This window comes from Pseudorasbora parva, chromosome 11 (assembly GCF_024679245.1).
Source record: "Pseudorasbora parva isolate DD20220531a chromosome 11, ASM2467924v1, whole genome shotgun sequence".
In the NCBI taxonomy this organism is placed as follows: domain Eukaryota; kingdom Metazoa; phylum Chordata; class Actinopteri; order Cypriniformes; family Gobionidae; genus Pseudorasbora; species Pseudorasbora parva.
This window is the reverse complement of record NC_090182.1, coordinates 3,613,101-3,685,189: the sequence shown is the minus strand read 5'-3', so window position 1 is coordinate 3,685,189 and position 72,089 is coordinate 3,613,101. Positions and strand designations below refer to the sequence as shown.

Genomic DNA, 72,089 nt, shown 5'->3' with positions numbered 1-72,089 from the left:
TTAGCTTAGCATTCTAAATGGTTATTTGCAAAAATGTTCTTCCGTTCCAGACATTAATTACTTCTAAGAATGATTTCAACCAATTTTTCACAAAAAAATATATAATGTTGTTCATTAAATCCAAAAATCTTAATTTTGAGTTGATTTCTAATTTTAACTATGGACCTATGGCATGTCAATGAACACATGTCTTCCCTGTGGCGTAATGAGATGAGTGTCAGACACCGGATTGTGAGGTTATGGGTTCGAGTCCCATGGGGGACAGCTTTATAAAATTGTGTGTAATGTCATTTAGTGGCAAAAGCTGCAGTTCTGCCTTCGAAATCTCAAGCCTTTATAAAATTAAACAAACCAAAGTATGAGTGGTCTGCTGTTTAAAGCAACAGGCTAAAGCTTTGAAGATTGATTGGTCAAATTCAATGTGTAGTAAGTTAAGTTAAGTTATGTTGTTTAAGCATGTGAATTGGGCAATGTTCAAAAGTTTCCTAATAATATCAAAAGTCCTAAAAAGCCAAAAAGAGCCATAATGGGCTTGGCCCCGCAATTGCTGCTAGTTATTATTATTATTCTTCCTCCCTATGGGAGTCAATGGCAGCCCTATGAACCGTAAGTAGGAAAATGATGAAATTTGGCACACTTGTAGAGATAGTCATCAATAGTAAATGGACCAAATTTGGAGTCTCTAAGACCAACTCCATAGCGCCACCACCAGTCCAAAAATTCAACATTGAAACTGTTATAACTTTTGAACCCTTTGAGGTAGAAAAATGCCACTTAGTACACCTGATTCCTCTCATCATGCTGATCAAATTTAATATCTTACATTAAGACTCCGCCCATTACAGTAATGGCCATTTTAAAAAGTACAGTATTCAGTTTTTTCGCTACTCCTCCTTCAAAATTTGTCTAATTTTGTCCAAACTTGGCAGAGAGAATATTTGGACTGAGCCGCACAGAAATGACTGAACAGAATTTTTTGGACCCTTGGAAAAAAAAAAAGTTATGATGTCTCGAAGTTAATGAGGTTGACCCAAAATTGGTTCTGAGGCTGTATCTCGGCCAAACTTTGACCAATCAAAACGAAAATTGGTATGCTTCATCAGACCCATGATCTGAGGATCCATGCCAAAGTTGGGAACAGCGCCACCTAGGGGTCATGAGATATGAAAAAAGGCTATTTTTGCCCATAACATCCGAACGGTTTGTCAGAAAATCATAATATTGGTGTCTATGGATTCCTCGTTTCATGCTGAATCTGGTGATATAAGATATGTTAGGATCGGATGAACCACGTGACCGCCATTTTGAATTTTGTCATAAAATGTGATATCTTTTATAATATTTGACATATCTGCACACAATTTGGTATGCATGACCGTCATCATGTCCCGAATGTACATGAGAAGTTTCAGAATAGCGCCACCTAGTGTTCCAGAGATATACGATTTTTTGCTAAAACGTTTATAACTTTTGAAAACATTATCTATATTCTATATAATGTATGTCATTTTGTTCTCTGGGTTTTGCAGATTTCGACGATGTCTCATTTGTCATTTTCCAAACATGTGACTGTGCGCCATATTGAATCAAGTGAAAAACAGTTTTTTCGCTACTCCTCCTTCAAATTTTGTCCAATTTTGTTCAAAATTGGCTCACATTAAATATGGAGTGAGCCGCACAGAAATGACTGAACAGATTTTTGATATTCGCTACCGTTCCGGAGAAATCCACCTCTGAAGTTGAACTTGCCTGTGTTTGTGTCTTTATGCTAATTAGCTTAGCATTCTAAATGGTTATTTGCAAAAATGTTCTTCCGTTCCAGACATTAATTACTTCTAAGAATGATTTCATCCAATTTTTCACAAAAAATATATAATGTTGTTCATTAAATCCAAAAATCTTCATTTTGAGTTAATTTCTAATTTTAACTATGGACCTATGGCATGTCAATGAACACATGTCTTCCCTGTGGCGCAATGAGATGAGTGTCAGACACCGGATTGTGAGGTTATGGGTTCGAGTCCCATGGGGGACAGCTTTATAAAATTGTGTGTAATGTTGTCATTTAGTGGCAAAAGCTGCAGTTCTGCCTTCGAAATCTCAAGCCTTTATAAATTTAAACAAACCAAAGTATGAGTGGTCTGCTGTTTAAAGCAACAGGCTAAAGCTTTGAAGATTGATTGGTCAAATTCAATGTGTAGTAAGTTAAGTTAAGTTATGTTGTTTAAGCATGTGAATTGGGCAATGTACAAAAGTTTCCTAATAATATCAAAAGTCCAAAAAAGCCAAAAAGAGCCATAATGGGCTTGGCCCCGCAATTGCTGCTAGCAGCTATATTTATTATTATTATTCTTCCTCCCCTATGGGAGTCAATGGCAGCCCTATGAACCATAAGTAGGAAAATGATAAAAATTGGCACACTTGTAGAGATAGTCATCAATAGTAAATGGACCAAATTTGGAGTCTCTAAGACCAACTCCATAGCGCCACCACCAGTCCAAAAATTCAACATTGAAACTGTTATAACTTTTGAACCCTTTGAGGTAGAAAAATGCCACTTAGTACACCTGATTCCTCTCATCATGCTGATCAAATTTAATATCTAACATTAAAACTCCGCCCATTACAGTAATGGCCATTTTAAAAAGTACAGTTTTCAGTTTTTTTGCTACTCCTCCTTCAAAATTTGTCTAATTTTGTCCAAACTTGGCAGAGAGAATCTTTGGACTGAGCCGCACAGAAATGACTGAACAGAATTTTGATATTCATCTCTGTTCAAAAGTTATAATGTCATGAACTTAACAAGCTCGACCCAAAATTAGTTCTGAGGCTGTATCTTGGCCAAACTTTGATCAATCGAAACGACAATTGGTACACTTCATCAGACCCATGCTCTGAGGGTCCATGCCAAAGTTGGGAACAGCGCCACCTAGGGGTCATGAGATATGAAAAATGGCTATTTTTGCTCATAACTTCTGAACGCTTTGTCAGAAAATCATAATTTTGGTGTCTATGGATTCCCCGCGTCATGCCGAATCTGTGGATACCGGATGTGTTAGGATCGAAGGAACCACGTGACCGCCATTTTGAATTTTGTCATAAAATGTGATATCTTTTATAATATTTGACATATCTGCACACAATTTGGTATGCATGACCGTCATCATGTCCCGAATGTACATGAGAAGTTTCAGAATAGCGCCACCTAGTGTTCCAGAGATATACGATTTTTTGCTAAAACGTTTATAACTTTTGAAAACATTATCTATATTCTATATAATTTATGTCATTTTGTTCTCTGGGTTTTGCAGATTTCGACGATGTCTCATTTGTCATTTTCCAAACATGTGACTGTGCGCCATATTGAATCAAGTGAAAAACAGTTTTTTCGCTACTCCTCCTTCAAATGTTGTCCAATTTTGTTCAAAATTGGCTCACATTAAATATGGAGTGAGCCGCACAGAAATGACTGAACAGATTTTTGATATTCGCTACCGTTCCGGAGAAATCCACCTCTGAAGATGAACTTGCCTGTGTTTGTGCCTTTATGCTAATTAGCTTAGCATTCTAAATGGTTATTTGCAAAAATGTTCTTCCGTTCCAGACATTAATTACTTCTAAGAATGATTTCAACCAATTTTTCACAAAAAAAATATAATGTTGTTCATTAAATCCAAAAATCTTCATTTTGAGTTAATTTCTAATTTTAACTATGGACCTATGGCATGTCAATGAACACATGTCTTCCCTGTGGCGCAATGAGATGAGTGTCAGACACCGGATTGTGAGGTTATGGGTTCGAGTCCCATGGGGGACAGCTTTATAAAAATGTGTGTAATGTTGTCATTTAGTGGCAAAAGCTGCAGTTCTGCCTTCGAAATCTCAAGCCTTTATAAAATTAAACAAACCAAAGTATGAGTGGTCTGCTGTTTAAAGCAACAGGCTAAAGCTTTGAAGATTGATTGGTCAAATTCAATGTGTAGTAAGTAAAGTTAAGTTATGTTGTTTAAGCATGTGAATTAGGCAATGTAAAAAAGTTTCCTAATAATATCCAAAGTCCAAAAAAAGCCAAGAAGAGCCATAATGGGCTTGGCCCCGCAATTGCTGCTAGCAGCTATATTTAGTTTTCTTATTATTATTAGGGGCCAAGCCCTGAAAGGGCTGTAGCCCCTATTGTATCTGTTAGTTTCCTATATTATTAGGGGCCAAGCCCTGAAAGGGCTGTAGCCCCTATTGTATCTGTTAGTTTCCTATATTATTATTATTATTATTCTTCCTCCCCATGGGAGTCAATGGCAGCCCTATGAACCGTAAGTAGGAAAATGATGAAATTTGGCACACTTGTAGAGATAGTCATCAATAGTAATTGGACCAAATTTGGAGTCTCTAAGACCAACTCCATAGCGCCACCACCAGTCCAAAAATTAAACATTGAAACTGTTATAACTTTTGAACACTTTGAGGTAGAAAAATGCCACTTAGTACACCTGATTCCTCTCATCATGCTGATCAAATTTAATATCTTACATTAAGACTCCGCCCATTACAGTAATGGCCATTTTAAAAAGTACAGTATTCAGTTTTTTCGCTACTCCTCCTTCAAAATTTGTCTAATTTTGTCCAAACTTGGCAGAGAGAATATTTGGACTGAGCCGCACAGAAATGACTGAACAGAATTTTTTGGACCCTTGGAAAAAAAAAAAGTTATGATGTCTCGAAGTTAACGAGGTTGACCCAAAATTGGTTCTGAGGCTGTATCTCGGCCAAACTTTGACCAATCGAAACGAAAATTGGTATGCTTCATCAGACCCATAATCTGAGGATCCATGCCAAAGTTGGGAACAGCGCCACCTAGGGGTCATGAGATATGAAAAAAGGCTATTTTTGCCCATAACATCCGAACGGTTTGTCAGAAAATCATAATATTGGTGTCTATGGATTCCTCGTGTCATGCTGAATCTGGTGATATAAGATATGTTAGGATCGGATGAACCACGTGACCGCCATTTTGAATTTTGTCATAAAATGTGATATCTTTTATAATATTTGACATATCTGCACACAATTTGGTATGCATGACCGTCATCATGTCCCGAATGTACATGAGAAGTTTCAGAATAGCGCCACCTAGTGTTCCAGAGATATACGATTTTTTGCTAAAACGTTTATAACTTTTGAAAACATTATCTATATTCTATATAATGTATGTCATTTTGTTCTCTGGGTTTTGCAGATTTCGACGATGTCTCATTTGTCATTTTCCAAACATGTGACTGTGCGCCATATTGAATCAAGTGAAAAACAGTTTTTTCGCTACTCCTCCTTCAAATTTTGTCCAATTTTGTTCAAAATTGGCTCACATTAAATATGGAGTGAGCCGCACAGAAATGACTGAACAGATTTTTGATATTCGCTACCGTTCCGGAGAAATCCACCTCTGAAGTTGAACTTGCCTGTGTTTGTGTCTTTATGCTAATTAGCTTAGCATTCTAAATGGTTATTTGCAAAAATGTTCTTCCGTTCCAGACATTAATTACTTCTAAGAATGATTTCATCCAATTTTTCACAAAAAAATATATAATGTTGTTCATTAAATCCAAAAATCTTAATTTTGAGTTAATTTCTAATTTTAACTATGGACCTATGGCATGTCAATGAACACATGTCTTCCCTGTGGCGCAATGAGATGAGTGTCAGACACCGGATTGTGAGGTTATGGGTTCGAGTCCCATGGGGGACAGCTTTATAAAAATGTGTGTAATGTTGTCATTTAGTGGCAAAAGCTGCAGTTCTGCCTTCGAAATCTCAAGCCTTTATAAAATTAAACAAACCAAAGTATGAGTGGTCTGCTGTTTAAAGCAACAGGCTAAAGCTTTGAAGATTGATTGGTCAAATTCAATGTGTAGTAAGTAAAGTTAAGTTATGTTGTTTAAGCATGTGAATTAGGCAATGTAAAAAAGTTTCCTAATAATATCCAAAGTCCAAAAAAAGCCAAGAAGAGCCATAATGGGCTTGGCCCCGCAATTGCTGCTAGCAGCTATATTTAGGGGCCAAGCCCTGAAAGGGCTGTAGCCCCTATTGTATCTGTTAGTTTCCTATATTATTATTATTATTCTTCCTCCCCTATGGGAGTCAATGGCAGCCCTATGAACCGTAAGTAGGAAAATGATGAAATTTTGCACACTTGTAGAGATAGTCATCAATAGTAAATGGACCAAATTTGGAGTCTCTAAGACCAACTCCATAGCGCCACCACCAGTCCAAAAATTCAACATTGAAACTGTTATAACTTTTGAACCCTTTGAGGTAGAAAAATGCCACTTAGTACACCTGATTCCTCTCATCATGCTGATCAAATTTAATATCTTACATTAAGACTCCGCCCATTGCAGTAATGGCCATTTTAAAAAGTACAGTATTCAGTTTTTTCGCTACTCCTACTTCAAAATTTGTCTAATTTTGTCCAAACTTGGCAGAGAGAATATTTGGACTGAGCCCCACAGAAATGACTGAACAGAATTTTTTGGACCCTTGGAAAAAAAAAAAGTTATGATGTCTCGAAGTTAACGAGGTCGACCCAAAATTGGTTCTGAGGCTGTATCTCGGCCAAACTTTGACCAATCGAAACGAAAATTGGTATGCTTCATCAGACCCATGATTTGAGAATCCGTGCCAAAGTTGGAAACAGCGCCACCTAGGGGTCATGAGATATGAAAAAAGGCTATTTTTGCCCATAACATCCAAACGGTTTGTCAGAAAATCATAATATTGGTGTCTATGGATTCCTCGTGTCATGCTGAATCTGGTGATATAAGATATGTTAGGATCGGATGAACCATGTGACCGCCATTTTGAATTTTGTCATAAAATGTGATATCTTTTATAATATTTGACATATCTGCACACAATTTGGTATGCATGACCGTCATCATGTCCCGAATGTACATGAGAAGTTTCAGAATAGCGCCACCTAGTGTTCCAGAGATATACGATTTTTTGCTAAAACGTTTATAACTTTTGAAAACATTATCTATATTCTATATAATTTATGTCATTTTGTTCTCTGGGTTTTGCAGATTTCGACGATGTCTCATTTGTCATTTTCCAAACATGTGACTGTGCGCCATATTGAATCAAGTGAAAAACAGTTTTTTCGCTACTCCTCCTTCAAATTTTGTCCAATTTTGTTCAAAATTGGCTCACATTAAATATGGAGTGAGCCGCACAGAAATGACTGAACAGATTTTTGATATTCGCTACCGTTCCAGAGAAATCCACCTCTGAAGTTGAACTTGCCTGTGTTTGTGTCTTTATGCTAATTAGCTTAGCATTCTAAATGGTTATTTGCAAAAATGTTCTTCCGTTCAAGACATTAATTACTTCTAAGAATGATTTCAAGAAATTTTTCACAGAAAAATATATAATGTTGTTCATTAAATCCAAAAATCTTAATTTTGAGTTAATTTCTAATTTTAACTATGGACCTATGGCATGTCAACGAGCGCATGTCTTCCCTGTGGCACAATGAGATGAGTGTCAGACACCGGATTGTGAGGTTATGGGTTCGAGTCCCATGGGGGACAGCTTTATAAAATTGTGTGTAATGCTGTCGTTTAGTGGCAAAAGCTGCAGTTCTGCCTTCGAAATCTCAAGCCTTTATAAAATTAAACAAACCAATGTATGAGTGGTCTGCTGTTTAAAGCAATAGGCTAAAGCTTTGAAGATTGATTGGTCAAATTCAATGTGTAGCAAGTTAAGTTAAGTTATGTTGTTTAAGCATGTGAATTGGGCAATGTTCAAAAGTTTCCTAATAATATCAAAAGTCCTAAAAAGCCAAAAAGAGCCATAATGGGCTTGGCCCCGCAATTGCTGCTAGTTATTATTATTATTCTTCCTCCCTATGGGAGTCAATGGCAGCCCTATGAACCGTAAGTAGGAAAATGATGAAATTTGGCACACTTGTAGAGATAGTCATCAATAGTAATTGGACCAAATTTGGAGTCTCTAAGACCAACTCCATAGCGCCACCACCAGTCCAAAAATTAAACATTGAAACTGTTATAACTTTTGAACACTTTGAGGTAGAAAAATGCCACTTAGTACACCTGATTCCTCTCATCATGCTGATCAAATTTAATATCTTACATTAAGACTCCGCCCATTACAGTAATGGCCATTTTAAAAAGTACAGTATTCAGTTTTTTCGCTACTCCTCCTTCAAAATTTGTCTAATTTTGTCCAAACTTGGCAGAGAGAATATTTGGACTGAGCCGCACAGAAATGACTGAACAGAATTTTTTGGACCCTTGGAAAAAAAAAAAGTTATGATGTCTCGAAGTTAACGAGGTTGACCCAAAATTGGTTCTGAGGCTGTATCTCGGCCAAACTTTGACCAATCGAAACGAAAATTGGTATGCTTCATCAGACCCATAATCTGAGGATCCATGCCAAAGTTGGGAACAGCGCCACCTAGGGGTCATGAGATATGAAAAAAGGCTATTTTTGCCCATAACATCCGAACGGTTTGTCAGAAAATCATAATATTGGTGTCTATGGATTCCTCGTGTCATGCTGAATCTGGTGATATAAGATATGTTAGGATCGGATGAACCACGTGACCGCCATTTTGAATTTTGTCATAAAATGTGATATCTTTTATAATATTTGACATATCTGCACACAATTTGGTATGCATGACCGTCATCATGTCCCGAATGTACATGAGAAGTTTCAGAATAGCGCCACCTAGTGTTCCAGAGATATACGATTTTTTGCTAAAACGTTTATAACTTTTGAAAACATTATCTATATTCTATATAATGTATGTCATTTTGTTCTCTGGGTTTTGCAGATTTCGACGATGTCTCATTTGTCATTTTCCAAACATGTGACTGTGCGCCATATTGAATCAAGTGAAAAACAGTTTTTTCGCTACTCCTCCTTCAAATTTTGTCCAATTTTGTTCAAAATTGGCTCACATTAAATATGGAGTGAGCCGCACAGAAATGACTGAACAGATTTTTGATATTCGCTACCGTTCCGGAGAAATCCACCTCTGAAGTTGAACTTGCCTGTGTTTGTGTCTTTATGCTAATTAGCTTAGCATTCTAAATGGTTATTTGCAAAAATGTTCTTCCGTTCCAGACATTAATTACTTCTAAGAATGATTTCATCCAATTTTTCACAAAAAAATATATAATGTTGTTCATTAAATCCAAAAATCTTAATTTTGAGTTAATTTCTAATTTTAACTATGGACCTATGGCATGTCAATGAACACATGTCTTCCCTGTGGCGCAATGAGATGAGTGTCAGACACCGGATTGTGAGGTTATGGGTTCGAGTCCCATGGGGGACAGCTTTATAAAAATGTGTGTAATGTTGTCATTTAGTGGCAAAAGCTGCAGTTCTGCCTTCGAAATCTCAAGCCTTTATAAAATTAAACAAACCAAAGTATGAGTGGTCTGCTGTTTAAAGCAACAGGCTAAAGCTTTGAAGATTGATTGGTCAAATTCAATGTGTAGTAAGTAAAGTTAAGTTATGTTGTTTAAGCATGTGAATTAGGCAATGTAAAAAAGTTTCCTAATAATATCCAAAGTCCAAAAAAAGCCAAGAAGAGCCATAATGGGCTTGGCCCCGCAATTGCTGCTAGCAGCTATTTATTATTATTATTAGGGGTTCAAGCACGAAGTGCTGAACACCTATTGTATTTGTGCTGATTTTTATTATTATTATTATTATTATTATTATTATTCTGCCGTAAAACTCATCGTGCAGACCAAACCGTAAATGCTAGAGACTTCAAACTTTGTCAATAGGTAGTCCAAAAATCGAGGAGAGGTTATCAAATTATGAGCCAGATTGGCCAATAGGTGGCGCTACAGCAACCAAAAACGCGAAATGGCTCATAACTCTTAAACCGTTCGTCCTAAGGGTCAAGTGTCTTATATCATTGGAAAGCTGAAACCTTGGCGAACAAAACGTATATCTCCGATTTCATTTCCGGTATGCAAATTTTTCCGCCATTTTGAATTTTGTCAAAAACCTACTTTTGCGAACTAGTCCCTGGTTTTTTGACATATCAGAACCAAACCAGTGCCAAAATGTTCTCTCTAGTCTGAATATCAATAATTATCAAAAAAAAGTTGAAATTTTGACACATGAACGAAAAGGGGCGTGGAAATGTACATTTAAGGCGGAGTCTATTTTACTAAAGAGGCTATAACTCCAGCAAGAAATGAGATAACATCACCAAACTTGGTACACATGTTTATGGGCTGAGTCTTTGGTCACGATAAAAAAATCGCGACGATTGGCCACTTGGTGGCGCTATAACATGGAAAAAACACAAAAAGGGCTATAACCACGCGACCGCTAGTCCGATTGATTTGAAAATTGGTATGTGGTGTCTTGGCCCAAGGTACCATGTCTGTCTATGAGAACATTGGCGTATCTCAAAAAACATGGCCGCCATCGGCCAATGAAATTTGAGCACCTATTAGACAGGGTTAACGGAGGTCGATCGGAACGAAACTCAGTAGGCATGTTTGACTCATGGTCCTAGAGGTCTGTAAGAATTTTGAAAGAAATCGGCCACTAGTTGGCGCTAACGAGTTTTATGGCTCTGCAATCACGTGGTGTTGCACACATCAGCAAAATATGCATATCATATGATAGATCTCCTCATGTTGAACAACTTTGCCTCTAGAACCATTTCTGTCAATCAAATCGTTAAATAAATATTTGCAATAATGTTAAAAACCTACTTTTGCGAACTAGTCCCTGGTTTTTTGCCCAATCAGAACCAAACTAGTCTAGGACAATTCTCTGGACTCACTAGATCAATAATTATCAAAAAAAAGTTGATTTTTTGCATTTGGATGGCTATAACAGGGCCATTTAGAAAAGAGGTGTGGCAAAATACACTCAAAAGCCTATAAATCCTAAGGGGAAACTCAAAACTTCACGAAAATTGTTGGGTATATGTGGCATAACATGTTGAAGACACATGCAAAGTTTCATGGAGATCGGAGTATAGGGGGCGCTATAAGTGTTAAAAAGCTTGGAAAACCATGTATTCCCTATGGTGAATTGCCTGTATTGGCTGTAAATGGTATTTTCCATCTTGTTAATCAGGTGGGGTTAAAACAGCCACATAATATGCATATATTATGATAGATCTTCTCATACTGAACAACTTTGCCTCTATAACCAATACTGTCAATCAAATCTTTATTTAAATATTCACAATTATGTTAAAAACCTCGTTTTGCAAACTAGTCCTTGGTTTTTCTTGCCTGATCGGAACCAAACCACAGCAGTATGATTCTCTGGACTGTCCTGATCAATAGTTATCAAAAACATGTTGAACTTTACACTTTGGGTAGCTATAAAAGGATCATTTAGAGAATAGCTGTGGTAAAACATGCTCAAAAGCCTAATAATCCTGAACGAAAACTCAAAACTTCACAAAAATAGGTGGTGTGTGTGTGTGTGTGTGTGTGTGTGTGTGTGTGTGTGTGTGTGTGTGTGTGTGTGTGTGTGTGTGTGTGTGTGTGTCTCTGTCTGTCTGTTTGTCATGCTAGCAAACAGCACTTCCAACATGCTACACATGCTAGCAGTGATTAGCTAAGTGTTAAATCGGGCAAATAACATAGTAAGAACTCTATAAACATTATAGTAACCATCTGTGACAGTTAACAACTGCCTAGCAACACCATAACAACCATCAAGAACAACCTAGCAACCACCTAGCAACATGTTTATCATGTTAGCAAAGTAAAATAGTAATTTTGTCATACAATTGATTAATTGTTCTATAATTCAAATTTAGACTTTATAAAGTCACTACTATAATATTAATAATCATATTTTGTCAGTTAATCATCTCATTTCACCTGATATCTCTCAAATTCATTCAGTGCTTAAAAACCTTTCATGCAAAAGGCGTCAAATGCTTAAAGACCTTAAATGGCTTGAACCCCGCTAAATGCTGCTCGCAGCTTTAATTATTATTATTATTCTTTTTCTTCCCACTGGGTTCCTATGGCAGCCCTATGAACCGTAAGTAGGAAAATGATGAAATTTGGCACACTTGTAGTGATGCTTATGAAAAGTAATTGCTCCAAATTTGGAGTCTCTACAACCAACTCTATAGCGCCACCACCAGTCCAAATATTCAACATTTAAACTGTTATAACTTTTGAACCCTTTGATACAGAGAAATGAAACTTAGTACACCTGATTTCTCTCCTCATGTTGATCACATTCATTATCTTACATTAAGGCTCCTCCCATTACAGTAACGGCCATTTTGAAAAGTACAGTATTCTGTTTTTTTACTACTCCTTCTTCAAAGTTTGTCCGATTTTGTTCAAATTTGAGAAAAATAATCTTTGGACTGAGCTGCACAGACATGACTTAACATATTTTTTTTATTCTTCTTTGTTCAAAAGTTATGATGTCATGAACTCAATGAGGTTGCCCCAAATGTGGTTCTGAGGCTGTATCTCGGCCAAACTTTGATCAATCAAAACGAAAATTGGTACACTTCATCACACCCATGATCTGAGGGTATATGCCAAAGTTGGGAACAGCGCCACCTAGGGGTCATAAGATATGAAAAAAGGCTATTTTTGCCTATAACTTCTGAACGCTTTGTCAGAAAATCATAATTTTTGTGTCTATGGATTCCCCGCGTCATGCCGAATCTGTGGATACCGGATATGTTAGGATCGAATAAACCACGTGACCGCCATTTTGAATTTTGTCATAAATTGCTATATCTTTTGAAATATTTGACATATCTGCACAAAATTTGGTATGCGTGACCGTCAGCATGTCCCAAACGTACCTGAGAAGTTTCAGAATAGCGGCACCTAGTGTTCCCGAGATATAGGAATTTTTGCTAAAACATTTATAACTTTTGAAAACTTTGTCCAAATTTGGTGTCATTTATGTCATCTTGTTCCCTGGCTTATGCAGATTACGACGATATATCATTTATCATTTTCCAAAAATGTTATTGTCCGCAATATTGAAACAAGTGAAAAACAGTTTTTTTGCTACTCCTCTTTCAAATTTTGTCAAATTTTGTCCAAACTTGGCTGAGATGATCATTGGACTGAGCCGCACAGAAATGACCGAACAGATTTTTGATATTTGCTATCGTTCCTGAGATATTTGTCACTGAAGTTGACCCTTCCTGGGTTTGTGTTTTTATGCTAGTTAGCTTAGCATGCCAATTGGTTATTTGCAAAATGTGCTTCTGTTCAATACGTTGAGTCATTCTGAGATTGATCTAAACAGAACTTTTTAAAAATTAAATGCTGTGCATGTATTTGAAAAAAATCTTCATTTTGAGTCGACTCTCATTAGAACTATGGAACTTCAGCAGGTGTTTGAACACAAGCCTGGCCGGTGGCTCAACGAGATGAGCGATGGACGCCGCACCCAGAGGTTATGGGTTCGAGTCCCGTGGGGGACAGCCTTATAAAGGTGGCTCTGCATTCGGCGAAAGCCCCTTCTGGGGCTTGGCCCCGTACAACTGCTTGCAGTTCTTGTTAGGGGTTCAAGCACGAAGTGCTGAACACCTATTGTATTTGTGCTGATTTTTATTATTATTATTATTATTATTATTATTATTATTATTATTATTATTCTGCCGTAAAACTCATCGTGCAGACCAAACCGTAAATGCTAGAGACTTCAAACTTTGTCAATAGGTAGTCCAAAAATCGAGGAGAGGTTATCAAATTATGAGCCAGATTGGCCCATAGGTGGCGCTACAGCAACCAAAAACGCGAAATGGCTCATAACTCCTAAACCGTTCATCCTAAGGGTCAAGTGTCTTATATCATTGGAAAGCTGAGACCATGACGAACAAAACGTATATCTCCGATTTCATTTCCGGTATGCAAATTTTTCCGCCATTTTGAATTTTGTCAAAAACCTACTTTTGCAAACTAGTCCCTGGTTTTTTGACATATCAGAACCAAACCAGTGCCAAAATGTTCTCTCTAGTCTGAATATCAATAATTATCAAAAAAAAGTTGAAATTTTGACTCATGAACGAAAAGGGGCGTGGAAATGTACATTTAAGGCGGAGCCTATTTTACTAAAGAGGCTATAACTACAGCAAGAAATGAGATATCTTCACCAAACTTGGTACACATGTGTATGGGCTCAGTCTTTGGTCACGATAAAAAAATCGCGACGATTGGCCACTTGGTGGCGCTATAACATGGAAAAAACACAAAAAGGGCTATAACCACGCGACCGCTAGTCCGATTGACTGGAAAATTGGTATGCAATGTCTTGGCCCAAGGTACCATGTCTGTCTATGAGAACATTAACGTATCTCAAAAAACATGGCCGCCATCGGCCAATGAAATTTGAGCACCTATTAGACAGGGTTAACGGAGGTCGATCAGAACAAAACTCAGTGGGCATGTTTAACTCATGGTCTTAGAGGTCTGTAAGAATTTTGAAAGAAATCGGCCACTAGCTGGCGCTAACGAGTTTTATGGCTCTGCAATCACGTGGCGTTGCACACATCGGCAAAATATGCATATCATATGATAGATCTCCTCATGTTGAACAACTTTGCCTCCAGAACCATTGCTGTCAATCAAATCATTAAATAAATATTTGCAATTATGTTAAAAACCTACTTTTGCGAACTAGTCCCTGGTTTTTTGCCCAATCAGAACCAAACCAGTCTAGGACAATTCTCTGGACTCTCTAGATCAATAATTATCAAAAAAAAGTTGATTTTTTGCATTTGGATGGCTATAACAGGGCCATTTAGAAAAGAGGCGTGGCAAAATACACTCAAAAGCCTATAAATCCTAAGGGAAAACTCAAAACTTCACGGAAATTGTTGGGTATATGTGGCATAACATGTTGAAGACACATGCAAAGTTTTATGGAGATCGGAGTATAGGGGGCGCTATAAGTGTTAAAAAGCTTTGAAAACCATGTATTCCCTATGGTGAATCTCTGTAATCAGGTGGGGTTAAAACAGCCACATAATATGCATATATTATGATAGATCTTCTCATACTGAACAACTTTGCCTCTATAACCAATACTGTCAATCAAATCTTTATTTAAATATTCACAATTATGTTAAAAACCTCGTTTTGCAAACTAGTCCTAGGTTTTTTGCCTGATCGGAACCAAACCACAGCAGTATGATTCTCTGGACTCTCCTGATCAATTCATATTTAGACTTTATAAAGTCACTATTACAATATTTAAAATCACATTTTGTCAGTTTATCACTTCATTTCACCTGATATCTCTCAAATTCATTCAGTGCTTAAAAGCCTTTCATGCAAAAGGTGTCAAATGCTTAAAAACCTTAAATGGCTTGAACCCCGCTAAATGCTGCTCGCAGCTTTAATTATTATTATTATTATTCTTCCTCCCCACTGGGTTCCTATGGCAGCCCTATGAACCATAAGTAGGAAAATGATGAAAATTAGCACACTTGTAAAGATGCTCATTAAAAATAATTGGACCAAATTTGGAGTATCTACAACCAACTCCATAGCGCCACCACCAGTTCAAAAATACAACATTGAAACTCTTATAACTTTTGAACCCTTTGTAGTAGGAAAATGAAACTTAGTACAATAGAATCCTCTCATTATATTGATCTCAGTCTATGTCTTACATTAAGGCTCCGCCCATTACAGTAACGGCCATTTTGAAAAGTACAGTATTTAGTTTTTCCTCTACTCCTCCTTCAAAGTTTGTCCAATTTTGTTCAAATTTGAATGATATGATCTTTGGACTGATCCAAATAGAAATGACAAAACAGATTTTTTTTATTCATCTTTGTTCAAAAGTTATGATGCTATGAACTTAACAAGGTCGACCCAAATTTGGTTCAGAGGCTGTATCTCGGCCAAACTTTGATCAATCGAAATGAAAATTGGTATGCTTCATCAGACCCATGATCTGAGGGTCCATGCCAAAGTTGGGAACAGCGCCACCTAGGGGTCATGAGATATGAAAAAAGGCTATTTTTGCCCATAACTTCTGAACGCTTTGTCAGAAAATCATAATCCTGGTGGCTTTGGATTCCCCGTGTCATGCCGAATCTGGCGATACCGGATATGTCAGGATTGGATGAACCACGTGACCGCCATTTTGAATTTTGTCATAAACTGCTATATCTTTTGAAATATTGGACATATCTGCACAAAATCTCGTATGCTTGACCGATAGCATGTCCCAAACGTACCTGAGAAGTTTCAGAATAGCGCCACCTAGTGTTCCAGAGATATAAGATTTTTTGCTAAAACATTTATAACTTTTGAAACCTTTGTCCAAATTTGATGCAATTTATGTCATTTTGTTCCCTGGTTTATGCAGATTCCGCCAATGTCTCATTTGTCATTTTCCAAACATGTGACTGTCCACCATATTAAAACTAATGGAAAACAGTTTTTTCGCTACTCCTCCTTCAAAATCTGTCCAATTCTGTCCAAAATTGGCTCAGATGATCTTCAGACCGAGCCGCACAGAAATGACTGAACGGATTTTTGATATTCGCTACCGTTTCTGAGAAATCGGTCTCTGAAGTTGACCTTGTCTGTGTTTTTGTCTTTATGCTAGTTAGCTTAGCATGCTAATTGGTTAGCAGACCTCTGCAGGTTTGTAAAAGAGTGCCTCCCCAGTGGCGCAACAGGATAAGCGACAGACTCCGGACCCAGAGATATAGGGTTCGAATCCCGTGGAGGGCAATTTTATAAAATGTTGTGCAATGTGTTATTTCGATTCCTTTATTATCAGAGTAAGTGTTGTACTTATCTTTCTTCCTCTTGGATTAGAAATAAGTGCGTTTTTAATAATTTTGTTCATCTGAACTTCTGTTAATTTTTAGTTCATCCTAACTATACTTCTGAACCTATCTATTACTCAAGTACATTCTATTTCTGCCATTTTTTTTCCTTCTGGCTCTGCATTGCGCTACTGCCGCATCTTAGGCTTGGCCCCGCAATCGCTGCTTGCAGCTATATTTTTAAATGCTTTCAAAATGTTTTGATAGAGATTAAGATGCTATCATTTATTATCAACTATCAACATTTCAACAATGTTTCAACAACTATCAACAATGCTATCAACATTTAAACCTGAGTGAAGCATTAGCTACATGTTTCTGTATGTGCTTATTTTTATTTCTTGTCAATAAATTACCCTTAACTGCACATTTTCACAGTTATATTTTGTCACATTATAAAAGCAACATTTAATTTAATTTAAAATAACCAGCACTGCATAAAACAAGTAAAATGTATTAAAATGATCAGTAATTTCAATGAATATAATATATGGTAATAACCAGCACTGCATAAAACATGTAAAATGCATTTAAAAGAGTCAATAGATTTACTTAATTATATTAACTACATCAAATTTGTAAGTAAAAAATACTCAATAAAATTTAACAGGCCAAGTTATATGTACTTGTGCACTTTGTAAATTTTACTCTGCTTATTTAAGTACATTTACTTAATTTCCTTAGGTGTTAAATTTACTTGAAAAAAGTTTGTGCAAAAACTTGCAAAATAAAAATTGAGTAAATTCTACTTATTGTTTTTTTCAGTGTATTTACTTTTGCTTAGACTAAATCTCCATGACTTACTACTGATATAAAATTCTCCACTAAGCGTTGACTGCTCTAATGGTCAGACCAAAACATGTTTGGAAAAAATAGATGGGTTATTAATATTTTTTCAAATGTGATTTATTACAAGACACACCAAAAGTACTGTATGCGGTATTGACATGATTTTGGAATTATCGTAACACATGAATGCCCTCCCTGTCAGGACTCGGGTTTGATCATTGCTTTTCCTGCCCTCTCAGTTGTTTCCCTGTATTTTTCCATTGCACCACAGCTGTGCTGTATTCTTAATCAGCACTACTGCACACCACTCTCTCACCTGTCCCTCATTTGAGTTTCCCGCTCTTGATTTTGGAGGCAGCTGTGCTGCATTATAATCAGGGCTCTTGCACACTTCTCACCTGTTTCTCCTTTTGTTTAATTTCTCACACTATTTAGCTTCCACTCTTATCTGCCTTCTCTGCCAGAGTGTTTTGACTGCTTTTCTGTCATGCACCAGCCTCTTAGATGTCAAATCTATTTTCTGTCCTGTCAAGTTTTGATGCTGTTTTGTTTTTCCCTAGTCTGGTCCAGCCCTGCAGCTCGGTGTTGCCATCTCCATTTTGGGGATTGGCTTTTTGTTATTGAGTCTGTGCCAGTTCTTGGACTGTTCCCTGCCCTGCACCTTGCTGTGTCATTTTGTTGGCCCTGAACCTACCTGTCCCTCGATCACTCTCCTGGCTTGCCCTCTTGCATTACTGCCTCACTGGACTGTCTACCTTTTGCTGACTTCTGCCTGTTCTTGGATTGTGTCTACAGCTATTTCCCCTGATGTGGCAGCTCGGCTGCCCAGTTAAATATTGTTTTCTTTTACTTTGCTTTTTGTCCTAATAAATATTTTGAACGGATCTGCTCTTGGGTTCTGTTCTTCTATCCAGCCCTCACATCACACTCTGGCCAAGATGGACCCAGCGGATCAGTCACCTATGCGTGCAGCGGTGGAAGCGCAAGGTGCTATGCTTGGACGTCACCAGGAGGAGCTCACAGCAGCACATCATGCTGCTGACACTTTGATGTGCCAGGTCACTGAGCTTACAGAGACATTCTCACGGATGCAAAGGGACCGTGACCTTGAGCCGCCTGCCACTGAATGTGTTCCTACCATCCACGAGCCACGGATTAACTACCCACCTGTTTATTCTAGTGAGCCCACTATGTGCCGACCCTTCATCATCCAGTGCAAGGTGGTTTTTTCTTTGCAACCCACCATGTATGCCTTGGATTCTTCTAAGGTAGCTTTTGTTAGGCTGATTGCTTGCTGCAAGGAATTTTCATTGTTTAAGGCGGAAATGATGAAGGTGTTTGATCGGTCAGCTCTTGGGAAAGAAGCATCTCAGCTCTTGGCAGCCCTTCAACAAGGAAGGCGTTCAGTGGCGGATTTTGCAATAGAATTCCGTACTCTCGCTGCATCGAGTGGGTGGAATGATGAAGCCCTGGCGGCCAGGTTCACAGAAGGACTTGCAGAGGATATACGTGGCGAGGTCTATGCACGTGAACTGCCTGAGGGTCTAGACAGGCTGGTGGAATTGGCCATTCGGTTGGACAATTGGCGGGATCTCCGTCGTAGAGTTCGCACCTCCGTGCCCACATCGTTCCAGGACACCGCTCCGGCCGGGATGTCTCCCGACGCTCTGGTTCATCTACCTTCTCCTGAACCTATGCAGCTGGGAAGGTATCATCTATCTGCCACAGAGAAACAACAACGCTTCACCAAGGGACTGTGTCTGTATTGTGGGAAGCCAGGGCACTTTGCAGCCCTCTGTCCAGCAAAAGCCAATGCTCGTCAGTAGTTAAGGGGATACTGGCGAGCGCTACCTCTACTACCCCATCTGCAGGTTCCCGTTCCATGCTACCTATCTCTATAGTGGTCTAAGGTGCTAATGTTCATCTATCTGCTCTCTTAGACTCAGGGGCTGAGGGAAATTTCATGGATTCCACCTGGGCTTCTAGGAGAGGTATTTCTTTTCAGGCTCTTGTTCCCCCTCTCACGGCTCATGCTCTTGATTGCAGAGAACTCTCCACTATTTCTCAAACCACTGTTCCTTTAGTCATTGTTGCTTCTGGTAACCACAGAGAAGAATTTGTTTTTTTATTTGTCATTCACCCCTTGCTCCTTTTGTCTTAGCATAGTCAGCTATTGTGGTAGCTATTGTCAACCCGCATATTAATTGGTCAGAAAATGTGATTTTATCTTGGAGTTCTTATTGTCATGCCCATTGTCTGGTGTCTGCCTTGTCTCCTGTCTCTTCTCTTCCTGTGTTACAGGAGGAGCCTGTGGATCTGTCTCGAGTTCCTGAGGTCTATCGTGATTTGCGGGCGGTCTTCAGCCGGTCCCGGGCCACATCCCTTCCTCCACACCGTCCTTATGATTGTGCCATCAATCTCCTCCCTGGCACTTCTCCGCCCAAAGGACGGTTGTTCTCCCTGTCCGCTCCTGAACGGGCGGCCATGGAGAGTTACCTGTCTGAGTCTCTGGCAGCCGTTGTCATTCGTCCCTCTTCCTCACCGGCAAGGGCTGGGTTCTTCTTCGTAAAGAAAAAAGATGGCTCTATGCGTCCTTGCATAGACTATCGGGGGCTGAATGACATAACTATTAAGAACAGGTATCCTCTACCTTTGATGTCTTCAGCCTTCGAGGTTTTGCAGGGAGCAAAGTACTTTACGAAGTTGGGCCTCCGCAACGCCTACCATTTGGTTCGGATTAGGAAGGGGATGAATGGAAGACGGCATTTAATACCCCCTCAGGGCATTTTGAATATAGGGTCCTCCCCTTCGGACTTACTAATGCCCCAGCCATCTTCCAGGCTCTCATTAATGACGTGCTGAGAGACATGATCAACCAATTTGCTGCAGCGGCTGTTAGAAAACCAACTCTATGCTAAGGCAGAGAAGTGCTCATTTCATAACCAGTCAGTTCCGTTCTTGGGTCATATCATCTTGGTGGAGGGGATCCGCATGGACCCTGCGAAGGTGAGAGCTGTCTCAGATTGGCCGACACCTGATAGCCGAAAGACGTTGCAATGTTTTATTGGTTTTGCCAATTTCTATCGGAGGTTTATCCGTAATTTCGGTCAGGTGGCGGCCCCTCTGCCTGCATTGACCTCCACGAGAGAATCTTTTTGCTGGTCTCCAGAAGCTCAGGCTGCTTTTAATGAACTGAAGAGACGTTTTTCTTCAGCACCTATTCTAATTACTCCTGATCCTTCTCAACAGTTTCTTGTGGAGGTCGATGCATCAGAAATAGGTGTGGGAGCAGTTCTCTCCCAACGATCCCCTCATGATCACAAGAGATACACCCTTGTGCATACTTTTCTCACCGGTTGTCACCCACAGAGCGGAACTACGACATCGGTAACCGCAAGTTGTTAGCTGTGCGCCTGGCGCTGGGGGAGTGGCGGCACTGGTTGGAGGGGTCAATGGAGCCATTTCTGGTCTAGACAGATCACCGGAACCTGGAGTACATTAGAACAGCTAAACGGCTGAACTCCAGGCAGGCCCGCTGGGCACTTTTTTTTGGTCGCTTTAATTTCTGCCTGTCTTACCTGCCGGGTTCCAAAAATGGTAAGCCTGATGCGCTTTCACGTCAGTTCTCTGCCCCAGAGGACGTGGTGCCACCTGATACTATTCTCCCTCCTGGTTGTGTGGTGGGGTCCGTCACCTGGGGCATCGAGGAGCGCGTCAGGCGGGCCCAGTTGGGGATAGAGGTTCCAGGGGGGTGTCCAGGGGGCAAATTGTTTGTTCCGGAATCGGCCCGGCCAGAGATTCTGGAGTGGGGCCACTCATCCAGGTTAGTGTGTCATCCAGGGGTGAGAAGAACACTGGCTGCTATTCGGCAGCGTTTTTGGTGGCGGGGCATGGGAGGGGACGTCCATCGGTTTGTGGTTTCTTGCTCTGTTTGTGCGCAAAACAAATCGTCTCGGTTGCGTATGTAACCCTAGTTCCCTGAGGGAACGAGACGCTGCGTCGAAACGCTGTGAGAACGCCTCTGCGTTAATGCGTCGTGAAGCGCGTGTAGAACCAATCCATCGGGAGATCGATCGTCGATGACGTCGCCGACGTGATGACGTCATCGACCGGAGACTATAAAAGGTCCGCGAACACAAACAGGAACTAGCTTCTGATAAAGCCTGAAGTAAGTGATCACGGGCATGCCGGGAGTATGGCAGGGCGACGCAGCGTCTCGTTCCCTCAGGGAACTAGGGTTACATACGTAACCGAGACGTTCCCTTTCGGGGAACTCGAGCTGCGTCGAAACGCTGTGAGAACGCTTATACCCACATCGCCATGGGACCAAGTGCCTCGTATGTGTGAAGCCGAAGCGCACACGATTACGAGAGTACCTGCGCCCCAACAGTAGATGCCAAATCTAACTCGTAGAATCTGACGAAAGTTAGCGGCGAAGACCAGCCTGCCGCATTACAGATATCTTGGAGAGAAGCCCCCGACAAAAGTGCTTTAGAAGCAGCCATACCCCTGGTAGAGTGCGCCCGGACAGCCAGTGGAGATGGCTGCCCGGCCGCCTCATAAGCAAGTGAAATGGCCTCGACCACCCACTTGCTCATTCCCTGCTTAGACACTGGAGCCCCCCCTTAGGGGCTCCGAAACAGACGAACAATTGATCGGTCTTTCTCCACAAGACAGCTCTGTGGACATACATGTCTAATGCCCTAACAGGGCACAGCAGATTTAGTCTTTCCTGGTCTGACGTTGTGAAAGGAGGAGGACAGAAGGCTTGGAGAGTTATGGGGCCCCGTGGGCTCGTAGGAACCTTGGGGACATAACCCGGTCTGGGATGCAGAAAAGCCTTTACCATCCCAGGCGCAAACTCTAGGCATGAGGGCCCAACCGACAGGGACTGAATATCTCCTATTCTTTGCGAGATGATATGGCCAAGAGAAAGATAGTTTTGAGGGTGAGGAACTTATCCGAAACCTCCTCTAAGGGTTCAAACGGAGGCTCAGACAAGCCCCGCAAGACAATGGCCAAGTCCCATGCTGGGACCCTCGAATGCATAGCCGGCCTCAACCTTAAGGTACCACGGAGGAAACGTGTAATAAGAGGGTGTCTTCCCAAAGACATTCCACCCAAAGGGACGTGGAAGGCACCCCAGGCCGCCACGTACACCTTTATTGTGGAGGGGGTCAACCCTGCCGAGAACCTTGCCTGCAGGAACTCCAGCACTGTACCAACCGGGCAGTTAACTGGGTCCCACTGGCGTTCTCTGCACCATGCTGAGAAAAGTTTCCATTTCAAAGCGTACTGCTTCCTCGTGGATGGAGCTCTGGAGTGAAGGATGGTCTCAACGACCACGGCCGAGAGACCCTTCTCTATGAGGCTGGCCCCCTCAGAGGCCAAGCCCATAGTTTCCACATCTCTGGGCGTGGGTGCAGGAATCTCCCACCCGCCTGAGAGAGTAGATCCCTCCTGGTCGGAATCTCCATCGGAGAGCCTTCCAAGAGAGATATCAGGTCCAAAAACCAGATTCTGGTCGGCCAGGACGGAGCCACTAGAAGTACCTGGGCCCCGTCCCGGCGTACCCTCTCCAGAACTCCTGGAAGCAAGACAATCGGGGGGAAGGCGTATAGGGGTAGCCTCGGCCACTCCTGTACCATGGCATCCAACCCCAGCGGGGCTGGATGGGACAGAGAAAACCACTGCGGGCAGTGAGAATTCTCCTCCGAAGCAAATAGATCTATCTCTGCCTTCCCATATACCTTCCATAGGAGCTCCACCATCTCTGGGTGGAGTCTCCATTCCCCGGGCCTCGGCCCCTGCCTCGACAGGCTGTCTGCTTCCTGATTCAGGACCCCTGGGATATATACTGCTCTGACTGACAGCAATTTCCCTTGGGCCCACAGGAGGATCCGACGTGCCAATTTGTCCAACGGACGGGACCTCAGACCCCCCTGATGATTTATATAGGCGACCACCGATGTGTTGTCTGTCCTGACTAACACATGGTGGCCCCTGAGGTCGGGCAGAAACTGTTTCAATGCAAGAAACACTGCAAGCATCTCTAGCCGATTTATGTGCCAGTGCCGCTGATGTTCCTGCCATAGACCCTGGGATGAGTGACCACTCATGGTCGCCCCCCAGCCCGTGAGAGAGGCATCTGTCGTTAGCGTTACGCGACGAACATGAGCCCCCAACACGGGACCCTGAGATAAGAACCCCTGGTTTTTCCACATGACAAGAGCATGTAGGCATCGCCGCGTGACTTTGATCGTGCGGAGCGGATTTACCCTCGGGGAGAACCCTTTTGTTTTGAGCCACCACTACAGTGGCCTCATGTACAGTAGGCCAAGCAGTAGGCTCTGCAATCAAGAGCATGAGCCGTGAGAGGGGGAACAAGAGCCTGAAAAGAAATACCTCTCCTAGAAGCCCAGGTGGAATCCATGAAATTTCCCTCAGCCCCTGAGTCTAAGAGAGCAGATAGATGAACATTAGCACCTTGGACCACTATAGAGATAGGTAGCATGGAACGGGAACCTGCAGATGGGGTAGTAGAGGTAGCGCTCGCCAGTATCCCCTTAACTACTGACGAGCATTGGCTTTTGCTGGACAGAGGGCTGCAAAGTGCCCTGGCTTCCCACAATACAGACACAGTCCCTTGGTGAAGCGTTGTTGTTTCTCTGTGGCAGATAGATGATACCTTCCCAGCTGCATAGGTTCAGGAGAAGGTAGATGAACCAGAGCGTCGGGAGACATCCCGGCCGGAGCGGTGTCCTGGAACGATGTGGGCACGGAGGTGCGAACTCTACGACGGAGATCCCGCCAATTGTCCAACCGAATGGCCAATTCCACCAGCCTGTCTAGACCCTCAGGCAGTTCACGTGCATAGACCTCGCCACGTATATCCTCTGCAAGTCCTTCTGTGTATTACGTTGGACACTGCTGCCATGAGACCTAACAGTTTCTGGAACTGCTTCACGGTGACGGCCCGGTCTAGCTTCTGCTCTTTGACTGCTGCCAGGATCGATGCTATGCGTGTTGGCGATAATTGCGCCCGCATAATTACCGAATCCCAGTCCACGCCTAAAAAAGTGGTTCTCTGAGCCGGAGAAAGCACACTCTTCTTGGCGTTCAGCCTCAACCCCAATTTCGACATGTGTGCGAGAACAGCATCTCGATGCTGAACCGCCATCTGTTCTGTATTCGCTAGAATCAGCCAGTCGTCGATATAATTCAGTATGCGGATGCCCTGCAGACGCAACGGCGCCAGCTGCATCCACACACTTGGTGAATGTGCGGGGTGACAGAGCTAGACCGAAAGGAAGTACACGATATTGGTATGCCTCTCCCCCGAAGGCAAACCTCCGGAACTTCCTGTGATGTGGAAGGATGGAGACAAAATACGCATCTTTGAGGTCTATGGTGACAAACCAATCCTCCGATTTGATCTGCGACACAATCTGTCTGAGTGTGAGCATCTTGAACTTGAGCTTGGCCACTGAGCGATTTAAGAGATGCAGATCTAATATTGGGCGTAAGCCCCCATCCTTCTTTGGCACGATGAAGTAACGGCTATAAAACCCAGACTCCCTGCCGGGAGGAGGAACCCTTTCTATAGCCCCCTTTCGCAGGAGTGTCTCTACTTCCTGTGCCCTCACCAGAGCCTGCTCCGGGCCCACCTCTGTAGGTAGGACACCGCTAAAAATAGGTGGCCGCCTTTTAAATTGAATGGCATACCCCCTTTCGATTATCTGCAGGACCCAACGAGATATATTTGATAGACGTTTCCATTAGTCTAGAAAATCTACTAAGGGAACCAGCCTCTCGAGGCTGGCCTCTGGTGTACTTTGAACAGCAAGCACAGTGCCCTGAAGCGGCGGACCGGCAGGGAACGACTGACTTGACTGCTCGGGAGCCCCCCCTCGGGAACCTCCCCCCGAAGGGGGAGCGGACCACCCTCAGGTGGCCCGCGGAGACCCTCTGCGCCCCGACATTGCGGCGGGGTTGGCAGCGTGGCCCCTTGAGGGTACCGAAGGAAGACGGGTACCGTATGCTGAGGTAAGCACCGTCTTCCCACGGAGGGGAAACTAAGGGAACCAGCCTCTCGAGGCTGGCCTCTGGTGTAATTTGAGCAGCGAGTGCAGTGCCCTGAAACGGCGAACCGGCAGGGAACATCTGACCTGACTGCTCGCATGCCCTCCGAGGAGGGGGCGGACCACCCTCAGGTGGCCCGCAGAGACCCTCTGCGCCCTGACATTGCGGCGGGGTTAGCAGCGCGGCCACCTGTGGGCACCGAAGTGCTAGGGACGTTGCAGCTGAATGCGAGAGATAGCTCGCAAGCGTCTCTTCGATCTTCGGCATCGCCCCATAACCATAGTGTCTCAGCCCAAATATATTACTATATACAGATGTATGTGGGCTGAACACTCTATATGATGCCGGTTTCCTCCATGACCTAGACACCTCGGTGTGCAGGTCAGGGAAGAACGGCAGGACGTTGATGCTTTGCACGAGAGGGCAGGAATCGCTCATCTAATTTCGTTTTCTCTGATTTCGATGGGATTCAGATATTTCCGCCAGCCAGTCGTTTTTTATTTTTATATTTAACCTGGCCACAGCTCTCGTGAGAACCTCAACTCACTAGCGGGTGACTGAAGTGGCGAGTCTTCAGTCGCGATGCTCTCAACGTCCACCTCCTCAGAGCTGGATAGTTGGAGCACTGGTGCCCCGCCCGGGGAGGAAGAGACCGCAGAGCGGGCTTCCAAACCCCGAGACGAGACACTGGACGATACAGGTGAGGGCTGAGATAAGGCTGGGCCCGTCTCAAACCCCTCTGTAAAGTCCATGTGTGAACCCCACGACTGAAGCCACCGCTCTGCCTCGGCAGCAGCGGGACCGAGCCGCGGGGAACACGAGCCGAAGCACCCTCCTCGAAGAGTGCCCGGCGGGAGCGCAGCATTCTTAACGGAAGCCGCTCAAAAAATGCTCGCAAGCGCCCCCCTCAAGGGCTGCCTGAGCGTGCTGCGCTCCCAAACAGCCATACACAATGAGTGTGTTTCCCACACACAATATATATATTTTGAGGGCAGGGATGAACACACTGTGAAATGCTGTTCACTCGCCATAATCTCTTTTTTCTCTTTATGTTATAAAATATATATCAGATATATTTAACAAAGGTGGAAAATTCTCTCTAATGGACAGACAAACACACCAAATAGACAGACAGGTTCACACAGATCGCTTACTGAAGGCACAGAAGCTAGTTCCTGTTTGTGTTCGCGGACCTTTTATAGTCTCCGGTCGATGACGTCATCACGTCGGCGACGATCGATCTCCCGATGGATTGGTTCTACACGCGCTTCACGACGCATTAACGCAGAGGCGTTCTCACAGCGTTTCGACGCAGCTCGAGTTCCCCGAAAGGGAACTGGTAATGATATGCCCATTGGTCTGCTCCAACCCCTTCCTATTCCTTCCCGTCCTTGGTCCCATAATGCACTGGACTTCGTGTCAGGGTTACCAGAGTCCAGTGGCAATACTGTGGTTCTCACAGTCGTGGACCGTTTTTCTAAGGCAGTTCATTTCATTCCCCTTCCCAAACTCCCCTCTGCTAAAGAGACTGCTCGGGTGATCGTGGACCATGTCTTTTGGATTCATGGTCTTCCGGAGGATGTGGTCTCCGACAGGGGTCCCCAGTTTGTCTCTCACTTTTGGAGGGAGTTCTGTCGGCAGATTGGTGCTAGTGCTAGTCTGTCGTCAGGATTCCATCCACAGACCAACGGTCAGACGGAGCGAGCAAACCAGGATCTTGGGCGGATTCTCCGGTGTCTTGCTTCTCACAGTCCTTCATCCTGAATACGCCCGTAATACCTTGCCGGTGTCGTCTACTGGATTGTCTCCTTTCTATTGCTGTCTTGGGTATCAACCCCCTCTGTTTCCCTCACAGGGTCCCGAAGCTGCGGGTTCCCTCGGTTCAGGCATTCATTGATCGGTGCCGGCGGACCTGGAGGCGGGCCAGGGAGGCACTGCTGCGAAAGAGGGAACGTACCAAGAGATTGGTGGATCGTCGTCGGGCTGAAGCACCTAAATACATCTGTGGGCAAAGGGTGTGGCTTTCCACTAGGGACCTGCCTCTTAAGGTGCCATCTAGGAAGTTGGCACCGCGGTTCACTGAGCCATACCCTATTGTCAAGGTGATCAGTCCGGTGGCGGTACGGCTTCGGCTCCCGCACCCTATTCATCGTGTTCACCCTGTCTTCCATGTCTCTTGCATCAAACCCTTTATTCGTTCCTCTGTTTCCCGTCCCTCTACTTCTGTTTCTGCTACTCCCTCAGCACTACTGCACACCACTCTCTCAGCTGTCCCTCATTTGAGTTTCCCGCTCTTGATTTTGGAGGCAGCTGTGCTGCATTATAATCAGGGCTCTTGCACACTTCTCACCTGTTTCTCCTTTCGTTTAATTTCTCACACTATTTAGCTTCCACTCTTATCTGCCTTCTCTGCCAGAGTGTTTTGACTGCTTTTCTGTCATGCTCCAGCCTCTTAGATGTCAAATCTATTTTCTGTCCTGTCAAGTTTTGATGCTGTTTTGTTTTTCCCTAGTCTGGTCCAGCCCTGCAGCTCGGTGTTGCCATCTCCGTTTTGGGGATTGGCTTTTTGTTATTGAGTCTGTGCCAGTTCTTGGACTGTTCCCTGCCCTGCACCTTGCTGTGTCATTTTGTTGGCCCTGAACCTACCTGTCCCTCGATCACTCTCCTGGCTTGCCCTCTTGCATTACTGCCTCACTGGACTGTCTACCTGTTGCTGACTTCTGCCTGTTCTTGGATTGTGTCTACAGCTATTTCCCCTGACGTGGCAGCTCGGCTGCCCAGTTAAATATTGTTTTCTTTTACTTTGCTTTTTGTCCTAATAAATATTTTGAACTGATCTGCTCTTGGGTTCTGTTCTTCCATCCAGCCCTCACACTCCCATTTCAAAATTTGAATGGCATGAGCTCGTAATCACGACAAATTTATGATAGCATGTGAAGGTGGCATAACATGCACTGTATTGCCAAAAGTATTGTGACGCCCCTCCAAATCACTGAATTCGGGTGTTCAATCACTTCATGGCCACAGCTGTATATCTCAAGCTCTAGGCCTGTAGACGCTTCTACACACATTAGTGTAAGAATGGGTCGCTCTCAGGAGCTCAGTGAACTCAAGCGTGGGGCTGTGATAGGTTGCCACCTGTGCAATAAATCCATTCCTAACATTTCCTCACTACTAAATATTACTTGTAGGTCTGAAATTCCACATATTGCACCTTTATTTTCCAACAACAAATATTTTAGAAACATGTATATTTTAGTCACAATTATTGCGCTTCTCTTCTATTGCGCTCCGTCTGGAAGCCTGGAGATTTGCTTTTAAAAGGCTCGTCCTCTCCCCACAGCAAAATGGACATATTTGCTGGACTTTCTAATGTTTTCAGATGGAGAATATACCTGTGAAGTGTAAGTTATGCACTGAGGAAAGCACCACATTTCAGATGTATTAAACACAGCATATATTTATCTGACTTTCAGCACTGTAGCCTAGCTCTCTCAGAGCGTCTGACAGGGCAAGCTGCTTTAAACACTACGGGTTAACTATAACTGTAACTATATCCAGTTATTTTGAAGCCCTTAATGTGAAGCGTGTGTCATGTTGAGGACATTGTATCATGCACTTTCCCTGCATCAGCTCACTCTGCGTACTCAATATAATAATCGTTCCCTTATCGAGGGAACTCGAGCTGCGTCAAAACGCTACGGGAACACCTCTGCGTGATTCCGTCATGAAGCACTCGTGAAATCTGTCCAATAGCGTGGCGATACGTCATAGGCCGGTGACGTCATTGTTCAGGAAGCTATAAATCACACCCGGATCAAACAGCGTTAGCTTCTGTGTCTTCACAAGCGCTCTATGTGAAATATTGTCTATTTAATGTGTGTTTGTCTCTCAAAAGAAAAAGAAAGAAATGGCGAGTGTGTCACTTCCTGCCCACTTTACATCACGGGTGGGGATACACATGATCTGTGTGTTATGTGTTTGGGATCTGAGCATGCCCAGGCAGCCCTCGAGGGGGCTGGCTGTGAGCATTGCGAGAAACTAAGCATGATAACGCTTCGATCCCGCCAAGCACTCTTCGAGGTGGGTGCTTCGGCTCGCGGCCCTCAGGGCTCGGTCCTGTTGTTGCCGATGTGCAACGAAAGCTTGCGTCCTGGGGATCACAAATGGATCTAGTGGCAGGGCTAGAGACGAGTGATCCCCTAACTCTGCCTTTACCCGCTGGGTCTAACGTTTTAGTTCATGAGTTAGAAGCACGCTCTGCGGTTTCTTCTGCTCGTGCTGAAGCGCAGGCTCATCAGCATTCCAGTTCCGAGGAGCTGGATGTTGTGAGCCTGGACGAAGAACACATTACGCCAAAACACACACGGAGGAGCTTTTGGAGGTTGTTACTCTTGCTGTAGCTAGATTAAGCCTTGGCTGGCCAGCCGAGAGGCAGGAAACTCGTCAGTCTAGTAAATTAGACAAGCGCTTACTGCCATCAAGATCTCAACCTCCAAAGCGGGGCTTGCCGTTTTCCCCGGACCTTTACACCGAGGTGTCGAGGTCCTGGGTGAAACCGGCATCCTTTAGTTTTCAACCCGCCACTTGCGAGAATTCAAATATCGTGGGGTTGAAAAGACATGGGTATGCGGCGATGCCTCAGGTGGAAGAGACGCTTGCGAGCTATCTCTCCCCTGAGTCTACATTGTCGCTAAGAGCCCCGCAGCTGCCCACTAAGCCAGTCAGAACAACTTCCGCATTAGTGGGCAGGGCGTATTTGGCGGCAGATCAGGCAGCTGCATGTTTGCATACAGTAGCTGTGTTACAAACTTATCAGGCTGACCTGCTGAGGGGATATTGACGATGAATGTGAGAAAGTGGGGAGAGAAACAATAGCAGAGTTTAGGAGAGCTGCAGATTTGCCAAATCCATCGGCCGGTCTATGGCAGCCCTTGTAGCCACGGAGAGGCATCTGTGGCTAAATTTGTCCGAGATTAAGGATAGAGATAAAAAAATTCCTTATGGATGCTCCTATCTCCCCGGCTGGCGTCTTCGGCAACTCCGTAAACTTGTCGTGAGGTTCCAAGATGCAAAAAAACAAGCAGCCGCATTCCAACAGTTTCTTCCCTGCAAATCTTATCCCTGGGCAGGAGCAGCCCCAGTCGGGTGCATCCTCCTCTCACAGAGCGCAACAAAAAGAGAGCTTTGCTACACGGGATCCTCCACAGAGAGACTGGGGGTCCGGGCAGCGTGCTCAGGTGAAGTCTTCCTGAGGTAGGGCAGACCTAAGGCGAAGAAGCCCTGACGCCAGAAGCTCAGAATCTCACTCCGATGGTAGTCCACTTTGAGAGAGTGCGGTGCGTTGAGGCGCCCATTCTCTCTCTGTGCCATCAGGGGGCCGTTCTGCCAACCCTGCCACCTATGGTGCTTCAGGGCGCAGCGGTCCCCAGCGAACACATATCTCCATGTCCGCCCAGAAACAAAGCGGCGTGGGGATGTTCGCGCCCTTCCAGGGGGGCTCTCGGGGGGTCAGTTCGGTTGCTTCCTGCCGGTACGCCGTTACAGGACACCGAGCTGACCGCCGAGAGAAAACCAGAGGCCAGCCTCGAGAGGCTGGTTCCCATAGTAGATTTACTGGCAGCATGGAAACTTCTGCCAAATATCTCAGAATGAGTCCTGCAGACAGTAGAAAAAGCTTACAGAATTCAATTCGGGTTACAACCACCCATATTCAGCGGGGTTATTCTTACAGTAGTAAACCCCGAGCAGGCTCTGGTCATGGAGCAGGAAGTACAGACTCTTCTGCGAAAAGAGGCTATAGAGAGGGTCCCTCCCCACAGCAGAGAGTCAGGGTTTTACAGCCGGTACTTCATAGTTCCAAAGAAGAATGGGGGGCTGCGGCCTATTTTAGATCTGCGTCAGTTGAACAGGGCAGTAAAGAGATAAATTCAAAATGCTCACGCTGAAACATCGTGTGTCACAATAGACTTAAAAGATGCATACTTCCACATGTCCATCCTTCCGCAGCACAGAAAATTCTTCAGGTTTGCTTTCGGGGGCGAAGCTTACCAATATCGGGTGCCGCCATTCAGCCTAGCTTTATCGCCTCGCACTTTCACGAAGTGTGTGGATGCATCTCTGGCTCCGTTGCGACTCCAGGGCACTCAACTACATAGACGATTGGCTCATATTGGCGCAGTCGGAACAGTTGGTAGTTCAGCATCAAGATGCTGTTCTCGCCCATTTGAAAGTGTTGGGGAAAAGTGTGTTGGTACCTCAACAGAGAACTACTTTACTGGAGGTAGTCTGGGACATAAGACGAATGTCGGCTTAGCTATCTTCCCCCAGGATAAGAACAATCCTGGAGACCGTGAACAAGATAAAGCTAGGTCAGTCACTCACTGTGAAACAGTTTCAGAGAATTCTGGGGCTAATTGCAGCAGCGTCCAACGTAATACCTTTTGACCTGCTGGACATGAGACCATTACAGTGGTGGCTCAGGACCAAGGGCTTCAGGTTTGCTTTTCGCTTGATCAAGGTCACGCGGCGATGCTGATGGCCATGCTCCTATCCCAAGGTCCAGTTCTGGGGGTTCCTTGTCGTCGCTTAACACTAACGACGGATGCCTCCCTAACTGGCAGGGGGGCAGTCATGAATGGCTGCTTAGCACAGGGTCTGTGGAGCAGCCATCAGCTTTCGTGGCACATAAACCAGCTAGAGCTGATGGCCGTGTTCCTGCCACTCAGGCACTTTCTCCCAGACCTGGGCCACCATGTGTTAGTCGGTCAGGAAAACACATTGTTGGTCTCCTATATAAATCACCAGGGGGGTGTAAGATTGTGCCGTTTGTGGAAGTTGGCGCATCTAATGTTGATTTGGGCCCGGGGCAAACTGTTATCAGTCAGAGCAATAAATATTCCGGGGTACCTGAATGTGACGGCAGACTCCCTGTCGAGCTCCTCTGGGATCGCTTCGACCAGCTGTTATTAATAGCCCCGTTCTGGCCGGGCCGAGTATGGCTGTCGGACATTGTGTCTCTCCTCGAAAGTCCCCCGTGGGAAATCCTGGTCAGGAGGAACCTTCTCTCCCAGGCGGGGGGTTCGCTGGTACACCCTCGCCCGGAGTTATGGAAGCTGTGGGCTTGGCCTCTGAGGGGGCCCAGCTCATAGAATCAGTTCTATCTACTGAGGTAATAGAAACCATGTTGCACTCCAAAGCACCTTCTACGAGGAGACTATATGCCCTAAAATGGAGAGTTTTCGTCACCTGGTGCACAGGCTGTTCTTTAAATCCAGTTCACTGCCCGGTTGGTTCAGTACTAGAGTTTATGCAAGCAAAGTTCTCTTCAGGGTTATCCCCTTCCACTTTGAAGGTTTATGTGGCGGCAATATCTGCCTACCACATTCCTGTAGAAAATGCATCGGTGGGGCGACACCCATAGGTAACCCGTTTCCTCCGTAGGACACTGAGGCTGAGGCCTGCAGCACGCTCGAGGGTGTCTACCTGGGACTTGGCCATAGTATTAGAAGGCCTAATGTTATCCCCTTTTGAGCCTATTGAAGAGGTACCAGAGAAGTTTCTCACATTAAAAACTGTTTCTTCTGGCCATTTCGTCCTTGAAGAGAATAGGGGACTTGCAGGCTCTTTCGGTAGCGCCCTCTTGCATTGAGTTCGCACCTGGAATGGTGAAAGCGTTCTTATTACGAAGGGAAGGTTATGTTCCTTCCGGGCCCGGTAATGCTGAACATTCTCTCTACCTTCGTTCCTTAACCAAGACCAGGAGAGATTAAATCTGCTTTGCCCAGTAAGGGATTTGGATGTCCACAGAGCTGCCTTGTGGCGGAAATCTGATCAGTTATTTGTGTGTTTCGTATCCCAGAGTAAAGGGAAGCCAGCACCTAAGCAGATGTTGAGTAAATGGATAGTTGAGACTATCTCTCTCGCATATGAGTCGGTTGGACAACCTTCACCTTTGAAAGTCCGAGCCCATTTAGCTAGGAATATGGCGGCCTCTATGGCTCTAGTATCAGGAGTTTCACTTCAAGAGGTGTGTGATGCGGCAGGGTGGTCCTCTCCGCACACGTTTGTGAGTTTTTACAACTAGGGGTGCACTGATCCGATATTAGGATTGGATATCGGCCGCGATAAAATAGCCAATCCAGTTTTTTGGGGGGTTTTTTCTCAGCAGAACCTACGTCATTCGTCAGCTTCACAGGTGTGTCGCATGCTAGAAGCAAAATGGAGCGAGCCAGAAAGTCGGCTTTGTGGAGATATTTCACGCTTGCCACGCCAACTAGTTCGTCTGTCGGCATTACTACCAATTTAATCCAGAAACACCATGTTAAGGAGCACACTGAATTCCTGCAGCTCAGCAAAACTAAAGGAGTGGACAATACAGCCCAGCAACTAATTTTGCACTATGCAAAAGAAGAATTTAGTGTAAGTGGTGACTGATAGTGGATATGGATAAAGGCTAATGTAATGATCTGACGGTAACAACACGCTTTTGACGCTCGCGCATCTTGAGGAGAAATCAAAAAAAGTGCAGCTCACACATAGTATTGCGGTAAAAATTCAAAATGTTACGTTTTTATTTTTATAACATATGATACAGTTAAACAACATCACACAACCAAATGTGCTGTTTTCCTGAATACCATCACGATTGAAAATTACACTTTTCATATGACAGCTCCATAAACAATTATTTAACATTTAGTTACTTACATTTTAGATGCAATATTAAGTGTTTTTGTTCTATTACAGCTGGGAAAATAGTTCCAAACAAAGATTCCAAGCAAAAAAGTTCCAAACAGCAGAACCATAATGCGTCTCACGTGTTCTGAATGATTCAGTGTTTGAATCAATCAGTTGAATTAAAGATTCAATGACCTGTAAACGACTGCCTCATTCTTAAATGAATCAATTGTTTTAATGGATCGTTTGAATTAATGACTCTCTCATTAAGACTCACCTACTGCCACCTACTGGTGGTTTAGTTTCATATACTTTTCAACATTTATTTTGTTTATTCAAAAATACAAATCTCATAACATTATTTAATGCAGTTGTAATTTTTCCGGGTAAATAATTTAATTTGATTGGTAACAGCCCTAGTGTCTTATTTTTATTTAATGTATTGATCAAATTTAAGAATATAATATGAAACCTGAAGCATAGCTTATATTTAATAAGATTAGGGGAAAATGCCCTTTATAAAGGTAAAATATGACATAATGCAGATTTAAAATTTGTCAAAGCTGATTGAACATTGAGAATATTGCTTCAGAATAAGTTATATTTACAACACACACACACACACACACACACACACACACACACAAATCTAACTTTTTTCCAGACAAGCACATTTTTTACCCAGACAAGTGAATGACCGATTTACTTGTCCGAAGGACAAGCACATGAACATGCTTAATGTTGAGCCCTGCATTATATTTTAGATTTTAATGCACAATTGTTATATAACAAATTTATAAGAATTAACATTTTTTGTTTACAATGTTTGGTAACTGTCAGAATACTATTGTATTTTTGACCAATACACTGTTTTGGTTCCACTGCTACACTTTATTTATTTAAAGAAGTTTGATTATGGTCTATTTTAGATTTGAATGCACAATTGTTTTTTTTAAATAAATAAGAATTCAACACTTTGCATACACCTGTTATTTTGTCTTATTATGTTTAGGGGACGTCTCAAGTTACGAATGTAACCATGGTTCCCTGAGAGGGAACGAGATGCTGCGTCGCTATGCCATACTTCCGGCATGCCTGTAATCAACTTGTTCGACTTTTTCAGAAGCTAACAGTTTTCGGTCCGGGTGTGCTTTATAGCTTCCTGGTCAATGACGTCACCCGCCTATGACGTATCGCCACACTATTGGAAATATTTCACGAGTGCTTCATGACGCAATCACAGAAGCGTTCCCGTAGCGTTTCGACATAGCGTCTTTTTCCCTCTCAGGGAAACATGGTTACATACGTAACCTAAAACGATATAAACGGTATTGCCTTATTCCATATCATCTAGATATAAATATATCGATATATTGTATAAACTCGATATACCGCTCAGCCCTACCGCCACTGGACTCTAGAGCAGTGTTCTCTGAAGTGACCAATCACGCTTCTCTGTCTGGCAATCCCATGGACAAGTCTGGGCTTGGTGGTTGCCAGGAGAACGGGACTTGCCTGACTGCATTGTGCCAAGTGTAAAGTTTGGTGGAGGGGGGATTATGGGGTGGGGTAAAAAACACATTTTGTTTGGCAAAAACATGATTTCTTGACGTTCATCATTTGCAATTAAAAACTTAAAAAATACATGTCCTTCCATTTTTAAGGCACAAATGCTCCTAAGATTAACACAGTCAGCATAAAATATTAATACAACAATAAAAACATCCAGACACACAATGTTTAAACCTCTTAAAGCTTCATTAGTTTCACAGATTTTCATCTTAACCTGTAGGAGGAATTTAATACAGCGCTGACGTCCTTACAAAACAAGCTCAAACATGGAGAAGAAATGAAAGGAGAGTGTGATAAAACAATCCAACACATCGAGGTGAGGATGAATAAAGAGTTAAACACTCAACACACACACACACACACACACACACACACAAACACACACAGTTTATTATTGACATTAGTGGGGTGTGTGTTCACACAGAGCTGACTGAAGTGAATGTGATGTGATTTCAGTCTCAAGCTGAGCACACAGAGCGTCAGATTAAAGAAGAGTTTGAGAAGCTTCATCAGTTTCTCAGAGACGAAGAAGAAGCTACAATCACTGCACTGAGGGAGGAAGAGGAGCAGAAGAAGCAGAGGATGAAGGAGAAGCTGGAGGAGATGAACACACACATCTCAGCTCTTTCACACACAATCAGAGACATGGAGGAGATGATGAAAGCCAATGACGCCTCGTTTCTAAAGGTGACCAATCAATCTGGCTTCATTCTTTGAGCATAAAACAACTTGAGACTCACTGACAATGAGAGTGTTTGATAAGATATTAACATGTTTTCAAACTCTATATTTTCCAGAACTTTAACGCCTCAATGGAAAGGTGAGTGAGCTGCTCGTATCTCTTCTCTCAGTGGATCTGAACTCAAATTCACTGCAGTTCTGACTCCTGAATGTTCCTCCAGAGTCCAGATCCCACAGCCGGATCCACGGATGAGTTCTGGAGCTTTGATTGATGTGTCCCGTTATCTGGGTAACCTGCGGTCCAGAGTCTGGAAGAAGATGCTGGAAACTGTCCAACACAGTGAGTCTCAGCAGATCTGACACCAGCGCAAAACATCCTTCAGATAGAAACACACACAACATTAACATCTGATAGAAATATATTTAATAATCACTCGAGTTTCTGAGTGAATCTGAACTGTATTTCAGAAGATCATCAGATCATACAGTGAACTCATAATGACTACAGAAGTCTGTTCCTCATGGTCTCTGCTTATGTATTAGGATACAATAGTGTTTATTGAATATGATATTAAACCTGAAGCCTCAATCCATTCTGACAGAAACTGACAGACCATTGTCATGATAGCAGGATTTATAGAAAGTCTTTATATGTGTTTTATATTTATATTTCTGATCATATTTCATCCTGTAATCTGATGTTCTTCTCTTTGCAGCTCCGTTGACTCTTGATCCAAACACAGCACATCCTCGTCTCACACTCTCGTCTGATCTGACCAGTGTGTCGTTCAGTGATGAAGATAAAACACTTCCTGATAATCCAGAGAGGTTTGACTGGTGTCCATGTGTCCTGGGATCTGAGGGCTTTAACTCAGGAACACACTGCTGGGATGTGGAGGTCGGTGACAGTACAGTCTGGAGTCTTGGAATAACCACAGCATCAAACCAGAGGAAGGGAGAGGTTTTCTTTGAGTCTAATGTCTGGCGTGTGCGGTACAAGGACAGCAAATACAGCTCAAAATCCCCAAATCAATCCCTTACTGTCTTTTCTGTTAAAGTGAAGCTTCAGCGTGTGAGAGTTCAGCTGGACTATGACAAAGGAAAATTGTCATTCTCTGATCCTGTAACTAACACACGTTTACGCACATTCAGGACGTCCTTCACTGAGACTGTCTTTCCATACTTAGGTAATTTCTGCAGAACTCCTCTGAGGATCTTACCAGTTAAACTGATTATTACAGCAGAAAATCACAGTTAAATCTGATTCTGCTTCCAGATCAATGGGTTGCTGACATGATACAATTTTATATAATTAGTAGTCATAATTTAAAATGCAGTGAATGGTTAAACATTTAAAATATAAACATAAAAAACTGTCTTTTGATTCTTTACATTTTTGAGCCCAATCTCAGAATTGTCCTGTGGTGTGACCGTCTCAAGCATGGGTCAGTAAACTACAACTTTCATAAATTAAAAAGAAAAACTTAAACATGTTGTAAACAAAGTGTCTATTTTAGAAAATGGCAATATTATTTTCATCCATATATTTCTAAAAGCGTAGGATCTTGATAGAGAAACCATGTCCTCTGGTGTGACGCCATATCCTGTAAAAGTTCAGTAAAATGTTAAAGGAACAGTGAAATAATTGATAAAATTAGTGACCCCTTATATTTCCTCAAACATCAGACATCACACTACATAAAAGTTTTTTTTCTTTTAAATTTTAAAAATAAAACAAAAAACCTTTCTACTGCCTATTTGTCAACTACCCAATTTTGCAGATTATGCTTCAATAGCAACACTATAATCACCTCCGTCATGTCTCGTTCATTGCTCACTCTAACATGGAAATTAGAGCCAATTTAACTCTTGTGTGTCATTAAGGACATTTTTGTCTCTTTCAGTTTTTAATAATAATTTTTCCTGTGTTAAGCAAATACTTTATAAAAATATACTTATAATTGTGTGTGAGTAATATTTGATAGAGAAACTTTCTACTGTTAGATTCTACAGTAGAAAGTAGAAATTCTACAGCTTTCCTGTAGCTCAACCAATAGAGCATGGTTGCTTACAACGCCAAGGTCATGGGTTCGATTCCCAAGCAAAGCAAGAATTGAGAATTGACAAAAATGTAAAATGTGTACCTTAAAAAAATACAATGTAAGTTGCTTTGGATAAAAGCGTCTGCCAAATGCATAAATGTAAATGTAATGTAAATGTAAGATTCTCACAAATCTTCTGAGCTTTACTGCCATTTAATGGGAAAGTTTGGTACTCGCTCAAACTAAATCTTGGAACACGACATTTTTAGATTAATAGCTTTGAGTTTATTCCAGTTTTTGAGTTTGTCGTGTTTTATTAACACACATTTGATATGAACTAATGTTTCTGAATGAGGAGCGAGGGAATGAGGAAGCATCAGTTTGAGTATTGAGAAGCTCTCCTACTCTGCCCTGAGACACAATCCTTGTGGAGAAACTCAGTTGTGTGTAATGTTTGATTGTAACCACTAATAGTTACTCTAAACTGCTTTGACTCTGATAGTTGATTGTGTGTGTGAAATGTAGTTCTGAGGCAATGGTTATTAGACCTCGAGGTTGTCATGCACAGAACTGTTTATGAGTGGGGTTTTCTGAATGTCTGTATTTTCTTTTGTAGAAGGATTTTTGTTTATGATCTTCCTTTGCTTATTCATCTTCTCATGCTCTGGGAATAATGTGGAGGTGCTCATTGAAGAAGAGACGGATGTGCCAGGGCATATGGGACAGATCCTACATTATGTGTCTGGACTTTATCACAAGCATTCTTTCCCCTGATAAGACTTTCTGTGATTTATATCATTTATGGGTTATTGTTTGATTTTTTTTGTTTGATTACTGTTTGTACTGATATAGTGATGAGCTCAGCTCAAATATGTGTTATTCATATATGGTGTAAATGGAAATCTCTGAGGAATCAAGTCATTGACCAGTGGGACCTTGCATATGTCATTTTTGCATATAAACAATAAGAACTTAATAAACAAACGGGTTTGGGAGAAACTTTTTAATGATGCAGCTGAGTATATTTTAAAGTAAAACAGTTCATCCCTCGTTCCTATATTGGTAAAGCTGTTTTTAGTTTGAGAGAATCAGAGAATAAGTTATTAATAAGTGATAAGAATTATGTAATTGATAAACTGAATGTGATTCATATATGTCAGTTTTATATAAATGTAACAGGTAAGATTTATGTAATAGTACACAGAAAATGCCCATGTTAAATTAACACTGCCTATACTGCGTTCCAGTTGGTTTTTATTATGCCCTTCACTCGCTAACTTCCCTCCGTCTCGTTCATCGGATGTCTGTCATTGCTTGCATTGCATGAGTGTCCACTACTGGCGGAAACTGCAATGGACTGAAATGGAACGTCCTAAGCCCTTGATCACTTGGAATCCACTGTGGAGTTGATTTATTTATTTATTTTTTCCTTTAAGGAATTGTTTAATGCACCATTCTATGTGTATATATGTATGTTTGAGTTGTTTTAAATGTTTTTAAAAATATTTAAAATACCATAGAGTTCTCTCACAATGTTTCCCGAACATATTTTTTCTCTCAAATGAGTTTTTCCACTGAATCCTTTTCGCTGCATATCTGTCGTTCTTGAAATATTCAGACATTGATTTCTCCACTTCATCGCTTGTCTCCTTCAGTGCTCTTTGAAGGTCAGTTTCCTCAACCTCATGGATTGCTTCATTTCTTATTTCGTTGTGTAGTTTATTCTCAGTTTCCATCAAGGCACTGCGAAGACTCCAGGACCACTTGCTGTATTCGTTCGATCCAGTTTCCTGTAGTCTGCGATCTCCTGAGAATTTCTGAAGCTGAAGATGAATTGTTCATTCTGTAATGCTTCCCAGAGATCTCAAATAAGTTTTATTTTTTAAGTGTGTCCAGATTTTGAGGCTTGAGAAACAATAGATTTCTTTAGTTCTTGAATATTCTCACAGTAGTTTGGGTTTGGTGGTGCCATTGGTGGATTTCCCTCCCAAAGATGAGCAGAATACTTCACATCATCATGAGCATCAAATCTAATGGCGTCACAGACTTCAGAGAGGCATCATAAGCCCCTTTCACACTGCACGTCGGACCATATTCCCGGAGCATTGCCGGGTCGCCTTCTGTGTGAAAGCAAACACGTCCCGGAATTGATTACCGAATTGATCCCGGGTCGGGGACCTAGTAATATAGCGGGATTCGACCCGGGACGAGCGCTGTGTGAAAAAAAGCCAAAACTAATGCCGCAACGTGTACGTAGTTATCGTGTGACTCCTAGAGCTTGTTTTTTCAATAATACAACCCTGCAGTGCCAGAAGAGCTCGTCGGTGTTTTAAACGCAGAGAGTGTTCGTATACAACAGAAACTAAAATTAAAAAAGCAGAAATGTGCGCAAACTGCACACAAGTGGAGACCACGGAGCTCCTTACTATCCGCGCTGAAGCGGAGATTGCTCGCCGTTATACGTCACATCCGGATGTCACGTGTCAACTCGATCCGGGACCGTTACGGGTTGTGTGTGAAAGCGCACATATTACGGTATTTCGCTGGCAGTGTGAATGGACCAAATCTAGCGGCCCGGGAACAAATGTCGGGTCGCATTATCCGTGTATTTGCCGGAATCGCAGTGTGAAAGGGGCTATAGACTTCCTCTATAGCAGTGACGTTTTGTCATCTTATTCAGCGTCTTCTGCAGTTGTCTCCTTCCCTCCGTGTTTTTCTCTACAGCTGTGACGTCTGAGACGTTCTGATGCACAAACACACACAGCTGGGATTCAGTCTGACCCTCTTCATCCTCAGGAAAACCTGTACAACGATCTGAAGAATGTCCTGTGTAACACAGGTCAAAATTGAGCAGTTAAAAAAAAAAGATAATTATATATAAATTATAATAACTATATTTCTATTCAAAATACTGAATGAATATGCCACTAAAGTTGTTCTGCTGTGCTACTTAATAATTATAATGATCAAAAAATATTTTGATAATTGAAGCGTATCGCTCCTTTATGGAAGGGCGCTGCGCATGACGTCACTGAGACGAGACGAAATCATCAGAGAGAGCACGCGCTTCGCAGATCGCGGGTGAAATTGGAGCAGACAGAAAGGCAAATATATAAATCATCCTTGTTTAATATGCATAAATAATATGTTATGTGATGCTGTAACACTCATATAAATGTTATTTGGATCATTTTAGCGTGATGATTGATGATTATTCGAGTGGATGATAGCCGATTGTGAGGCCTAAAGAGTCTGACATTTTGGAATATTTCTCTGGATTTGGTGAGTTTCAAAAATAATATAGTGTTTGATTCTCTAAAATGAAGTGCTAATGAGTTACAATAACCCTTTGAAGTGTTTCATGCGAGTTTATATGCATTTATTGTTCGGATGGTATGTGTAATGTATTGTAACTGGTTCTGAAGAGCTAAAAATGCAAATCAGCAGAATATTATCATTTATGTAAATGATTTGCTAGGTATTGAGTGATATTGAGTATTTTATACCCAATTGAGTTGATGTATGGAAGATGTGCTGAGTTTAAATGTCGTATTAGTTGCCTATGATGTTCATGGCACTGTTTGTATAAACAGGTCAGGTTTTTTTGAGAGTCTGTAATGAGATGTGATCCTGAGACGGAGAGCCGCTCACCTTACAACCCTGAAAGAGATCAGAAGAACTGCTGCGATTCCTCAAGTGATCTGTGCCTTCTCTGCTGTTACGAGTGGAATCTGTTCAGCTTTATTGGTATTTCTCATCAATCGCCTCAACATTGCACTGAACTGATCTGTTAATCTATGATAAATTAAAATAAGATGATAACATCACTGTTTTCTCCAGTACGACTGTACAGCCAAATCTAATTTTGTCGCAATATTATCCTGTTTGACACTGTGAAGCTGCTTTGACACAATCGTGATTGTAAAAGCGCTATATAAATAAAGTTGGTTGATTGATTAATCTGCAGTGAATTACTGTCAAGTTTTATTTTCAGTTAAACTATCATTTTTTTCTCAAAGCAATCTGTTTATTGCAATTGTATTTTCCTGTGTGAGTTAAGGGTTCTAACTCGGCCAAGGTAATATAGGGCCCTATAAAATCCGTTTTATTTTTTCCCAAATTCCGTTTTTTCCGATAAAATGTTTGGCAATTCAGTTTTTTTTTTACCCTTTACTGTTATTTTGGTTAAAAAAGAGTGTGCTTTTAATGTTAATGTAATAGAACATAAAACAAAAAATAGGAATGACCTTACATTTTTGAGGTAACAAACATCACAATTACTTTTTAGGACAAATATAATGCAACATAACACTGCACTTCAAGTACTTCAAATATTAATGGTTATTAGCTTTAAACTTTCTGGTAAAATACATTATAGTAGTTTATATAAGTTAAAATGAAAGTGCTCCATTAGCTTTTTCTTTCAAGTAAAAAAAATTCATAAGAATCATCTTTTACATACAGTAGGCTACTATTAATAACACATTTAAAGTTGAAAATTAACACGAAAAAATAACATTTCACCATGAAATCATGTAGTGAAATCATATCACCATTATGATATCCAGAGCTGTGAAAAATAAAAATACACTGCCAGAAGTCCCCCAACTTTAAAGGCCCATTTAAATTATTAAAAGTAGATGCTTATCTTAACTTTAAGGTTACTTTTAAAACAACCTATATACAGCATGTTAAATGCATATGTTTGGAACAGACTAACAGAGGGGAAAACGGTCGCATTTGCAGCAGATATGCATTGCTGCCTAATGTGCCCATTATAAATCAAAGCACGAGATGACAGGGGTCGAGCAGAACACCGGAAAATCTGACAGAATGGACAATATTTGTCTGTCTGTGCAATACACAAGCCGCGGTTCAGCTGCGCACGCGACCAATGCTGCCTGAGCACAACGAGTGCGCGGCTCCTGCTCTCCATACGCAAAGATTCTGCGCCGCCTGCGCGTGCAGTGTGAAACCGCCGTCAGCGTCGAGTTTCTTAACTTTTTCCCTGCTGAAAGCAGAGCCGTGGAGACCAACTTCGCCATACTTTCATTGTTTTGAGGGGCGAGCTGAAATGACGGGAGGGGTTGTGTCGCGAAGATTTGCTTTCCTCAGATACGTTCGCCACCCACACGACACAGAATTTCATTACAAATAAGTAAAATTCCAAGGAAATCTGCGTTAACACCAGATTCCGCGTTTAAATGCAGATTCCGCGTTCATATGCAGATTCCGCGATTCTGTGATCGTGGAAATTATAGGGCCCTAGTAATAGGAAACAAAGCTCCAAAATAGAAGTTAGTAAGAGACATCAAACTTACATAGAATTTAAATAAACTAAGCCCCAATAATTTAAATAAATCAATATTAATATTATTACTATTAAAAAGACCATTTCAATAACAAAGTCAACACAAACATAATTAGATAAAATAACCACAAAGGAGCTCAAACATAAATTTCTTAAAGGGAAAGATACCATTTATTTGGTGGTTATAATCGTCTTGTTTTAGTTTTTTTTCTTTCATCTACATTTATTCAATTTCCTGCAAGTAAAGAAAATCATTTGGCTAAAGTCATTTTCCTGGTCTGTCTGGTTTCTGTATTGATGTGATTTACCGTATTTCTTGCCCTCTGTAGCGAACCTAGTATTCTGGTCCATTACTGTGTATCCTGACACGGATAGAGAAAAGAGTAGCTACGGCGCATACTAGCGCTATTGGTTACACCTGCATCTCAGATGGGTTTTCTCCAAAGATGTCGATCAGGGTCATATTTCCAAGACCGACAACAAATGTGGCCAATTCATTGTCATGGTCTCTTGTTGATCTTCCAGCCAGATCTAGAGCATGAAGACAACCAGAATCTAGTCAAACTTCATCTCTAGTGTTCATCTCGTCTGACCAGCTTCATGAAAGCTCCTCTGCTGCACCTTTCGGCACTGATGGCAAACTGGAGTCCAGGCATGGCATTGATTTGGATTTCCCAGAGCTCTGAATCCCTAAAACTGACAGCACAAACACTCTCTGGTCTCCCAGTTTCTGGATGAGTTGATCTAGAACAGCAGAGATCCAGATCACAGGAACATGAGCAGCATCTCCTTCCATCAGCTCCAGTGGAAATCCAGAGCTCATCATCTCAGCTGCAAGACTCGGGAGAGAAGAGAAGTGAACCTGCAGGCCTTTCTTGTTCTTCTCCACAGATGAACAGGATTCATAGATCTGACCGATCTCCCTCATGATCTGCTCCAAACCAAAGGCTGAGGCTTGAAGATCCTCAGATATTCTCTCAAGTTCTGCTTGGTTAGCTGTCAGGTTTTCTGGTTCATGTTTCTTTCAGTTTTTGGACTGTTGATCACTTTTAAGGTCATAGGTAAGGCAAGGCAATTTTATTTGTATAGCATATTTCATACACAATGGCAAATCAAAGTGCTTTACATAGAAATTAATTATATAATTTGAATATCAGAATATCATTTGTAAGAATTAAATTGGTGAGAAATAGATCCCTATCTGCCTGATTCTAATTCGGATACCCCTGTCTGAGATGGAGCAGGTTTGCAATGTTTTCTTGACCTTACAAGTCGGTCCAAGACGGGCTTCTGTAGGGGTCGTAACCTTTGCCCCGCAGGACTTCCCCTTTCTTGAGTCCGCTTCACTGTCTGCTACCACAAGCAGAATGAAGCGAAGCACACTGCTCTCCTTTCCCAATCTCTTCCAGTCAGGCAGCTCTAACCAAAAATAATAATTAACAGATATATAAGAAATATAAATACAGTTGTAAAGAGAATTAAAAAGAATACAATGATGAAATATAGCTAAAATAACAATAACCAAAGTTAAGAACAAAGGTTAACTAATGCAGTTATAAAAGCATAAAAAGATGATGCATAGATAAGATAAGGTGCAATCAGTCGGACGTACAGTGCTCAGAGCTCATACAGTAAATGCACAGCTAAACAGATGTGTTTTGAGTCTGCATGTGAATGTGGCGACTGATGGAGCACATCTGATCTGTTCAGGAAGCCGGTTCAGCTGTGGCTGGCATAATAGCTAAAGGCAGACTCTCCTTGCTTTGAGTGAACTCTTGGTATTTCTAACTGACTTGATCCTGCTGATCTGAGTGATCTGTTTGTATTTAATCAGCATATCTGCGATGTATTGAGGTCCTTGGTCATTGAGAGATTTATAAACAAGTAATAGTACTTTAAAATCGATCCTAGATGTAACTGGAATCCAGTGTAAAGACCTGAGGACTGGTGTGATATGGTCATATTTTCTGCTTCTGCTCAGCGTTCTGTATGAGCTGCAGCTGTCTAATGGTCTTTTTGGGGAAGGCCGGTGAGAAGGCCATTACAATAGTCCAGCCTACTGGTGATGAAAGAAACTGTAAAACCTAACAGTGAAATTCACTAAATTAAATAAGTTCATTTTAATTAATGTTACCAAAAAAGTTAATTCAACTTAACAAATATGTGTAATGTTGACTTAAAAACGTATTATTGTAAGCAACCCTCAATCTAAGTTACAGATATTTATTTAATCTAGTAAATTACATCTATGGCTAATTAAATAACTAAAAGCTGATAAAATAAATAAATAAACAATAGTATTAATCTACTTCATATTAAGCCTACAGTCTTACACTAATCTCTTTTAAAGTCATTACATTTACTCATGTCAAAGTATCATCGCAGTGAGTTTCCGAGGCAACAAAACCGCGCCATTTTCCCTCCTTCAGTCGAGTCTCAGCAGGACGGCTCGCGCTACAGTCAAGAAAAACAACAGGTAAGCGTTTCAAACTTATTTATTCATATTTCGGGCATGTTTGAACGTGTTCCGTGTTATTCTCGTACCTCTTTTATGTTTATCCGAAGATTAACCAGCTCAGTAATGATGTGTGTAAAATTAGCCAGCAAACAATCTAACATTAGGAGCAAGCGCGCTATTGCATAAGTGTTATCAACGGTAATGTAAACGTTTGGAGTTAAATATGCTGTTTTACACCGCAGTTTGTCAGCGGGGAATTAAAAATATACGTTTGTGCTTTCTCACAGTCGGACAGATAAACGCTGGCTTTTGAGACCGCTGGCCATCTTTCCACGTCTCTCACGCCACAGTAACGTTAACTACATTAAAGCAAAAGGTAACGCAAACTCACGCATTCCTTATACTACAACCGTTTTAAATGTATTGTTAATCGAATTCGAGTTTTCTCTATCATATGTGATGCTAGTTGATTTGACTAAAGCAGCTGAAGCTCCGGGGTGAACAAAGTGACTCGGAGTATTTGAGATCCTGTTTTGCTAACGTTAGATAACATTTTAAACTGTTATTTGTTCCTCATGACGTTTTCTCATTTGTAACTCACACTAACACATTGTTGCCATGCTTTTAACTCTTTTCAGAGCAAAGACGAAGGTGCAATGGCAGCAACATGGCTACAATACTATGAGTAAGTTAGAACTAACATTGAACAAATCAATGGGATTTTATAACGTTACTGTGCGAAATGCAAATGATAACGTTATGAACAGTGTTGGGAGTAACGCATTACAAAAGTAATACATTACAGTAACTTATTACTTTTTGCTGTAACGCAGTAGTGTAAGGCATTACTAATCAATTTTCAGTAATATTTTACTCGGTACATTTCCAGTAACGCGTGCGTTACCCCCCCCCCCCCCCCCCCAAAAAAAAGAAAGAAATACAATAAAACGAAAAAGGAAAAGGAAAAAAAGGCGTGATACATTAACGCATGAAAAATGCAAGTTATTACCTGTTCGTGGTCATTCAATAGCCACGTGTGGTGTCCAGGTTAGTAATTAAATACTAAATGACAGCTTCTGATATGTTTTTGTATAGCGATTTACTTCATTTTCCTTCAATTCAGTACTTCAATTCATCTCCCTCTTGCTGGTGTACTTTTGGATATGGTGTGACATAGTCCAGTGAAGGCGTACGTGTTTATTGCGGGTTTTACAGAAGTGCCGCAGGCATGATCTCAGCCTCTGTGCTCGCACTGGCCAGTGGAAAAGTGGCTAAAGAAGGTTTAAAGGCTCTGTCGTTTCAAAGAATAGCACAACGGCGAGCGCATCGAAGAACGGACGAGAGACAAGGCGCGCGCTGCAGAGCCAAACTATAGGCCTAATGCCTCTAATCAACACTTGGGTGAAGATGACAGAATAAGACTACTGCACACCGTGACACTGTCGTTTAGATTTTTTATAGTAATACAGTCATTTAGTTCAGTTAGAGAACAGGCCGTTCAAATAAAAACGGAAGCATGAACCGAAAATGTGATCTTGAGCTGACAGATGATCGCGGAAGATTTGGTTTCAAAGTAAAATGTAAAAGCGCCTATTAAAGGGGGTTTGTCATTGTGTTGTGTATTTCATTAAGAATAATAGGCTAATTTTAAACCGAAACTAAAAATCTGCTTGGCCGCACACAGAGCGCGCATTTACTAACGAGCTGTGCGCGCACTGGCGCGTTTTCAGTTCATATGGAAGCTTAACTTTTATAGGAATTCATTGAAAGCACTCGCTTTGCCTCCGCTCCCGTTATTAATGACCAAGCGGCAGTGCGCATGTTCCTTTCGGTTAGATAGATTAGTGATTTAAAAGCCCAGATACCGGTGATGTCATCACACTTTGATTAACCGGTGGGAAAATGTCCCCACCGACTCATCCCTACAGTACATTCGCGAGATGGATGCGCATTGCTTAGTTTATCAGAGATGAGGACAAGAACGTAGGCTAGTCAAATGCAAATGCAGTCAAATACAACCTTTTTCTAAAACCGAAATAACTAGGCTATCTCGCAACTATGTTGCAACAATAAGAAAAGAACAAATGCGCATATTGTCATAACTTAGAGTTTACACAGTTCTGTTGTGTCTATGAACACAGACGCTATTCCCAGATATTGCCAGATAATCACTTTACCTCTAAAATAATACTTATAACAGAGTTGGATCGTCATGATTTCTTGCATTGTCTTGAGCATTCACTTTTTTGCCAATTCTCTACTGTTAGCCTATAGCCCATGTCATTATTCTTCATCATATCGCCTTCTACTGGATGTAAAATGCTCTCTGTCTACATCTTAGAATGTTAAGAGCTACTTCTGTAGTTATTTTGGTGAAAGTAACTCAAAAGTAATACAGGAGTAATGTAACGCATTACAATTCTGAGACAGTAATATTGTAGTGTAATGAATTACTTTTAAATAGCAGTAGTAAGTAATCTATAATATATTACAGTTTGGAAGTAACTTGCACAACACTGGTTATGAACAGCTTTGTGTTCGTGATTTTTTTTTTTTTGTTGTCAGGCCTTTATCCTCAAGATATGCATTCACCTTGAGAATTTCATCTTTGTTTCCAAATGTAGTGATTTCGGTTTTGTCTTTGTTTAACTGAAGATAGTTTTGGCACATCCAGTTGTTAACTTCATCAATGCATTTGCACAGGGAGTCAATGGGGCTGTAGTCATTAGCTGATAGTGCTAAGTAGAGCTGGGTATCGTCAGCATAGCTGTGGTAAGCAATATTGTTATTTTTCATTATTTTGCTCAGTGGCAGCATATTCAGGTTAAACAGGAGTGGTGCTAGAATTGACCCTTGTGAGACTCCGCATGTCATGGATGTCCACTCAGACTTATGGTCTCCTATACTCACATAATAACCTCTCCCTTCTAGGGAGGGCTCGATACCACAATTTTGGCTTCGGTACTGTACCACAATCTAATACCGAAGTACCGATATTAAATTGATACCACACGGTGTGATATTAGCGCGGGTATTGCACGCGAATGAGAACAATTATGCATGTTTTGAGTTTATAAAGTGGGAAATTACCACAAATGTTTATTAGTAAATTAATCAGCAAAGCTTATCACATCAAATCAGTCATTTGAAAACTTTCTTGCGAGAAATAATTTCAGGAAAATATCTCTCAAAATGAGCAAATTGCTTTTGGTTTCAAAAGACGTCGCACTACACTAAAGCAATCTGCATAATCCGATTCAACATTTCACACTCGTCTCGGGATGGAGAACGGAAATCATTTAAGCGATTTTATAGCATTTTGCAATAACAGTTCCAGGAGTTATGAGCTCATAACGACACACACACACACACACACACACACACACACACACACACACACACACACACACACGCCTGTAACTTAAAGCTTGCACAATATACATTAAGTTTCCTTAAACAGTCAAATACACAGAATTATGTACAAATGTCCGTCTTTAGTGAGTATTCACATAAACACAGTCGGTTGTGTCTGTGCAATAGTACGCATGCAAATATAATGAGATCTAAATGTCATTGGTTGAAACGAAAGCTGGAGATTGTGATATTCGATCTTATGTTAGGCAGTGTGTGTGTGTGTGTGTGTGTGTGTGTGTGTGTGTGTGTGTGTGTGTGTGTGTTGATCAGTGTTAAAAGATCATAGATGTCTAAATGAGATGGTTTGAATGATCACTGACCTGTCGATCTCTTCAGAAGTCTTAAAGTCAGGATAGTGACAGATGCTTGGCTAGGTTTGATGGCTCTTCATCAGTTTTATAAGCAAAGTCATTACAAATTTCACTTCTACTCCTCTCTTTATTAATTCGTTTTGGGCATCTTGAGTGAGATTTGAATGCTTTATCCATGTTGTTCGTCTGTTGTCATCACATTTGCCGGTTGTTTCGGGTCAGTTTGGGTAGAGCGCTGCCATCTAGCGGTGAACAGCAGCATATACCGAAATGTGCAAAATCATGATATCGTACCGTTTTAAATAAAATATATACCGGTATTTTTCCAGTACCGGTATACCGCACATCCCTACTCCCTTCTAAAGTATGACCTGAACCATTTGAGGACCATCCCAGAAAGCCCAACCCAGTTTTCCAGCCTGTCTTGAAGTATGTTGTGGTCAACAGTGTCGAATGCAGCACTGAGGTCCAGTTGTACCAGAATTGATGTTTTGCCTGTATCAGTATTTAAGCGAATATCATTTATAATCTTTATGAGCGCTGTCTCTATACTGTGATGCGGTCAGAAACCAGATTGAATTTTTTAAAAAAGTATCCGTTTGAGCTTAAGAATTTGTTCAGTTGATTGAAAACAACTTTTGAGATATCCAGGTTTCTCTTTTTCAGAAGAGGCTTAACTACTGCTAGCCTAGAAATCTAGACGCACCCTAGCGGCAGTAAATTTAATTTGCCCGCAAGTGTCGTCTAGGAACTCTCAATACCATTCTGAGCTGTGTTCCTCAAAATCTGGACGGCCCAATCACATCGTGTATCGAGTCGGCGGGCGGGGCCATAATGACGACGGCCGAGTTGCGTTTGAGTGCTTCTAGTAAACACAGAAACCGGCGAACGGCGGCGGTCTGTCGAATCAGCTTTGACCGCGACTCTGGAAGACTTGGAGTTAAGCTTTTCTCTGAGAAAAGAACAAAGAGCCGACTCTATACATGATACCGACCGGATACGGCGAATGTTTATCAGTCAGCGAGCTCTGCTTCACCTTCGTTGCTCTGGTTGGTGTAGCGCTATCCTATCGCGTGCAGAGGGAGTTTGTCACCATTGACAGCTCAATCCGAGGGGCGGATAAACGGTTGTCTTTCAAACTCCCTCTGCACGTGATAGGATAGCGCTACAACCAACCAGAGCAATGAAGGTGAAGCAGAGCTCGCTGACTGATTAAACATTCGCCGTATCCGGTCGGCTAAACTCCGAACACATCTTCCCTTTTTAAGAATGACTTCAGTGCCGTTCTTTGTTCTTTTCTCAGAGAAAAGCTTAACTCCAAGTCTTCCAGAGTCGCGGTCAGAGCTGATTCGACAGACCGCCGCCGTTCGCCAGTTTCTGTGTTTACTAGAAGCACGCAAAAGCAACTCGGCCGTCGTCATTATGGCCCCGCCCACCGACTCTATACACGATGTGATTGGGCCGTCCAGATTCTGAGGAATACAGCTCAGATAGGTATTGAGAGTTGCTAGACGACACATGCCGGAAAATTAAATTTGCTGCCGCTAGGGTGCGTCTAGATTTCTAGGCTAGTACTTTCCTACATTTATCAATAATTTTCTCAATATGCGTTTTAAATGTGAAATAGAAATGTTGAAATCATAGGCAGAGTTAAGAAGGGAATGACACAGCTGAATATAATCAAGCATAATGAGTCCAGGCAGTGGGTTATGGGTAATGTAGTCCATGATAAGACAGCACAAGAGTCTGGAGGAGAGCCCCCTAGTGGAGATCATGAGCTCTACAGCTGGAGGATGAGACAGTCCTTTGATGAACTGCTAATGTCTCATACTATAAGAGTATCAATTTTGTTTTATTTTTGGTATTAAATTATGCCAGTGTACATTTTTATATAAATGACTTAGTGTTATGAACAGTATTAAAGAAAGAAAAGATGACTAACTTAGTTTAGTTTTAGTGGTTTATGTAACCGGCCCCAGAAGGTCCAAAAGTTCACCAGAGATTCCACCCTCTAATAAAACCATTATCAGGAAGTGACTAATCTTTTTATTTCTACCTTTCATTTTTACTGAAAGCTAAAACGAGTCGGTGTTGTGAAGAACAGAGGACGACGATTTGCATTAGGATTTTTGTGTATTTCTAAATTAGATTTTTATTGTAATCGTTATTTACTTTTCAAACCAAATTTTAGAAAGTGAAAGATAATTGTAGATTACTGGACCTTTTACAAGACGAGGAAATGGATTCAAAATCTGCTGAAGATCCTACTTGTCCTATTTGCCTTGAAATCTTCAAGGTTCCTGTTTTTCTGTCCTGTAGTCACAGTATTTGTAAAGAGTGTCTGCAACAGTTCTGGAAAACTCAGGACACTCAGGAGTGTCCCGTCTGCAGGAGAAGATCCTCAAAACCTGAACCGCCAGTTAATCTAGAGTTAAAAAACTTGTGTGAATCGTTGATAAAGGAGAGAAATGAGAGGCGTTCATCAGAGTCTGAGGAGATCTGCAGTTTACACAGTGAGAAACTCAAACTCTTCTGTCTGGAGGACAAACAGCCTGTGTGTTTAGTGTGCATAGTATCAGAGAAACACGCCAAACACACATTCAGACCCATCAGTGAAGTGGTTTCATCTCACAAGGTAAGACAAATATCTCTCATTTCATGCTAAATACAGTGATAAACACACAGTACTATTTGTGTATACAATAGAATAGTAGCCTATTTACTTTTGCTCAGACTAAATCTCCACGACTTACTAGTGATATAAAATTATCCACTAAGCTTTGAAGGCTCTGATGTTCAAATTGAATGTAAATTGAATAGTAACCTATTTACTTTTACTCAGACTAATGTAACAGCATTGGTACAAAACATTTTTGGAAAAAATAGATATGTCATGGGTTATGAAATCAAGCTCTAGGCCTGCAGACGCTTCTACACACATTAGTGTAAGAATGGGTCGCTCTCAGGAGCTCAGTGAACTCAAGCGTGGGGCCGTGATAGGTTGACACCTGTGCAATAAGTCCATTCCTGACATTTCCTCACTACTAAATATTCCACGCTCAACTGTTAGTGGGATTATAACAAAGTGGAAGCGATTGAGAACAACAGCAACTCAGCCACAAAGTGTTAGGACACGTAAAATCCCAGAGCGGGGTCAGCGCATGCTGAGGGTCACAGTGTGCAGAAGTCACCAACTTTCTGCAGAGTCAACAGCTCCAGGGCCTTCAGATGAGCTCAAGAACAGCGTAGAGAGCTTCATGGAATGGGTTTCCATGGCCGAGCAGCTCATCCAAGCCGTACATCACCAAGAGCAATGCAAAATGTGGGATGCAGTGGAGTAAAGCAGCCGCCACTGGACTCTAGAGCAGTGAGACGTGTTCTCTGAGCGACCAATCACGCTTCAGTCTGACAATCCCATGGACGAGTCTGGGTTTGGCGGTCCCCAGGAGAACAGGACCAGCCTGACTGCATTGTGCCAAGTGTAAAGTTTGGTGATGGGGGGATTATGGTGTGGGTTTTTTTTCCCCAGGAGTTGGGCTTGGCCCCTTAGTTTCAGTGAAAGTAACTCTCAATGCTTCAGCATATCAAGACATTTTGGACAATTTTATGTTCCCAACTTTGTGGGAAGAGTTTGGGGACGGCCCCTTCCTGTCCCAACATGACTGCGCTCCAGTGCACAAAGCGTCGGTCCATAAAGACATGGATGAGGAGTTTGGTGTGGAGGAACTTGACTGGCCTGCACAGAGTCCTGAGCTCAACCCGATAGAACAGCTTCGGGATGAATTAGAGCGGAGACTGAGAGCCAGGCCTTCTCGTCAAACATCAGTGCCTGACCCCACAAATGAGCTTCTAGAAGAATGGGCAAAAATCCCCATAAACACACTCCTAAACCTTGAGGAAAGCCTTCCCAGAAGAGCTGAAGCTGTTAGAGCTGCAAAGGGTGGGCCAACTCCATATTAAACCCTAAGGCTTAACAATGTTGTCATTAAAGTTCATGTGCATGTAAAGGCAGGCGTCCCTAAACTTATGGCAATATAGTGTACTTTCAGTTCCTGTATTTGCATTTGTACAACCACACATTTACAATTGCATGGAGATAATAATTAAGAATTGGCCATTGCAAAAAAACACATTTGTTTGGTGATTTCTTGATGTTTATCATTTACAATTAAATAATTTTAAAGGACCCGTTTTTTTTTATGTTTACAGTGTGCAATATAACATGAGTTCATGTTTCACGTGTAAAAAAGCACAGTATTGTTCACACAATTGACTGATCTGTACAGCGCTGTTTCCTCTGTCCTATAAATGGCCTGATGATTTCCTTGTTCTATGAAGTCCCTCCTTCAGAAACACGTAACGAGTTCTGATTGGGCCAGCGCTTCCCGTGTTGTGATTGGACAGCAGCTTAGCGCACTTTGCCCGGAAAGGTCCCGCCATCAGGTCCATTCATCAGTGCTCTAACAGCAACATTACACACTAACTAAAGCTTGAACGATGGGATCGCAAAGAACAGGACCTTTAAAGATATATGACCTGCCATTGTCAGGCTCAAATGCTTCTGAGACATTCATCATTAAAATATTAATATAACAATAAAAACATCTAAACACACAATGTTTAAACCTCTTAAAGCTTCATCAGTTTCACAGATTTTAATCTTAACCTGTAGGAGGAATTTAATACAGCGCTGACGTCCTTACAAAACAAGCTCAAACATGGAGAAGAAATGAAAGGAGAGTGTGATGAAACAATCCAACACATCGAGGTGAGGATGTGTAAAGTGTTAAACACTCAACACACACACAGTTTATTATTGACATTAGTGGAGTGTGTGTTCACACAGAGCTGACTGAAGTGAATGTGATGTGATTTCAGTCTCAAGCTGAGCACACAGAGCGTCAGATTAAAGAAGAGTTTGAGAAGCTTCATCAGTTTCTCAGAGACGAAGAAGAAGCTACAATCACTGCACTGAGGGAGGAAGAGGAGCAGAAGAAGCAGAGGATGAAGGAGAAGCTGAAGGAGATGAACACACACATCTCAGCTCTTTCACACACAATCAGAGACATGGAGGAGATGATGAAAGCCAATGACGTCTCGTTTCTAAAGGTGACCATCAATCTGGCTTCATTCTTTGAGCATAAAACAACTTGAGACTCACTGACAATGAGAGTGTTTGATAAGATATTAACATGTTTTCAAACTCTATATTTTCCAGAACTTTAACGCCTCAATGGAAAGGTGAGTGAGCTGCTCGTATCTCTTCTCTCAGTGGATCTGAACTCAAATTCACTGCAGTTCTGACTCCTGAATGTTCCTCCAGAGTCCAGATCCCACAGCCGGATCCACGGATGAGTTCTGGAGCTTTGATTGATGTGTCCCGTTATCTGGGTAACCTGCGGTCCAGAGTCTGGAAGAAGATGCTGGAAACTGTCCAACACAGTGAGTCTCAGCAGATCTGACACCAGCGCAAAACATCCTTCAGATAGAAACACACACAGCATTAACATCTGATAGAAATATATTTAATAATCACTGGAGTTTCTGAGTGAATCTGAACTGTATTTCAGAAGATCATCAGATCATACAGTGAACTCATAATGACTACAGAAGTCTGTTCCTCAAGGTCTCTGCTTATGTATTAGGATACAATAGTGTTTATTGAATATGATATTAAACCTGAAGCCTCAATCCATTCTGACAGAAACTGACAGACCATTGTCATGATAGCAGGATTTATAGAAAGTCTTTATATGTGTTTTATATTTACATTTCTGATCATATTTCTAATAAATAATAGGAAGCGCAAAGACGGCGGTGAAAAGGCCAGAATTAAAAAATAAATAAGAAGGCTCTGGAAACTGACGCGGCCAAATGTTCTAAGCTGTGCACATTGTTACTCAAAAAAACAAATGATGACGACGAGGCCGGTAAGTAATTATCCCGTTAAGGTAGTTAGGAGCAGTGCAAGATGCGACCGCGCAAAACAATGCTGTCTGCAAACCACGTTCATGTATCAAACTTTTTCTTAGCTCTTCAGCAGCAGCCGCCTCTAGTCCGTTTTGCTGCTAATAGTGAAGAGCAAGGCCCAGTAACGTTACCAAGCTCCAGTCATGAGCCCAACACACCAGAATGGGCAGGTAGGATTGTCATTCAGAAGAACTAATAGGAAGAGCCCTGCTCAATGAAACATGCCCTGAGATAATAATGATGACCTGATGATTCAGCAATACATTAATGACACTGAGTGACTTGATTTGAAAGCTTTGTAAAAAGGGGGTATTTGTGTTGAGAAATAAATGTAACAAATTTCACTTAGTGTCAGAAAGCGAACGAGAACCCAGTTGTGAAGAGATTAGCTCTTACTGTAGCTCTTACTGCTATTGTACCATAGTGTGTGAATAAGCAAACATTATCACTGAATTGTTTTCCAGTTCAAATATCGAAATATTCTTAATTCAAGAAACATTTACTAGACAAGTGAAATGACATAAGAAATTTGTCAAAAAAAACTAAAAATCTTTTCTTCATTTCAATGTTTGGATATTTATGAATACTAATACTTTTAAAAAAAGAGATTGATACTGTCCTGTTATTTACGGTTCTAATAAATCTTCACCGTGAAGCAAAACTTAAGCTACTGTTTTTGCACTGTATTGAAAATTATATTTTTCAAAAATACAAAGATTTATTACTTAAGGCTCTAGAATAGTGTACCTTATGCAGATTTATATTCTGAGGTTGGAATCATTATTTTAATGCAGTCTGTCGTGAACTAAAGTGGGCCGGTCTAAGGCATGAAACTCCAGGCCTGAAAATGAGTCTCAATCCGGCCCTGCCTATAGTGTATGATATACAGAAACATATACAGGTTTGTATTGAACATTTATGGAGCATAAATTTGTGTGAAAATAAATCATAAAAGTGGTTTACTTTATTAAAAACATTTTAAATGTATGAGGTGACGAGGGCCACGCATGGGGCAAAAGGCACAGTATTAATACAAATACTTTAGCTAAAATAATGTTTTATTTAATACCTGTTCAAAACAATCACTTTAGCAAAGTTTGAACATGTTTCTGTTTATTTTGATGAATAAAATAATACATTTTTGATTAATAAATATGCTGTCTTTAGAAATATATCTGAAAAATATAGAAACAAAATCACTGAAATAAGTAAAGATTCAGAAAACATTGAAGGAGATCCCATAATAATTTAATATATATTTACAGTAATAACAATAACTTTTATATTAATAATAATAATATTTGTCATGATAGCAGGATTTATAGAAAGTCTTTATATGTGTTTTATATTTACATTTCTGATCATATTTCATCCTGTAATCTGATGTTCTTCTCTTTGCAGATCCGTTGACTCTTGATCCAAACACAGCACATCCTGAGCTCACACTCTCGTCTGATCTGACCAGTGTGTGTGTGTCGCTCAGTGATGAAGATAAAACACTTCCTGATAATCCAGAGAGGTTTGACTGGTGTCTGTGTGTCCTGGGATCTGAGGGCTTTAACTCAGGAACACACTGCTGGGATGTGAAGGTCGGTGACAGTACAGGCTGGGGTCTTGGAATAACCACAGCATCAAACCAGAGGAAGGGAAAGGATTTCATTAAGTCTAATGTCTGGCGTGTGGGGTACGGGAACAGAAAATACTTCTCTCAATCCCCAGATCAACCCTTCACTGTCTTTCCTGTTAAAGTGAAGCTTCAGCGTGTGAGAGTTCAGCTGGACTATGACAGAGGAACAGTGTCATTCTCTGATCCTGTAACTAACACACATTTACTCACATTCAGGACGTCCTTCACTGAGACTGTCTTTCCATTCTTATGTAATCACTGCACAACTTCCCCTCTGAGGATCTTACCAGTTAAACTGATTATTACAGCAGAAAATCACAGTTAAATCTGATTCTGCTTCCAGATCAATGGGTTATTGATGTGATATGATACAAATGAATATAATTAGTATTGTCATAATTTAAAATGCAGTGAATGGTTAAACATTTATTTGTCTTATGGACCTGTTGTTATAAAAACTGCTTTGTCTTTTTGATTCTTTATATTTTTGAGCCCAATCTCAGATTTGTCCTGTGGTGTGACCGTCTCAAGCATGGGTCAGTAAACTACAACTTTCATAAATTAAAAAGAAAAGCATGAAAATAATCTGGGGCAGGGTGAGTACAGTTTTTTGAGCACTTTGTTATTTTGGCTTGGATTTTAATTTCTTGAAATATGAACTGAATTTAGAAATGCTTGGCTGTGTTTAATAAACTAAATGTATTTTTGAAATGAAGACGGCGTTTGGAGTGGAGTGTGTGTTAAATAATCACTGTTCCCTGAATCAACGGCTTAATACAAGAGGCCAACCTAAGAGTTCACTGTAAAAAAATCCCCATAACATTTACGGTAAAATGTAAGTTTAGATTATGGTTATTCATTGTATAATACGGAAGCTTACCATTAATTGGTTTCAACCGTGTGTAATACAATTATTATTATTATTAATATTATTATTATTATTTTTTATTTATTTTTTTGCAGCCTAAAATACGACAAAAAGTTTGTCTTTTTGTTAAATAAAGAAAACAAGGATGTTCTGCCGTCTCACAATACTTGAAGCACAGACGTGAGAAATGTATAAAATAATTTAAGTGTCTAATTTTAAAGTTTGGGAGAAAGAGAAGCAGATCTAAATAAGCGTTAGGCCTAGGGCATGAAAGAGAACTCAGGTACGGTTTTCTGTTTATTTTGTTTAGCTATTGATTTAAAGAAAAATCTCTAATAGCAGCGATGGGTTTATACCGTGAGACTGAACATCATTAATACACAATCATTTAACCAAACAATACAGCTGGACAGGGTGAATACTACTGATCTAGAGTCAGTGTTTGACATTTCATTAGGTTAATAGTTAACTTTGTGGCAATCAGCACTTTACATGCAGGAATTTCCCACAATATAGGTGGATTTAGTAAATCAACCAGCCCCATGTATGTTGCAGGCAAGACATCAAATAGTTACCGTCGACTGTTAATTAATTCTGCAAATTCCATGTTATTGAACGATTACTAGTGTTGATGCAGAGACTATGAGTGCTTAGAAACGGATCTGTGTCCGAAAATATATATTTTTAAAAAAGCTTGGAATTTGGGAATCGATTCGAATGAATCAGTTCATTAAAGCGAGCGATTCGTTCGCGAATCAGAGGTCACCGCATAACGTCACACTCGCTCTTCTTCGGTGGTGGCGTGGAGCAGCGCTATAAATGGCGACGCGTTCTTCAGTGCGTTCCCTCATTCTGCGATGTCGAGGTGGAAGAGAGACAGAACTCATGAAGATGAGGAAGGCAGATTGCTACAAGAAGGTAAATCTGACTAAAACAGCGAATTGAGTACAATATGTAGGGTTACATAAGTGACGAGGGACAGTTTAGTCGATGACGCTTCAAAATGCGTGTGCTGCTAGCGGGAGCGCGCGGGATTCCGTAGCACGTGGTTTTTCCTCAGTACTTTAAAGCGGGAAAAAGTCTTTTGACTTTAGTATATTTTTCACGTCATTACATTGTTTAAAGCATTAGAAACTAATGGAAATATTTTTAAAGATTTATTTTATTCATGTTATTCTATGTAAGTGGACACCGGCACTCGGTAGTTTAATAAATAAACCGTGTAGACTTTTTTTTTTTTCTTTTTTTTTTTTCTCATTCACCAATCAAGTTTGTGTTTTTTATATTGAGTTTGGTTAAAAACAAAGATGATTCTCAACTATATTATGAAAGATACAATATAATGTATTAAAATACAACAATGTGGGTAAATTGGTCATATATGGGTTTTCCCATTAAATGCATCCAACATCGTCTCTAATTTGCATATTAATGTGTTCTTGGAGCAATATGTAATGACTAAAGTATATTCATTACTTTACACTTTAATGTGTATATTGGTGTTTATTTTAGGTGTCTGAATGCGGCGTTGACCCCAGATGAAGCCAGAGCTGCTGTATCTCTGAGGTGAGTGTGTGTGCCGTGTGTTTTGAGGTGAGTGTGTGTGTCTTCTGTGTGTGTTTGTGGACCCAGCGGTAGTCAGCTGTGCAGGCCAGCCCGTGCCTGAGCTAGTGTTACTCTGCTGGGACAGTAAGGAGCGGCCGTCTGTGCTCCTCAGGTTTGGCTGTTTTAGTGACTCCTGAGCAGCACTGGCCGTGCCGGGCCCTCTGAGAGTGGACTGTGCTCTCCACATGAGCCGGCCCTAGTCTGAGGGCCCACACTCAGTCACATGACATTGTTGGTTTGACAAAGTTGACTTTGATCTTCTGTACTATTTAAGCTTTTTATTCTTGGACTAAAATTTCTAAATGCTCCTACTATCTAGACTCTTCAAGCTCTCTACACCAAACTCAGATCTTCACACTGATCCGGTCTGCGGTTTTCCTTAAAATGTTAATTTAAACTTGGAAAAGTCCCATAGACTTACTTTTACAGTTGGACTTTACAAAAATGCAAATGCTGAACCGCACCAGAGGGTTAAAGTGCTTCTGTTTGGCTGACGTCACTAATGCGGCTTTAATTTCAACACCTCCACTTCATGATCAACACAGTCCCAATACACCAATATAGCAGTCCCATTAGGGAGGTAAAGCGGGTCGTGTGCCTTTTCATGTTGCCTGATCTGTCTTTTCCTCCCATCTCTGCAGGAAAAGCCTACTACACTTCTCTTTATTCACCGCTAATGTCATAATGTGTGCTTGACAGTGCTTTCTCTCATTGTAGGAAAGGTGTGTGAAGATCTGTTCCTGAACCCTTTTTCTCTTTTATAAAGAGGTTGGCTATTTAAATGATCAGTGCTTGGTGTTTATTTATGTGAACGCATGATCTACAGCGATCCCGGGGACCTTTAGGGCAAATTTACTAGTTACAGGTCCAACATTTTGTTTTGTTTTCTGTGCACTTTGTATTTGTAAATGATTTGAACTTGAAATAAAGGCTGAGTTGTTACTCTTTGTAAGTCTTGTGTATTTGACTGCAATGGGTTTTGTCAGCATTTCTGATCGGATAATTAGATCTCAATGGATGGGTTTAAAACAGTTCACTACATTTAAGGACAATAAGTGTCGTTTTTACTTATTTTTCACTTGATGCTTTTTACTTTGCACAAGACAAAATAACTGATGTGCAAATTATGAAAATCCAATATATTGGGGTTCCCTATCGAGAGGTTCCTCGTTGTAACGGTGGTGGCCGCCATAACCTCAATTTAATAACTTATATCCCAAAATTTCAGGCGCCAGACAGTTCTAAACTGCCAAAACACAATTATACTTTATATATATATTTTCCCATAAAGACACAATTTCATTTCATTTTCACAGAGGAATTTATTCCTTCAAAAACTCCAAACAATAGGGATTTCAGGTAAGAAGACACAAAAACAAAGGTGACATGTCAGTTTGTGATAATTCCATTATCAAAAAAAAAAAAAACATGAAAGATGAAATCGTGCAATTGATGACGACACTGGTCACAACTCCCTGAAAGTCTGCGTCGGCAGATTCGTACTTCCACCTTCTCGCAATACAATTTGGCGTGAATGGAGAGTTTAGAGGGACCTCATCAGGCTCCAGGATGAAAGGGACAGCCTTTGAATTTGTCTCGTTTCCAGCCGATCATTGAAGTGCGTCGCATCAGAAGTCACAGACTCCGCGTCGTACCTGACAGCGTGCGATGAACAAGCGGCCGTTTTCTTCCACGGTAACCAAATTCTCTCTCTCTCAATCAAATTAACTCCTCGCTTATGCTGACCAACAACAACACTGACGTGTCCTTTTTTCCTAGCTCTCAGGTGAAATAGACCTCACCTTTATATACTTATTTCCGCTAATTAATTTACTCCACCCTATTCGTTTTAAAGTGACAGTAAAAGTAAATTCCTATTTGCAATTCTGTTACACTCTTCCCCCCTGGAAGAAAACAACCCCTGGTTGTTTTAAGGAAAACTCCAAATTAAAATCCTAAGAAATCTTCCTCATCAGAAGCTTCTTGAAATAGATCCAGGAGTTTTTTCCTTTCTTGCAACTCCAACTCCTCAGCCGTTGGATTGCACATTTTCAAATTGCAGACGTGAGCGGTACGCACATCCTCCTCGGTGTCTTCCAGAACTGTTTGGTAGTTCAAAGGACCCAGCTGGTTGGTAATACAGTAAGGACCTTTCCACTTCTGTGCTAGTTTTGCACTAAACTTACGCTGGGCGCTAGACTGTGGGAAGTTACTTAACCATACGCGATCCTTGCGTTTGAATGTCAGCTCTCTCCTATTTTGGTTATAATTTCTTAGTTGTCTCATCTTGGCTTTCTTGCTGTGTTCTTTGGCTTGAGCCTGCAGATGATGAACCATGTCATATGAGGCAGCATCTGGAGTTAGGTTAGCTCCATGGAGTATTTTGTCCATCAGACTTTGGAGTTTCCTGCCGAGCTGAAGTTCTGCTGCCCATATGAAAAAAACCTATATGGTTCATATATAGTGACCATATATGTTCCTTACTTAAATCAGTCAGAATCATCTTATATGTTTAATGTAAGTCCCATATATGTCATACACAAAATCAGACCGTTTATGGCCCATTTCATACTAAAAAGCACACAGAAAACTTTTGGGCCATGTATGAATCCTGCAAAAATCTTATATGAGTTTTACATGTAAACTGTATGCAATGGTATATGGTATTAGTAGAAAATACATGATATTCATATACAAATCATATAAAGTTCTTATACTGAATCATATGCTAGTCATATTAAAGTCATATAGGATTTATTTATATTTTGTGTCATTTGTTTATATGCTTTTTATGCAGATTTCATATTTTTTTAATGGGAAATGGTGTGTTAGCTCTTCAAGTTTATATAATATACAAATAAACTACATATAATAATCATACATTATTTCAGTCAATATTACAACATCTCTGCATATACTAACCATATATAATTTCAATCAATGACATACACACATTTGTGATGGAAACACTTTTATTTCAACACAAAATTAAACACTCAAATTATACTCCACATGAGTAATTTACAATTCCAACTTGATAGCAAACTGAACTTTGCTCAGGAAAAAAACAAAACCCAAAAAACAACAACAAAATACATTGAAGACACTGTCATGGCCATCAATCAAAGATAATGAACGGATTAGTTCACCCCAAAATAAAAATTGACTGATCATTTACTCACCCCCGTCTCATCCAAGATGTTCATGTCTTTATTTCTTCAGTGGAAAAGAAATTAAGTTTCTTGAAGAAAACATTCCAGGATTGTTCATCATATAATGCTTTTCAGTTGCAACCAAAATGTTGAAGGTCCAAATCAACGCCGTTTCAAAGGGCTTCATAGCCTCTGCGTGATCCCAGATGAGGAATAGGGTCTTATCTAGTCAAACGATCAGTCATTTAAAAAAATGTATATACTTTTCAACCTTAATTGTTCAACTTGCTCAGCTCTGCGAGGTGCCAAGGATGACGTAATCACGAAATCTGAAAATAAATGAACGTCTTATGGGTTTGGAACGACATGAGGGTCATTTTAACAACATACATTTTTGGGTGAACTAAACGTTAAAAATTGACAAAGTTTAATAAATACTGTAATAATGTATTGCTCATTGTTAGTTCATGTTAGTTAATACATTACAATAAAGTCTCATTTGTTAACATTAGTTCAAGTCTTACAACTCAGAGTACATAAACTTCTTCAACACTTCCGCTTCAGAACTGAACCAGTCCTCATGGGATGAAACAGTCTGTGGCTGAACCTGTTCTTCTTGCGTGGTCTTCAAATGTTTTCATGAAGATCTTTCTGTGGAAGAAAAAGAAAATCTTCTTTACCACCCCATTTACATACAGGAATATTACAAACACGTTTCAATATAATGTTTTTTTCAGTATAAAAATATATTCTTATACAGTTACTTACTTTCTATTACAAAACTGTAATATTGTACATCATTTAGATTCATATATGTTGCAGTTACATGAATGCAAATTATAGAAGTTTATATTTTAGCTATATTTTAACTACATTAGAGCAATTTGCAAACTCAAGTTCACTAAAACATTAACTCTTTTAAAGTGAATTGGCACAAAATAGACTATTAATGATCACAAAAGGAACATACCGGTAAACAAATCACATTACATTTATTCTAACTTTTGCTTTTTGTCAGTGTCACACAGCTTTCACTGTCACACACAATCGTTGTATAACGTTATCTATGCAAACCATGAGCTTTAGGGTTTAACTTAGTTATCAAATGACATAGTTAAACAACTAGAATAGTCGTTTTTTACATTTGATCATTTAGCAGACGCTTTTATTCAAAGGGACTAACAAATGATGAAACCAATCATATAGTTTAATAACTTTAATACAAATATAAGCATTTTTCACTTGTTTTTGCACATTAAATACTTGTAATTTTTGCACGTGCTCTCATCATAATTAGGCTTAACGTTACCTGTACGTTACGGCTGTGGCACCGACATGATAACAGAAACGAACAATTTACAAATCTTTTAGCAAATCTTGCCATTAAATAAGTTAACATTTGCATTGAGAACGACATGACAAACACCATTCTTACCTGGAGCTCGACACTTCGCGGTCCCGCTGGGAGGCAATCATATCACGGACACGGAGACAACAAGAACCCGCGATTGATTTCCTCCTGGCCGCGGCGCGGTGACGCATGCGCAGTTTGCGATGACAGAACTAAGGCTATTTTTGTTACAGAAATCTTCATCGTCTAAGCCTAACGCTTAGAGTGAGTGTTTAATTATTATTTTTTAAATATTGCTGATATTGCTGTTAACAAATAGTTTGTATGGGTAGAACATTACGAAACAAATATATGGGAATATACTGCAATTATATGCAAAATAGCCTATATTAAAGGAAATATAAAGGAATAAAGGAAACTAAAGCCTTTTTTTAATATAGCTACTGCAATGTATGCATATTGACTATATTTATAAAATATGGCTATATTTTAACACATAAAATATTTAGTAATTAAGATATAAATAGTATTACATGTAATATCCATTAAGTTGTATCCTTTATTGTGTTGTACTGTATATTGAATTTCCCATATTAATGTGAATGCATGTACACACACATAAACACTTTTACAGAATGAGTTACAACAAATTTCTACTTCCCATCATGCTTTACTTCTGATTTAAAGGAGGTTAAATGTTAAAATTAATTGTTATTTGATGTGTTTTTGCTCAATTTAAAAACCTGTAAAACTGTTACTTTTATTAACAATAATGTCGGTGCACTTTTCAGCAGTTACAGCTCTTTGCTAAATATGTAGGAACATGCCAGTGTGCTTGACTTGTGTTATTGTTAACTGTATGTGTGTGTGTGTGTGTGTGTGTGTGTATATATATATTTTTTTTTTTTTTTTTTTTTTTTTTTCTTTGCATTAGGGTTACCCATTTTTATTCGTTTTACTTGCTAATTAATTTACTAAAGTAAAATCTCACTGATTTGCAGGGGTTGTATTTAACACAATCCAGCATATATCTTTTTTACAGTGTAGGACATATATGATTGAAAATACATGAATATTGTACAATTTGTATATGTGGTTTTTGCAGCATATATGATCCTTATAGTTTTCTGTTGGAACATATAAGAATCACATATGTTTTTAGCAAGACTTTTCCATATGGGTGGAGATAGACCAGTGGTCTCTTGAACAGCTGAATTCATGGCGAATCGGAATTCTGGCAAGAACTGGTCCCACCTTCTGTGATTTTCATCCACAGAAGCTGCCATCATGTTCTTTAGAGTTTGATTCATTCTCTCCGTCATGTTGGTTTGTGGATGGTAAGCAGTGGTTAGTTTTGGGGTAATACTCCAGTTTTCACATAACTCTGAATATAGCTGAGACAAACTGAACACACCTCTGTCTGACAGGATGAAATCTGGTACGCCCCACCGTGTCAGAATTTCTTTTCTAAAAATGGAGGCAATATTCTGTGCAGTGGCTTTACGAATGGGGAACACCTCTACCTATCTGGAATAATAGTCAACAAACACAAGCAGGTATTCATTTTGGTTTACACTCCTGGGTAATGGTCCCTTAATGTCAACTCCTAACATTTGATTTGGATGGTTGGTTGTGGTTGGCTGTATTTTTCCAGCAGGTTTTTGATTATCATGTTTCACTGTTTGACATTTTACACAGGTTTTCACATGCTGTTTTACATCAGTCCACATACCAGGCCAAAACGCTACTTCTTGGAGCCGTTTGTAAGTTTTGTAGATCCCTCCATGGCCACTCATGGGAGTGAAGTGATAATGCTTCACTAGGCAGAATCGGAGACTGGTTGGAATGTAGATTCGATAATGCAGTTGGTTATTTGACAGGTATGTTTTCTGATACAGTTTGTCTTCCAAAACTTCATACTGATCCATCAATATTCTGCAACTGCTTTCAATATTTTTGTAACTTCTGGATCTTTGTGTTGTATTTCGCTAGTGTACTACAGGTTACATGTGGATGCAACAGAAGACCTGGATAGAGCATCAGGAGCTACATTTAGCTTTCCCTTTCTGTACTCAATGATAAAATCAAATTTCTGCAATCGCAGTACCCAACGGATGAGGCGACTGGCGGTCTTGGTCGAGTTCATTACCCACTGCAGTGCAGAATGGTCAGTGACAACTGTGAAAAGTTTGTGCTCTAAGTAGTGTTGCCACTTTTCCAGGGCCCAGACGACTGCAAGGCACTTCTTCTCCGTTGCAGTGTAGTTGACTTCGGCTCCTGTTAAGGTTCTGCTTGCATAAACGATAACTTCCTCTCTACCAGCATCCCTCCGTTGTGCCAAAATGGCACCCAAACCAGTGTCACTGGCATCAGTGTATACCATGAATGGGCGGTCAAGATCAGGATGGCCAAGGATGGGGGGTGAGGTGAGGCAAGACTTCAATTGGTTGAAAGCTTGTTGACACGGTGTTGTCCACTGAAAACAATGTCCCTTTTTTTCAGCGCGTTGAGGGGTTCAGCAATCCTGGAAAAGTTTGGAACAAATCGGTGATACCACCCTGCTACCCCAAGAAACTGCTGAACTTCTTTTTAAAGGGTCATGAAACCCCAAAACACTTTTTTTGAGATGTAAACAGATATGTATAGGCTGCACATCATTGAAAACACTAAGGGTACTCGTTAATGGTATTCATATGTGAAAATAGTTATTTTTGCATTTTTCAGAGCGATTTCTGTCTTCCGGTTTGAAAAGCTTAGTCGGAGCAACGTCACAAATGCTGACGTCGGCGCGGCCTTTTCGGTCCAAGTATGGGCTGCTGGGCACATGCTGACGTCGACCGCTCCGAGGGATTCTCGATATATATTCATGACATAAAGCTCATTCAGTCCAATCCCTGCGCTGTAGTATGCATAAAAGATAATTTAGTTATTATGCATGAGACAGTCACTTCGTCAGGCTTGTCTTCCATCATTATTGTAGAGATATGGTGGGGAAGTTTTGGAAGCAGCGTGCGGAAAAGTCACGGAGGAAAGCTAGGCGTTGTGCTGATACGAAATAACGTAAAGGGCGCCGAGCGAGCTGTAACCGGCGCTGTCTGTGGAAGCCTTTGCTACAAAGGCTCGGTAAAGTAAAATTAACTTGAGGAATCGCACGCCAAACCTGCAAGCGATGACTATCTAATTTTTGTCAGGAGTGCAAATTAACCCATCTGTATGAACAAAAGCCACGTCCTCTCCGTTTTATTTGTGGTCACAGCCATGCACTAAACCGCATGTGTTCGGGCTCTTAGTGAAACAGTGTGCTGCATATTTGGGCAGATATAGATTTAGCTGCCGAGTGATAGACAGCGCGGATCGTCACGGCAACCCAGCGCGCGTCGCTCTGTGCTTCAGATGCGCGGTCGAGACTATAGCCTCAAACCCCTTCGCTTTTACCCCGATCTAGAATTACACATCTCTGTCGCATCGCATGTTGGGTGGTTCACGTTCTCTTATCACGTCGGCGCGTTGTTCATCTTGCCAAACAGCGTGCATATTTGGACAAATATAGTTTTATCACGTTTGCAAAATATTTTGTCATGCAGAATAACATTTATTTTCATTTCTCACTGAATTATGCTGGTTTGAAGAGCTGAATGATTTGCGATCTCTGCTGCACGCCACTCATAGCTCTCTCATTCGCTGTACTCATCCCTCATTTAATCTCACTGTGGTAAACTATGCCAACGTGAACCAAGAACATGTCTCAGAAACGCTGTAACTGCTGCTATCACCTACTGACACTCCCCTATTTATGCAAACATTCCCTCTTTCCACACAATACCATCCCACCTTTTCACAGTCCACCACTCCCCTTTTAACAAGCCTTTTCAAATCGAAGGTGAGAAAAAACACCGCTGCAGCAGGGGGGTTTCATGACCCTTTAAGTTCTTGCGCACAGGGTAGGAATGAATGGCTACAGTTTTACGATGGTCAGCTGAAATACCATTGATGTTTACAACATGTCCTAGGAAAGTGATTTCTTGAAGACAAAACTTGCTTTTTGTCAAGTTAATGGTCAGTCCAGCAGTTTCTAGTTTCTGAAGCACAGCCTGGAGATCGTGGAAATGCTGAGTGACTGAAGGAGAGTAAATGATGATATCATCTATTTACACAAAGCATCTTTTCCTCCGTAATTCTCCCAGAACTGTCTCCATGAGCCTCTGAAAAGTTGCAGGGGCATTTTTGAGACCAAATGGCATAACGTTAAAGTGATATAGGCCTGCAGGAGTAATGAAGGCAGTCTTGTCCTTACTGTCGGGATCCATGGTCACCTGCCAGTATCCTCTATTGAGGTCAATAGTGGTAAAGATTGCTGCTCCAGACAGGGATTCAAGAATTTCTGTAATGTTTGGCAAAGGATACGCATCCTTTTCTGTTAAAGCATTTACCCTTCGGTAATCTACACAAAATCTTAACTTTCCATCTTTTTTGGAACTAGGACCACCGGTGAGGACCAACCAGAGTGAGATGGCTCTACAATTCCTTCTGTCAACATCTCCTCAAGCTGCTCATCCAGTGCCAGTTGCTTGATAGGAGACTTCGTTGTTTGATAGGTACTTGGTTGTTGGTGTAGATATAGTGTTGGAGAACCTCAGTACGTCCAGTCCGAAGAGTACACACCCGAGGTTGGCCATCCAGGATTTGTAGTAATTGTTGCTTCCCCTCAAAAGGTAAATGTGCAGCTTCCACAGCATTTATTATCAGTGTTTTTTCATCTATATTGTCAAGATGATGAACTAGCAGTGGAGATGATGGAGGGGGGACAGAAGTCAACAAGGAAAGAGTTTGTGGGCTTTGCTTACGTGCTCGTTGTTCTTTTGGTAGGGTTGAAATCGGCACACTGGGATTTCCTGGTTGAAAGGGGTACTCTTTCATTGGGTCAAGCTTGAAAGAATACTTCTGATCAATGACATTGATTTGCAGCCCACTGAAGAAAATAAAGTCCAGCCCCAAAACTACAGCGTAGGCTAGGGCTTGGGAAGAAAGTATAGCAGCAGGTAACACAAAAGCTTTGTCATGCAGATGTATCGTAATATTCATCCATCCTAATGGAATCTCTGCCTCTCCATTTGCCAGATAAAGAGGACCACGGGACCAGGGGTGAAGCTGGTCTGGTGATACAAGTGCTCTCATAAGACTTTCATGAATGAGTGTGAAGCTTGCACCAGTATCCATAACAGCTTTTCCTAACCATGTTTCTATACGGATGGGGACAACTAATTGTTGAGGAACCACCACTTGTTCATGAGAACTTGGAGAAGAAGAGGTTCTCTTGGATGCTGATGGTGATGTGTGCATTCTTGTTGCAACAACAGAGCTGTTCGAAGGTTGACCACTTGACTTGGACTGATTATAATGTTTACTGTGGGTGGAATATGGTGGTCCAGATGACGTTGGAAATACAGTGTGTGGACACTTGCCAGGTGGATGCTGTCCCCTACATTTCCAACACTGAACTGGAACTTTCTCAACAGATCAATTATCTGGGTGTTTTTGTGTCAGGGGTGGATAGCTGGAACCCACTCAACCTTCATACCACAGCTGTTGTTCATAATCTTTTTCTAACTGATGACCCAGTTTGACAAGCTCCTCCACAGTTTTTACTCAACTATGCAGTTGGCTGGCCAGGTAAGGCTTTATATTTATAAGTATTATTTTTTACCATCTCATCCTCTGTTAAGTCCGTCTTCCATCTTTTGCAGAGAGCTCTTTAATAAAATGCGAAGTATCTAATGCATTCCTTCTCACCTTAAATTCTTGTAAGAACCCGTTCAGCCAGTTCGTCCTCATAATCTTCAGCCAGGAAAGCAGACAGAAATTCAGTCTCGAACTCACTCCAGGTGTTTATGCTAGAACGTCTGACCTCCCACTAGTCACGAGCTGTTCCGTATGAGACAGTACGAAAGGTAGCCAGGATGTCTGTATCACGAGGGGATGTAAGGCCAAGAAGTCATGACATTTGGTGAGATACAGTAAGGGGTCTGCATCATCTGAAGTCCTTCCAAATGTGGGGAAAGTGAATTTAATGTGATCACTTTTAACCACAGATGGTGAAGAAGTTAGAGGAATCACTGGAGTAATTTCAGATGGCAGGGAAGAAGGTGGGGTTCTGGGAACTGGTGGGGCCAACATACTTAAGTGTTGTTGATCCACACGGTCCTTCTTGACAATGCGTAATCCTTTCTCCACTTCACTTTTTACCTCTTTTAAACTCGTGAGACATTTTTCCATTTGTGCAACACATTGTTGTAGTTTTACAGTGATCTGATTATGGCTTGTTTGGAACAAATGTTGAACAGCTTGGTTGTCCTGCTGAAACTCTGACCGGAGCTGATCAACGATGAAACGTACTTCAGACACCAAGGTAGATTCCACCTTTTGGAGTTCCCCTGTGATCATTAATTTCATTGCTTTACTCAACTTATGTGTTTCAGACTCCCCTGGTTGCTTAGCAGTAGTAAACAGGGTGAACACTTGATTCTTGTTATCCTCCACTTTTGCAGCAAGATCATCCATCTTACTCTTGTGGTGAGAAGCAGCAGCTTTCACTTCCTGAGTAAGTTCAGACACAGTTTGCCCTTGTTTCTTTATCAAATCAAACAAGCTATCCCAGTTCCCTTCCACCTGAGTTGTAAATTTTTGCATTTCCCTTCCAGGAGTTGGTAAAGCATTTGGAAGGTCATGTTGGTCCACTGACAAAGGAGTCTCACCTTCCGATGAGGTGCAAAGTTGCATGTTATCCACTTGTGGTGCCCAGGTGAGAGTTTGCACAGGAGTGCTGCCAACCAGAGCAGGAGTGGTCATGTGCACATGGGTTCTGAAATGAAATGGGCTGAGTGGAGTGGGAGTGGTGTAAAAGACAGGAGCACATGAAGGTGGTGGTACCAGAGGTATCCGAGGTTGCAATACAGGTGGCCATACTGGAGTTGAGATGTCTGGTGGAGGCTCAATTTCTACAAATGTAGATGGGGAAGGAGGGGTAGACGCCATATTTGTGGTGTTTGTTTGAATACAAGTGTTGTGAAAAGAAAAAAAATCAGCAAAGATAAGTGTGTGTCAGTATTTTCAGAATAAAACGAAACACTTTCTCTTCAGAAATGGTCAAGTCAGGGTTTTTCCCGTCAAACCAGTAGATAAATAAAAAAACAAAAAAAACAATATGTATTCAAAAATGTGTCTCACTCAATTACTGTTACACTTTGGAGAGAACACCATTTTACCCAAGTAATTCAGACACTTTTAACAAGTAAAGATCAATTGAGAAGAAAAAAAAATTCAAATCA

At 41.2% G+C, this 72,089-nt stretch overlaps 1 protein-coding gene, 1 long non-coding RNA gene and 1 other non-coding gene across 3 annotated transcripts; all 3 read left to right on the top strand.

Annotated features, from left to right (window-relative positions):
* The first annotated feature begins 41,893 nt into the window (after positions 1–41,893).
* Positions 41,894–42,663, top strand: LOC137092549 (uncharacterized). Its single transcript, XR_010908310.1, has 2 exons — positions 41,894–41,979; positions 42,291–42,663. It is a non-coding gene; the product is annotated as an uncharacterized lncRNA (long non-coding RNA).
* Positions 42,664–52,430: 9,767 nt separating this feature from the next.
* On the top strand, positions 52,431–58,113 carry LOC137092528 (nuclear factor 7, brain-like). Its single transcript, XM_067456803.1, has 6 exons — positions 52,431–52,826; positions 54,864–54,959; positions 55,070–55,300; positions 55,410–55,432; positions 55,515–55,633; positions 57,563–58,113. The coding sequence occupies exons 1-6, from the start codon at positions 52,431–52,433 to the stop codon at positions 58,111–58,113; spliced, it is 1,416 nt and encodes a 471-aa protein (XP_067312904.1).
* Positions 58,114–60,283: 2,170 nt separating this feature from the next.
* On the top strand, positions 60,284–60,477 carry LOC137093335 (small nucleolar RNA SNORA74). The gene has a single exon (XR_010908434.1). It is a non-coding gene; the product is annotated as a small nucleolar RNA SNORA74 (small nucleolar RNA).
* Positions 60,478–72,089: the final 11,612 nt, after the last annotated feature.

Coding starts and splice junctions, on each gene's coding strand:
- LOC137092528 (XM_067456803.1), top strand. CDS start 52,431: ATGGATTCAAAATCTGCTGAAGATCCTACTTGTCCTATTTGCCTTGAA. Junction 54,960..55,069: donor AAACAATCCAACACATCGAG/GTGAGGATGTGT, acceptor ATGTGATTTCAG/TCTCAAGCTGAGCACACAGA. Junction 55,433..55,514: donor TTTAACGCCTCAATGGAAAG/GTGAGTGAGCTG, acceptor ATGTTCCTCCAG/AGTCCAGATCCCACAGCCGG.